Raw genomic sequence first — 72,089 nt, 5'->3', positions numbered from 1 at the left:
TACGCCTGATTTTCAGCTTCCCAATCTGGTCCATTAAGTACCTGCAATTACATAAGAGATTGTTAAGTATGAGTTCATTTATAATTTGTTAATACTATAAAGAGATAGAGAGAAGAAATAAGAAAGTAGAAGGGATCCAGAAGAAATAGGACAATAATGGTCATTACAAGATAGAGCAAATTGTTTGTCTAATATAGAAGTCGTGGCAAGGAGGTAGCTATGCATCGGCGATCATATAGCCTGGAAAGGCTCTGCCATCGGTCCATCGAAAGTATCATATTCTACTCCAACTATATTCAACGCCTTGCACCGTAAATCAGCTAAGCAAGCCATTTCATTTCTTTATTATTGCCGAGTTTCCCTCATTGACATTGTAAGATTCTTACACTATCAGATTAAAATAACTTAGGATATTTATATGTATACATTAATCTTAATTCGTAATGTAAATGATGCAGTAAAGAATATGCTATAATCAGTTAAAATATATCGAAAATATAAAATTCATTACAATATATACATAGCGTTTGTCACACCTCCTTTTCGCGCGCCCGGCCCCGAAGGGTTACACACACCATCCTTGTTGATATTCCATTTCTTTCTCTTTTTCTTTCATCGTTGTTTTTGTTTTTCCTTCTTATAAATTTGGGGTTATGAGTGCTTTCCCTTTTTATAATTAAAGCCGTCAAGTAAAGCCGTACTTAAACATTGTACACAAAATCGCAAGTAATTCTTTATTATTGCACATAAGATACGTTAGTTTTCATGCGCTTAACCGCATACTTTCTTGAAGGGAAAGTTGAAGCGAACATGCTCTATTGACCAAAACAACTGCAAAATAACTTGTAACATGGCTGCCGTACATATCATAGTATACCGTCGACGTGTGACATACACTTTTAAGTTGATTGGTGCATTAATTTCTCCAATCATTGCCCAATTACAGGCAATAAATTCAAGAAAGAGATCTGAAAACCCTATAAATATTATGGTTAGTTATCCGTTTTTCCCAATTCGACATATCAACTTTTGTTTGTATTGCCAAAAGAAAACCCAAGGAAGAAGCCCATTTTTTATCTAAATGGATAACCTGATAATATCTTGCATTACTGTCCTCTTATCTTCTATATTTCTATTCTTGCAATCAAATGCAACATCAACCTACAATGTGTTAAGCTTTGGTGCCAAACCAAATGGCCAAACTGATGCAACTCAGACATTTCTGAAGGCATGGAGCGCTGCATGCAGCTCAGTGCAACCAGCGACCATTTACGTTCCCCGAGGACGTTATCTACTAAAGGCAGCAACATTTAGAGGGCCATGTCAAAATAGAATAACTGTAAGGATTGATGGAACCCTTGTGGCTCCATTGGATTATTGGGCCATTGGCAACTCCGGCTACTGGCTTTTGTTCATTCAGGTCAATGGGATTTCGGTCATCGGTGGAAATCTTGATGCTAAAGGAGCAGCTTTTTGGGCTTGCCGGAAATCGGGCAATAATTGCCCAGTTGGAGCTAGGGTATGTTTTTTAATAAATCTATTTCATGCAATAAGAAATTCTTTCTGTCCCAATTTATGTAATAATATTTGGCTGGGCACAATATGTTTATGAAATTAAGAAAGGGTTAACCAAATATATATGAAAAGTATCAAAAAATGTGTAATTCTTTTCGAACAAAATAAAAAGGAAGTATGTCACACAAAATGAGACAGGTGAAGTAGTTATTTGATCAAAAATTGAAAAATGACCAAACTTTTCTTGAAGGTTTAGGTCTTAAACTATACCTAGTAGGTAACTTTTCTTCGTTAAGTATAATCATTCATTCTTGAGATCATTATTTCTTCTTCTAGTACTTGGAGATGTAGGGCGTGTGCCGTGGTGATGGTAGAAGAAGAAAGATTTAACCTTCATGTTGTAATTTAATTTCAACAGCAAAAATACTAATGTTTTTCATTTAAAAAATTTCTCTACTTCAACTTTTATTAACGTTCCTAACCTTTTATTTGACATCATGTGAAATGAACTTAAAAATACCCACACACATTCTCTCCTCCTAGACATTATAACACATGTTTATATTCTTTCCATTTCATTCTACATGTATCCTTATACATAAAAATATCCTTATACATAATAAATATCTCAGTCCATTTTAGTACATCGAAAGTACCATGTCGTAACTATTCATGAAGAAAACAAAAATAATATAAACGTAAAATATTTCAATTATCTTAATTTCTTTATGTGAAAAGTGCAGTCGATAACCTTCAATTGGGCTAATGATGTTGTGATAAGTGGCTTACTATCAATCAACAGCCAGCTAACACATATTGTGATCAATAGCTGCAACAACGTGATGGTTCGAAAGGTAAGAACAATAGCCCCCGATCAGAGCCCAAACACCGATGGCATTCATGTTCAATCATCAACTGGGGTTACTATCATAGATAGTAGATTCAAAACTGGAGATGACTGTATATCTATTGGACCTGGCACTAGAAATCTTTGGATGGAGAACATTCTATGCGGACCTGGACATGGTGTTAGGTAAGCACTCCATGTTACTACCATGACCGTATAGCGACAATCCTATTTAAAAGCTTAAACTATTGAAAAAATTATGCTTTATTTATTTAATTATGTTTATAACAAACCTATCACTTTCAAGCCTAATTCTTTTTTATGAGTCAAGCATGTAGATATTCTTTTTTATTTTATTTTTTATTTTATAAAGAACAGCGAGGATACTCGAACCAATGATTTTTACCTACTTTGATACCATATTGAAGTGGGCGGTCATCCCATTTAAAAGTTTAAACTATTAGAGACCCACACTTTTATTTACTCATATATATATGTGTGTGTGTTTTCCGATCTCCTTAGGTACGTACAACGAGTATGATTTTTTTCATTTTTTGTATAGCCCTGTATTTGTGAAGGAGAAGAAGGGATTGGGCAATTCGAGGAACTTGTGCGACATGTTAAAACGAGAATAACACAACACTTTTTAGAAACAATAAGATCAAATAATCTTTGATTTTAATTGTACATTGGATATTGATTCTATAATTAATACAAAATTATGTTCTTATTAACTACATAGAAAATACTAAATCACAATCTTTCATAATCACAATATTTTTTAGAAGTGGGAGAAAATGTTGTTAATTATAAGAAGTCTGACTACTAAGCTTCACTTGCTCAAACTCAAATGAGGGACTAGGGATCAATGATCAATTTCTAGGTTTCATTTTACTCGGCTACATGAATTGGTGGTCTGTTCTTGAAGCTAAGAGACTTTTTCCAATAAAGAGGAAAATATTATTTGAGAAGTGGTTGATGTCAATATCTCGATATATATTTCAAGTACCATATATTTGGGAAACATATAAGTGGAAACTAATGACTTCTAGTTAATTAATCGAAGCGATGTTGACCTTTATCATGTGAGTCATAGTTCATTTTTGCGGTTTCACACAGAAATCTTTAGACTTATGGTCATTACGTTCAAATATATATACACTCCTACAAGTTGCAATTTGACCATCAATGTCGTTTTATTTGACATTTAGTTTAGGGTTTATTTTGTGTGTATTTATTTCTTATTTTATGTTGAAGATCTACTTTTATTCTTTCTCTTGCAGCATTGGAAGTCTAGCAAGGAATTATGAAGAAGATGGCGTGCAGAATGTGACATTGGTTTACTCGATATTCACAGGATCTGATAATGGGTTAAGAATAAAATCTTGGGCAAGATCCAGCACTGGTTTCGTCACCAACATTAATTACCGCAACATAGTCATGAAGTACGTTGACAATCCAATCATCATTGATCAGAATTACTGCCCCAACAAACAAGATTGTCCAGGCGAGGTAAATATTCTTAGAATGAATAGAAAAAGATGGGAAGTTGTGGGGGAGGGGGGGGGGGGGGTTGTCTTAAACAAAATGTTTGAACTTTTCAGCTCTTTAATTAAAATTTATCAAGAAATAGAAAATACCAAGAATATAAGGGAGTTAAACCGACTGTATTTACATTTGAACATATTATATTTGCAAAATATACATGTGAGATTCTCGGATTCAGAAAAATTGCCGGCTTCCTAGTAGTAGAACTATCGATGATCAAAGTATGATTTTTCATTTGCTTTCCTCTCGAGATGAGTTTTAAGCGATATTAGTGTATATTTTGATATATCAATATTGAGCTGATTAAGTACTCTTTTAGCCTGTTGTTCAATTTGTTTATTGTTTTCCTCTGTAGAAAAATTGTCTGCTAACAGCTACAGAGGTAACGATGAATCTAAGTTGTTATGTTATGATTTAGTTTTTGGTTAATTGCAGACTTCTGGTGTAAAGATTAGTCAAGTAACGTATGAAAATATACAAGGGACGTCAACAACTCCAGTAGCTATGAAATTTGACTGCAGTCCCAGCAATCCATGCAAAGGAATCCAGATAAAAGACATAAAGCTCACTCATATGAACAAAAAGGCACAATCTTTTTGCAAAAATGTTCAGGGAAGTAAAAAAGGATTAATTTTCCCTGACAGTTGTATATGAATACAGTTCTACTTTTGATGTGTGTACGTTAGGGGAGGAAGGTACCCCAATTAAGTTGGTATATTATGTTTCATGGAGATTCTTTATAGTCAGCTCCTCAATTTAACAAGCAAGTGTTACCAATAGAAAGAAGGCTTAGTTGGTCTACTCCAATTAAGTAGTACATACCTTACAACAGCAATAATATGTTTTACTTTGAAAATTATGTAAAAAATGTATTTTCAATATCCTCTGACGCAAATTGAAAATACAAAGTATACTAAATTTTATTTGTTTACCTTATCAATTTTTCATAGAAGTGGGTGTAGTTTATTGTGATGGTAATGAGGTGTGATTCATAAATGGGTAAATGGGTTTGAAATTAATAATAGGTGTGAAAATAGGACAATAACATAAAGGGAAATCATGGAAGATAAATGTGAAAATAAAGGGAGATCATGGAAGATAAATGCGAAAATAAAACAACTAAACCGTTCATATCATAATACAATGGACAAAAATGAAACTTAAGATAGCATAATCATTTATTGGGAGTTTATTAGTTACCGACATAACCATCGTGATGCCCCATACTTCAACCGTAATGAATGAGCATCTCATCTCATCACAATGTTGTGCAGATGTTGACAAGTTTTGCTAGCATGATAATTATCCTAATCAAGGGAACCCATTTTAAGGGTGACTATCTAATCGTCCAAGCTAATGATATGCCCAAAATCCTATACCGGTGCGTGTAGCTTTGGGTATACGACACTTTTGGCCTTTACATTGGTTACATAACAAGTCTTCCAAAATACTCTTTATGTTTGTCACCTTTGGCCTAAATCATTAACTTTAATATTTGGCTCATTAGCCACATAGCATTTCCTTTTCATTTCATGAACCTTCATATTTAATATTTGAAAGTTGTTTATCCGTAAAACGGTACAGTTGAATTTATATGTGGTTTCTAGACAAGTGAATTAATTTGATTCTGAAATAATAGATGAACTAGATAAAAATGTAGTACTTAGCCTTGAGATGGAGACGGAATAGCAAAAATAATAATTTCGGGAGCAAGGCTTCCGGGCACAACAACAATGATATCAAAAAACAAGAAGATAAAATTATATTAAGCTTTGAATAGAGTGTAGCGTATATTTGCCAGAAAGTTCGTGTCCTTTACAATGATAATAGAGCTCACTATTTATATCTCCTCCTAGGGAGCAAGGTCCTATGATCAAGCCCCTCTTTAATGTCAATTATGAGGGCTACTGAAGAATGTGTAACGGCGGGCAGTGAATGCCATATTTCTTGTTACGTGCAGTATACTTAATGCTGCAGAATATTCTTCATTAAATGCTACCTGGTGTAAGGCATTTATTTCATCTTTATGAGTATTATTCTATTCGGTAATAGACGGGATCGTTGCCATCGGTTTCAACTATATTCTACCTTCAGCTCCACGTGTCATTTTCTTAAGCGATCATTTAATATAACATATTTTACCCTATACAGATAGTCCCCCTGCTTTTCGGTGGCATACCTTTGTGTCACCGGAAAGTTGGTAGAAATATCCTTTTTGGCAGGAAATTACTGACCCATCTGAGAAGTTTCTGATGGTTGATTAGACGCACGTCTCTTTGCATTTAATGCCCCGAACACGCGTAATCTAATGATTTAGCATAACATTTTTCGGTTATCGAGGCAATTATGGCCATGCGTTTTGCCGACTATACCTTTACTTATACACATCAACCTCCTTCATTTACACTTCATAATACTCTAAATTTTCTATGACTTTCTTTACTACACTCATACTTCGACTTTAACCTTTCTTTAGCTTCCTTCTTTGAGAGAAAAACTCTCCCTCTAATAAAAAATGGCCTCCTCTTCAAGAAACCTTAGTTCTTCAAAGAACAAAAGCAAAACTGATGATGTCGCTCCCCCCTACGGTGAGTACTATCATACCAAAAAATCTTATTACCACCAAAGATTTTGAAGAGAAATACCCTTCTGCTCACCCTCGTACGTGGGCTATTAGCATATACCCTTCTTCTATTCGTCCTTCCAGTATCCCTGTTGTGAAGGACGACTGCCACTGTCAAGATTTGGACATTATCGCTCCTGACCTAGCCGAGCGGATAACTTTACCTAAGAAGTCTTTTACATACTTTTACATGTATCCCTTCATTTTGGGAGGGTTTTCTTTGAGCAGAGATCTTGACTCCGTCATTGTGGAGTTCTTCCTCCGCTATCAGGTGTGCTTGGCACATGTAAGCCCTTCTGTGTAGAGTACAATCTCTTGCCTTCGATGCCTGTTCCAGGACGCTGGAGAAGACCTATCCCTAGCTCGAGTGATGAACCTCTAATCCCCAAAACCTTCCGCGGGGCAATGATAAATTTCAGAAAGCGTGACCACCATGCACTGCTATCCAGCATGGATGATGACAACGATCGTGGGTGGATATAATGGTTCATTTCAGTCGCCACCAGTGACATTATCCCGGCCACCACTCCGGATTTCCCGGAATTATGGAACCGTACACGTAAGTCTTATCGTTTGTTTCTTCTTCTATTAAAGATCATTCCTCATTATTACTGACTCTTCTTCCTTTATTTGTTTCAACGACTCGGTGGGTTCCACCTAGGGTTGAGGGCTTGGAACAATGGGTATAGAAAAGTTTGGACATTACTATGTCGAAAACCCGCACGTGGAAAGAACTGTCCCAGAAATATGGGTGGAAGGCAAAATATTATGGTAAGTTGAACTCATCTTGTTTTTACCTTTTCATATAAGGAAGTTGCTTGACTCTTCTTTCCTTTTGAATTCAGGTCTACCATAGGGCTCAGTTGTCGTCCTCGAGAAGGATGTTTTGGCTAATACTGCTGATGCGGCGAGTGCTTCTTCCGATAGTCCCCAACCGGAGAACAAGCAACAAAAAAGAAGACGTTTCTTCGTGGCTGGGGGAAAGAATAAGAGGGAAAAGAATGCCTCTCTTGAGTCATCTCCGGAAAATATGGTGACGAGCTCCCTGCCCAGGCTAGCCATAGATACCGTGATGATTGACGATGATGGGAAAGCCAGCGAGGAGGGGGCTTCTCTACACAGAAGATGACGACCTTCCTCGGCTCAATAAACTGCTCAATCTATTGAGTTAGTTACACCAACTGAGGATGATGCCTCAGCAATTTGGGGGAGTTTTAGATGATGGAAAATGCCAACTCCCATTTCCAGATCCCAATCGCTGCACCCGGTACTGTGAGGCTGAGTACTGGGTCCCTGCCTTCTTCGGTTGATGAGCAACCAACACCCAGCACTGCACTTTCCATAGCCACTTCTCATCCTTTAACGCCATTAGCTTCATCTCCTTCTTCACCGACTCTTCCACCAGCAACTGCTACATCATCTCCACCGGCCACATCTATCCGAGAAGAGGATGTTCCTCTCCCCCAATCCCCAGATCCTGGGAACTTGGGGTAAAATTATGCCGCCCCCTCAGAAGATCCGCAAAGGAGGAGGAGCATTACTCTCTCTGTCTCTACCGGGTGCAATTTGTTGTCCCGGCCGGTGGAACTTGCTAACTATCTAAAGCCTTTGGCTTCAAAAAAAGATTGGGAAAAGATACAAGCTCTCTCTCTCGAGTGCTTGTTGAACAATGCTATGCACAATGCCGCAGCAGTATACTCTTCATTTCCTTTGTTATCTCTTTTATCTTTGATTTAGTAGTATTTTAAGTTTGCTTTTTGTCACGCGCCGAATGCAGGGAGCGTGGCCGGTGCTCAACCGAGTGAACCCTGTCAAGCAAGCATGTTAGATACTTTATACCCAAACTCACTTTTGAATAAAGAGAATACATATTTTGGTTAATTAGACAATAAGTAGATCATGTATACAACACCAATTCATTACCATAAGTTACTTCATTTTAAAGTCTATGGAGCATAACTTGTTTGACTTCCCCAACACTAATATACAACCCACACTATGTCTACAGAGCCTCTAATAGATACAAAAGAGTACTATGATAGTGCCGACAATAAGGCCCTGGCTATACCTCAAACACAATACACAAAGAATAAAAGATACATCATCCCGAAATAAAGTGGGGCTCACCAAGTCAGCTGGGAAGAGGGTCTACCGCTATCACTGATCAATTTCTCCTAATGTGGAACTACCTGCATCCACTGAAGATGCAACGCCTCCGGAAAAAGGAACGTTAGTACATATAGAATAGTAATAGTATGAATGAAAAAATACCCTCTCAATAGAACGATTAATAATACAAGCAAGAACAATCATAATATCAGTGGAAGCCTAAAAAAATATAAAACCTCAAGTTAGGGCCAAGACAGTGTTCAAATAAATTTCCATATCTTAAATTGGGAGATCTTTAGTACCAATATGCCACCGTTCACAATACCATTGGGCTTTTAGTACGGAGTCTGATCACAACCCAATTGGCTAGGCCATCTCATCCGAGACATCAACCACAATCACAATTTTAATTACAATTTTCAGCACAATCACCACTATGTGTGTGACATGGCGTCTGATCACGACCCGTTCGGCTAGGCCGTCTCACCACAATGATGTGTGGATCTACATCATCCTTTTCTACTAATCATCTTGTTTAGTATATCAAGAATATCGGCCATAGCAATGTATTAATGATTATGCCTATTGATGACCGAATTAAACACACCAATGTATTCTCAAAATTTCATCAAATTTTACCAAGTTATAATAAGCTAAGTCTTAGTTCTAACATTTAACACTATGTTCTTAGTATCTAGGAGTCAAGTAAGGCATAAGGAAAGAAGGTCGCGTGATTCCACAAGACACAGTTAATAACATAATTTACCCCGAGCATGGTTAACTCTGGCACATACATATATGCTCGTCACCTCATATATGTATCACCCCCGCATGTAGCAATCAATGTCAAATAGTAGGAATAATTCCCTCAACAAAGTTACGCAAGATACTTATCTCAATTCGGCTGACTCAATACTCAATTTAGCTTTTTCCTTTACAATTTCACCTCTGCTCGGCTCAATCTAGCCAAAGACGACTTAAATACATCACACAAATGGAAGGGAAAATAATTTCAATTAATAAAGCTGTGATTTTTATTCAATTTCTTAAAAGTCAACAAAAGTCAAACCTTGGGACCCCCGGTCAAAACCCGGGTTCAAGGGTACGTCTTGACTACCCATAGCCTCACGAGTCAAAATACGTGTTTTGTTTTCAAATCCGAGTCCTATTCGACTCTCAAATCCCAAATTTACATTTTTCAAAGTATTGACAAAATCTCCAAATTTTTCCCTAGATTTCTCTTGAATTTGATGTTAAATCTTATATAAATCATGAAATGTAGTTGAGAATTGATTAGAGGTACTTACCCAATTATTTGGTATGAAAACCTCTTCATAAAATCGCCTGCCATCGAATCTAGGGTTCAAAATATAACAAAATGAAGCCAAATTATGGAATTCTCAGCATTTAGCAGGTTACAGATGTTGCATTTGCGATAGGGGGTTCGCAAATGCGGACAAAACATCGCAAATGCGACCCCTGACAGACCAGGCCTTCATCGCAAATGCGATACAGAGTTTGCAAATGTGAAACTCTTCAGGCTTCGCAAAAGCGACAACTTCATCGTAATTGCAATCCAGTCCCCAGCAGCCCAGGTTCGCAAATGCGTGAAACTTCAACTTCTATTACCGATGCCGAAACCCATTAAATAATGCCCAATGGACCTCAAATTTTGCACACAAGTCACATTTGCCATTACGGACCTACTCCAACTTCCGGAATCGTAATCTTGCCCCAATATCAAAAAGTCCACTCCCGGTCAAACTTTTCAAAAGTCCGACCTTCGCCAATCCAAGACTAATTCAACTACGGACCTCCAAATTAAAATCCTGACGCACTCCTAAATCCGAAATCGCCCAATAGAGCTAAAAGAAATAACAAAACTTCATTCTGAGGCCTCAAACTACCGAGTGGAGTGTAGACGCTCAAAACGACCAGTCGGGTCGTTACACATGAAGTTACTCGAGGCCTCAAATCATGCATAACAACATCAAAACCATTAATCGCACCTCAAATCGAACTTAATGAACTTTGAATCTTGCAACTTCCAAAACTCGTGACGAACCTTGTCAAATAAACTCGGAATGAACTCAAATTTTGCACACAAGTCCCAAATGACATAGTAAAGCTATTCCAATTTTCAAAACCACAATCCGAATCCGATATCATCAAATTCAACTCCCGGTCAAACCTATGAACATTCCAAACCTTCAAATTTCCAACTTTCGCCAAATAGTGCCGAAACATTCTAGAAATATCCAAATAAAAATTCGGGCATACGCCCAAGTCCAATATCACTACCCGGACCTAACAGAACTATGAAAAATCCGATCCGAGGTCAAATACTAAAAATTCAAACTTGGTCAACTCTTTCAACTTAAAGCTTTAATCATGAAATTCATCAGAAATACCTGAAAACCAAAACCGACGATACACAAAAGTCATAATACATCATGCGGAGCTGCCTACACCCTCAAACCACCGAGAAAAGTGTAAATGCTTAAAATGATAGTCGGGTCGTTACATTCTCCCCCACTTAAACATATGTTCATCCTCGAACGTGCCTAGAATCGTTCCAAAGCCATCAAAACGTCGTGTAACCTTACCATGCATATAACCGGGGGTAATACCATGTCACCCAATGAAGGAAACATGCAGAAACTCATAATCACTCACTAGATCCACAAGTCATGGAGCTCTCTCTCTCACCCGACAAGAATTAAAGCCAAATCCTAAGTTGACTTCTGATATTATTCTTCCAAACATACCGCAATCAGATCCGATAGTATCCATTCTAGGTCCAATGACCTTATCTCGTAAAACACAACTACTCTATTGACATGCCACACCAATACAACCTAAAGCTACAAACCGTGGAATTCGTTCACCAATAAGCAACAATTCAAAATGTACTCAATCATTGAAAATGACTCAAATAAGGGAACCGTCCCGCAAGCGCAACAAGTACCACCACAACGCAATGCTATGAACCCATCACACATAGTAGGACCAAGACACACGAATCTAACACAAAGGATCATATCCCAACATAGCCCCGCTGCAATGGGTGACCCATCCAGACACCGGTCCATATTAAATACCTCAAGCCACAATGCTTAAAATTTAAAACTACATGCAATTCGACATCAAGTACACGAAACGCATGACCATAACCATAGGGAAGATAATAACACAATATACCACAGTCTGAAAAGACCATAACAAGGGCGCGATCGACCATTAGACACCCAATAACCATCTCGCTCAAATTCCGCTCTAAGGCCGAAATAGAACCGCACCATGTGTGCATATAACCAATGAATCACCACCCCTCGTAGTATAGAAGAGTAACACATAGAACATATCAGAACACGAACAAGCTCAACTCTAACTGAATGACTCACCCCTCAACACTAACAATTATGAGTCAACAAATTCGACCTGGTTTAGAATGCACATCCACATTGGGCCTACCAATGGGCCCCCAAACCAACTCTGGTCATTCCCAAATGGATAAATGTCCCTCCAAAAGTCCACAATGACCTAACCATAGCACATACTACAATCTAGTAAACTTTGGCCACATCTGCACAGTCCGCAACCCCAAAACAATCTGCTTCTGAGAACTACCAGTCTCCAAATCCATAGAACACATGAATCAGCATAGCCGATCCTAACTCCACCACTTGAATGACTAAAAAATCTCTCATACATAATCATCCCCACGAGAAATACTTCTATAATTCCTCCATTCCACTGAACATTAGCAGTCGATCAACCAGGGGAGTACAACAATACCAATGAAGCATTCGTAAGTCAGAAAACAGTGTGCCTTCTGAAATGTGCACCTTTCTTAGGTGATACCAAGTAGTAATAACATTCATCTAGTCATCTGAAATCCTCCATGTTGTCTTAGAATTCATGAACTTCCCTTAAATACTGAACCGCGACATTGCACATGCAAATCTCAATCCCACACAACACACCACATCTATCATGCCATCATATAAAAAGCACGAGAATCTCTAAGTCACCAGCAGAATATATACTCGATTAGTCTGAAACCTTCCATTTGATCTCATCTAGGAGAAAATCACAATACGCAATATACTCCTCATGCCGGTAGGAAATATCCATCTCAAACCGTGGTAGAATCATCGAGGACTCTTCGAAACTCATTTGCACATAACCAAGCCATCAGAACTAAATCTCTCTAACTCCACCATGACACGCAGGTCGCCAAACCCAAGAGTATTGCCATAAAACACTTGTAGACACTCACCACATCATAAGTACCCAAAGAACCGATCATATCCATTACCATGCTAATCTAACCTACTACCAAACTATACTATTTCTCCGAGTTCCTTCTGAATTACCCACAAGTTGGCAGTTCTCCTTGGTAGAACACCAGATCCTTACCCAAAACTCACCACCAAAGATCCTAGCATAAAACCACACCTCCCTAAGGACCATAAGCCACTGTATTACCTCATAAGCACCCTAAAAGTACAAAAACTGAGACACCCACTCAGAAGAGACCTTCTGTGAATCTAAAGCCGTTTCCTTTACCTTCCTGATACTGAAATGTAGAATCCATAATGATATAGAAATACCGCAAGTACCGACACCATCATATGAAAATCTCAGATATTAGCCATATACAAGTCCGAAAAATTCTCAACTACGACATATAAATCTTGAATCCATTAGAACCTTCTCGAGAGTCATCCACTCTAGTCTGAAAGAAATACAACTGTCTGAATGAAAGAAACAATAGAATATAAAGATAGACGGGGACTTCATGGTCTGTGAACGCCGACAGATCTACCTTGAGTCGCCAGATAGCGGTCCAATAGCAAAATCTCGATCAACCTGAGCCGGTACCAAAATCTGCACAAAAGGTGCAGAGTGCAGTATCAGTACAACCGACCCCATGTACTGGTAAGTGTAGATCCTAACCTCGATGAAGTAGTGAAGAGGCTAAGGCAAGGCACCTACAAATCAACCTGTACAATTTAACAATGTATATACATATAACAGTAATGAAGAACGAGACAGGAGATATCAGGAGGGGAAAACATGCTGGGTAAGTATCAGATAAAGAACTACATCAGAATGATAACTGGAACAACCAACATATTATGAATAAACAGGAACACGAATACAGTAAAGGAAAAATACATGGCATCACCCTTCGTGCTTTTACTCTTGATCTCACCATAAAATCAATAGAAACATGGCACGACATCACCCTTCGTGCATTAACTCTCATAATATGGCACGACATCACCCTTCGTGAATTAACAATCACAATATGGCATGACATCATCCTTCGTGCATTAACACTCACAGTATGGCACGACATCACGCTTGGTGCATTAACACTCAGAATATGACACGACATCACCCTTCGTGCATTAACACTCACAATATGGCACGACATCACCCTTCGTGCATTAACACTCACAATATAGCACGACATCATCCTTCATGCATTAACACTCACAATATGGCACGACATCACCCTTCGTGCATTAACACTCATAGTATGGCACGACATCACCCTTCGTGCATTAACACTCATAATATGGCATAGTGTCACCCTTCGTGCATTAACACTCACAATATGGCACGGCATCATCCTTCATGCATTAACACTCACAATATGGCACGACATCACCCTTCATGGATTAACACTCACAATATGGCACGACATCACCCTTCGTATATTAACACTCACAATATGGCACGGCATCACCCTTCGTGCATTAGCACTCTCCCTTACCATAATTAAATACATAAATAAAAACAGGGAGATAGAATAACAAGTACAAGCCTTACTTCAACACTGTGAGCTAAGTCCAGCACTCGAGGCAGTTACCATCTTTACTGAGTTGCCATTCGCTGGACGAAAGCCCATACTCCAGATCATCATGCTAGGTCATAAGTTTCTTTATGCATTGGGTTTGGAGAGCAATAGAAACCTGAGAAACGTCGAAGACGGTTGGATAAGCCTAGACCAGTTGTTTGATAGATTTGGGCATCTAGAAAGCATTGATCTGCAACATGAAGAATTTCAGTGTGACCGAAAAATGTGGGAGAACCTTCGCCCCTTGACCTTCTCTTTGGAATTTTTGGGACATTTGATTTTTCCACGGCGAAAGGGGTGGATCAGCATCAATATGTTGTTCTGGTCTTAGCCACATTCTGGGGGAATTTGTGGGTAACTCTTGTCTCGGTGTTGTTGGTAGATATTTTTAGGGCACTATCAGCATGTTTGAGGGGATATGACTTCATTAAGGGTTGCAACTTGTTGTTGCAAATATGGGCTACAGAGCACTTTCAAAGAGAGCCGTCGATCGATTACTTCGTCGGCACTAACAATACGATCTGCAGTCATGAAGAGAAAATGAGACACTAGGGAACACACTGGGGAACAACCCATGGTCAAGAAGAATGGCGGGAATTTTTAACTCACCTAACTGAATATTTCATCAACTGGAAGCTTTCTTGGCTAAGAGGCAGAGCAATTGTGAGGGGACCAGAGAAATATTTCATTGAGCTGATGGGTTTATAAATAATTCAGCCGTATGCACTGCTGAGAGTCCTAAGACTGTTTGGTTTGGTCTAAGACGTACCCCTGTGGTCTCGAATGACTTTGTATGAGGTTGACTACCATGGACAGATCCCAATTTTGAGAGTAAGACGACTATAAGACAAGTGGAGTGATTTGATCACGATGGGTATGGGATAAAATGCATGGTGTACACCGGAGTACTTTGTGAGGATTTTTGAAGAAGATCAGCTAGCCAGGCCTAGTCGGTAAGGATTAGCCGGGTTGGAAGATTCAAGAGCAGCTTTGCAAGTATACCACGTAATCCTGGCTCATTACCTTGTCACCTCTACTATGCACCAATAGGTGGTCCTAGGATTGGTTGACCATATGCTACAACTGCCTAATGATGAAAATCAGATAGTAGACTACGTGTAGATTGAGTCTGAGGAGGAGCCGGAAGAGGATCCGGAAGAGGAGCTGGAGTATCATCATAAGGACGTTGAGGAAAAATTCAAGGAAGGTCTCGAAGAAGACCTAGAGGAGGAGAGTTTGTAACCATCAAATTTTCTATCAATGAAAATCGAATTCGCTCCGGATCCGAATGTGTCAAATAATAGATATTTGTGAATACTTCCGACGTAGGCATACCTTCGGCAAAAGGGGGGGGGTCCCCAATACTTTAGGAATGCGTTTGTTCAATATGTCAATTAATTGTCGTGTGATTATATCTGTGCACTCCTTAAGCTAACTTCTACTTTCGTACTTGCTTTATTCTTTTATTTATTTATCTACCCAAAAAGGGGTTGGTTTGTGTTGATATTTAAAGTGGTCGAGCCATCGTATAACCTGAGGCCCAAAGGAAAGATGACCACTTCAGATAACCCAGCCGAAAATGCTTTGGCAGTAACTGACGCCCCAGGGGGTTCAAGAGGAAGGGATAAGACTCGAAACGATGAATATGTCGCCCGGATGGAGCAAGAAATGGAATCGTTAAGAGAGGAGGTACGATAAATCAGGGAACTGGCACATCTGGCTGTAACGATGCTTCCACAACCACCCTGTTTTTCATAACTAGATCAATCCCTGACCACTTTCCTTCATCAACCCGGCAATCTGCCAATACCCCAATTACCACCAATCGTACTACAATCCCCGCCATAACTAAGGTCATACCACCAGTTACCCCTACAAATCCACCAAACCCTCCCATACACATGCCTTATATTCCCAACTATGATCAAGCCTCGAAAAATCCCCCAACCACATTTAATTTGGTCCAAACTCCCCCTCGTGACAATGTCACCTTTGCAAATACCAATGCACAGTATATACTCGTAGTACACACTACCACCCACGAGCAGTATATTCCACCCGTATATACAGCAGCAAAACCAACTTTCACCGTACCCCTCACGGTCAGAATGCCTTACAATATCGATTAGTATGCCGAAATGGAAAAGGAAGCAAGGTAAAAAGAAGTGTCGCTATCTGAACAACTATGGGTCCTGAGAAAAAAATGAAGAACCTGCAAGATGCTATATTATGAAGATTTTTGTATACATCCAGACATCGATATTCTAGTAGGGTACAATACCCCAAAATTTGACATTTTTGACGGGATGGGCAATCCCCACGCCCACTTGAGGGCTGATTGTGATAAGCTAGTAGGAGTGAGAAGGAATGAGAATTTAAGGAGGAATCTCTTCATAAGAAGGTTGTTTGGGGAAGCACTCACCTGGTATACTAGACAAGACCCCAGGAATTGAAGAGAACGGCAAAACATGGCTGAAGATTTTATGAATTGTTTCAAGTTCAATCCTGAGATTACACCAGACTGATTTGCTTTGGTAAACATACAAAAGAATCCCTATGAGTCAGTTCAAGAGTATGCTCGTCATTGGAGATCAAAAGCAACTAGGGCACAACCCCCGCTAGATGACAACGAACTAACAATGTGCTTCATTCGCACCCAGGATGGAACGTACTTTAAGAAAATAATGGGGATGATGGGCCCGAAGTTCTCTAAGCTGCTCAAAATGCTAGATTTCTTGGAGGAAGGCAACAAGTCCAGGAATATACAGTCTATGGTTGTGCTGCAACCTGCTAGCAAAGTTATAAAGCCCGATTCCATCGGCAGCACAAAGAAGAAGAAGGAAGAAGTGACGATAATTGTCCCTCACTATCAACCAAGTTCTCCTCGTCGAGCCAACCAATATCCCACAAATACTCATACTTCAAAAGAACCCACTTATACCCCAGTCTATAATGCACATCCACATTACAATACCCAACCATATTACAACCAATCCCGATCCAATATATATCCAAAACCACCACGACCATATATCCTTGTTCAAACCACCATCCACCAAAATAGACCTGCCTATGCTCCCAAACTATGTCCCGATCTCGAAGAATGAATCCCCAAAAAAATCACCCTAATTGCCGAGCCTCTAGCCCAATTATTTAAGATATTGAGAAGAGCCGGCTATTCCTGGTTGAAGGAAGAATCCTGGACCAACTCACTAAGTATTTTGATGCAAGCAATCACTGTGCCTATCATTTAGATGTCCCAGTACATGACACTGAAGACTGCTATGGTCTGAGGTACGAGATTGAAATGCTGATTACGAGTGGAGCCATCCAATGTACCCCAGCCCACCAAAAATAAACTATAACACACTACCAAACCATAGAAATCATGGGTCGAACATGATCATCTAGGAGGAGGAATATGATTTGAAAGAGACCATTATTACCAGTGGGAATACTGAGCAACAAGAACAACTCCTTGGGCAGCCCCGTTAATCACCTTGCAATTGAAGCCGCCCTTGATGGTTCAGACATATCAGCCACGGCCGGTCACAGCCGTCAAAGGGGATTGGAATCATGAGTACAAGGCAATTCCATGGGCCTATCAGTCAAAGGGAAATGGAAAATGATAGAAATTTTGGCTAATCATGGGATGACGAGATCCGGAAGATGTTACGCTCCTGATGAACTGAATCAGGGAAATCAAACAGAGAGCATAATCAAAGAAGGAATATAGCTGATGTAGACGCGGTATAGTTCTGGAGGAAGATGCCCGTTAAGGAGTACTCTATCAAAGAACAATTGGGAAAGTCCCCTGCCTACATATAAATCATAGATCTGTTGGTGAGTTCTGACAGTTATAGGGACGCTTTGTTAAAAGTATTGAATGGAGTAAGTGTGTCGAGAAACACCACTAGCGAGGCACTGGCAGCAGATATCGTGAAAATGATGGAGGCAAATAAGATCTCTTTTCGGAAGGATGACCTTCCAGAGGAGGGAGTGGATCACAATAGAGCTCTACATATCACTGTCAAGTGTGGAGACAAGGTCATATCTCAGGTACTGATCGACGAGGGATCTGGAGTGAATATTTATCTATTCTTCACTCTACTAGAACTAGGTATTCATATAAGGAAGGTGAAAGAAATCCATGTGAAGGTAAGGGTTTTTGACGAATCACAGAAAGACGTCATTGGGAAAATTTATCTATCTTTGCAAGTGGGACCCATTGAGTTCCCGGTATTATTTCAAGTGATGGGTAACTCGTCTTTTTACAACTTGTTACTTGGGAGGCCATGGATACACATGGAAGGGGCATTTCCTTCTACTCTCCATCAATGTATGAAGTTCGAACGGGATTGTCAAAAAATAGAGATATATGGGGAACGGAGTCATACAACGTATTTAGAGCGCGCGGTTCCTTTTATAGAAGGGCTGGATGGGGTCGCCTTTTATGCATTGAGATCATGCAAGCAATAGAAATGGAGAAAGATGAATGGAACCACAACACGATGTTGCCATATAGTTTAGGGTTGGTGATCTGAAAAATGATAAAATACGGGTACAAAACAGGATCCGGGTTGGGGGCCAGATCAGATAGGATAACCGAGCCAATCCAACTAAAGTAGCAAAAGGGTACTACTGGCTTAGGATACCAGTCTGCAATTGGAGGAGGCCATAACAGTGACCCCGTGAAGTATTATTTTGTGCCATAGCATGTTCCGAGTCTGAGTCCGAGCTCAATGCAAGAGGAAGAAATCATCGACGGGATCAGAAGGTTGTTCATGAAAATAATATAAGGGTGCTGCAGCGAAGCTGACATCAAGACACCGACCATAAGTGATGCCAAACCAGGAGAGACTTTACGAAACTGGACTGCCAACCTATTTCTAGTTCGCCGGGAGTCGTGGTAGTGTAGAATTGTAGTAATTTTTTAAATTGCATGATTAATTGACGATTGAATCATGCCGATGCATTTTTGATAAACCGCCTCTTTGAACGCTAAGACGTTCCTTTCAATGAAATTCTTTTTTATTCTTCCTAAAGTATTACACAAACTTGTCTTTTTCATTTATTCTCGCCTTTTCTTTTTAGTGATCAAACTAATAAAAATAGCATTCTACGATTGTGATATGCAACTAAACCCTTGAAAAAAACGAGCCGGATTACGAGGAATATGATAAAAGTATGATGCTCGAGAATGTACCGCAGGAGATTGAAAAGTTAGAAAGCTAGAAGAAGACCAACCTGGAGGAGACAGAAGTGATCAACCTGGGAAATAAAGAAGATGTAAAAGAGACCCGAATCAGCATCCACTTGGATGTAGAATAGAAGAAAGAATTGATAATGCAACTCCAACAATACATTGACATATTCGCTTGGTCATATGATGACATGCTTGGGTTGAGTGTGTACATTGTTTCACATCGACCGCCTACTGATCCTGCCAAACCACCAGTCAAGCAGAAACTCAGAAAATTCAAGCCTGATTTGAGTATGAGAATAAAAGAAAAAGTCACCAAGCAAATAAAGGCGAATATGGTAAGGGTCACGAACTACCCCACTTGGTTGGCCAACATAGTACGGGTTCCTAAGAAGTCCAGGAAGATTAGGATATATGTGGATTATTTAGATCTCAACAAAGCAAGTCCCAAGGATGACTTTCCTCTGACCAATATCCACATCCTCATTGACAATTATGCGAAGTACGATCTACAATCATTCATGGATTGTTTTGCCGGTTATCATCAGATCTTGATGCAAGAAGAAGATGCAGAAAAGACAACATTCACCACACCATGGGGAATTTACTATTATAGGGTCATGTCATTAGGCCTCATGAATGCCGGTGCCACTTATATGAGGGCAATGACGACTATTTTCTATGACATAATCCACAAGGAGATTGAAGTTTACATGGATAACATCAACATCAAGTCACGAAAGAGTGGAATCATTTAAGTGACCTGAGGAAATTCTTCGAACGATTGCGAAGGTACAATTTGAAGCTGAACCCTGCAAAATGTGCATTCGGAGTTCGCACAGAAAAATTTTTGGGTTTCATCGTTGGCACGAAAGGGATAGAGTTAGATCTCTCGAAGATCAAGGCTATTACCATGTGAGTTGTATATATTAGTAGTAATTTGTGCTCTTATGTAGCTTCTAGCATAATAGAATGGATTTGAAGCCATGTGTAGATATATAAAAAAAGTAGGGGTTATATTAAACAACGTGTGAATTATTTGCAAACCCAAAGCTATGTTGAAACTAGAAAATAATTCAGTTTATAAAGTTATGTGTGTCATGTTATAATGAAGTTGAGACTAATGTTTGTATTCAAATAGTTTGAACATGAGAAATTAAGTTTTGATATGTTGGGGCATATTGCTTTTGCTTCCAATTATATTGGGATAATTATTTAATGGAAAGCATCTTCTCTTGCAGAGTCGTACATGCTGCATAATAGAAGGTAGCAACAGTCACGAGATTGGAAGGATTTCGACCACAAGTCGTGGTGTAAGAAAGAGTTCTAAAGGGGGATGCCCTGGCCTTTGGAATTATTCACAGAACAACTGATACATATTATGTGAACTAATTATAAATTGATGATGAGTAGACTTTAATTTCATACTCACCTTTTCGTGTTTTTTTTTTTTGTAAATCCATTAGGCAGTGTGCCTAGGGCTAGTTTTTATATTTATAACTAAAAATAAAGACAAATGTCAGGAGATCTTACAAGATGAAAGCAATAGAATTTGTCAAGAACATAGCTCCTATTATCAAAGTTGAGCAATGTGCTCAACAATGATAGTACATAATGTCTTATAAAAAAAGAAACTAAGCCATGATGTATTAACTAGCCATGATATAATACCACCCTTGCTGCCCAGATTTAAGGATGTCTCGTTGCCTTTTTCTCCAGCTTCTTGTTGTATAGCTGAAATTGAATGCAAATATGAGACCATTCTTTTCATATTTAAAACATCAGTTGCAATTATGAGTCTCATATGATCATCACCAATGTGTGTGGTATCCACAAAAATCCTCACCCTTGCCTTATCGTATCCTTGGAGTGCCACTGCTCGTCCTTGCATAATGTTACATTTTATCGACCAAACACACCCATCTACTTCTACTTCTTGATGTCTAGAATCCAGAAAAGTAATTGCATTGTAAAAAAATATGATATAGCTACACGCAGTCCTTCCTGTTTCTACTTTCTAGCACTTGTGTATATAGGTGATCATGCACTGTTTGTAGAGGTAATAATGTGATTTCCATCAGTAATCAGTTGTAACCATTGGTTGGCACCATTTCTGGGATGTAGTATTACTGAAATGCATTGAGATTTTGGTCCACAATGCATCCATTATTCCCATAGTTTAATGCCAAAGGCCCAGGTCATACATGACTATCTCGACCAACAATCTGGGCAGTATTCTCGTGCATTTCCAGTATTTGCTGTCCCTTCTTAGTAACTAAGTTTAAAGGGTTATAATACTAGGGTGTGTGATGTTAATACCCAACCTTGGATGACTGAAGGTCCATAAATCTATTTCACACCCCAGTATTCTGAGATCTTCCATGCTTCCATGCTTGTGCCTACTGTTAGTACTCCTGCAAGGGACCGAGCATCAAATGCTAATACTACCCTTTGAATTTGTAGCACATAGTAAGACATGGATACAGTAACATTTCTTGCAAAAAAGAACCCAAGGTTAGTAGTATAAAAGATCACAAAATTCTACTCCTCAAAATGGATTTGAATATGATGATCTGATGAATTCACCAGCGCTCTAATACACCTTTCCTCCTTACTCCTTGTTATTTGGCAACTTTTACCCTTAGATAAGGATATTGCAATTTTTCTTCATTCACTATTCTTCTGCCTTGGGGATCTAGATGCCAAAATTCATGACACTCAATCGTACCAACATCAAGAGCGTAGTTTGCAAGGTGGTTAGCCAGTTTGTTTCCCTCTATGTAAATGTGTGACACCTTGATATTGCACCCTTCCATCAGTTTCATAACCTCCTCAACATACTCTACAATACACTAAGGTGGCTTTCAAGATCCCTCAATTATATTCTTCAGTAACATCGAATCAGTTTGGAGCCATATATGTGTATAATTGTGTGCTCTACATAGCCTTAAAGCCTCAACAATTTCTACTACCTCTGCTTCTGTATTTGAACCCTCAGTTATCTCCCTTCCAATTGCATATTTCACCTCTTCAGCTTCATCCCTGACACAAAATTCAATTGCCCTTTTTCCAGGATTCCCTCTAGATTCTCCATCAGTATTGATTTTAATCCACCCCTCCATTGGCAATTCCCAGATAACTTTCTCAACCTTTAGTCTTGTAGTGTAATTCTCCAACATGGCTAACAGATCATGCCATTTGTGAGGCACTTGTATGCCTGGCTTTCTAACTTGAACTAGAGCTTGTAGTGTTATAGACACCTGATAGATCACTCTACTAATAGACACTGCCTCACCATACTTGAAGTTGTTCCTTCTTTTCCACAGTTCCCACACAATACAAGAAGGTAAAGCTTGTATAACTGGTTTAATTCTAGGAAGTACCTGGGCAGTCCAACATTTGGTAATTGCCTGATGCATTGACAGCCCCTCCATTGATATTCCTACCCTCGGTAGGAAATATTTCCAAACTCTGGTAGCAGCAGTTGATGAGAAGAACAAATGCACTAGTGTTTCCTCCTTAGGTTCAGAACAGCACCAGCACCTCGATGGCATGAAATATCCCAGCATTCGCATGAAATCATCCAAAGGCAGTTTAGCTTTCCATACCTTCCACATGAAGAATGATATTCTAAATGGTAACTCTTTCACCCATATCATCTTGTAAACTATCCTAGGATCATCTCTCCTTCGTAAGTATTCCCATGCAAATTTTACACTAAAATGGCCACGAGTTTCATGCATCCAGTAGAGAGTGTCAAGGACATTATCCATAACTGTAGGTCTTATTTTCTCCATAATATGCAGTGCAAATTCCTCAGGGAGAATATCCAATGATCTGTCAACATTCCAAGCACCATCGTCCACCACTTCATATACATTATGAGTGGATTCATCAACCCCAAATTCTGGAGAGACAAGGAAATACAAGGCTCCTAAACCCATCTAGTTGTCAAACCAAAAAAGTGAAGATCCCATTTTTCGATGCCAAGTAATTTGATGCTCAATTATGTCCCTACATTCGAATATTTTCTTCTACAAATTTGATCCTTTTCTCCATGGGACTATAACTGCATTGAGCTTTTTGCAGTACTTCTGACTCATAAATGAGCTCTAAAGGCTTGGCTTTGTTCGAAAATTCCACCACTATTTGCAGAATAGTGCTTTAGACACATCATGCAATGATCTAAAACCTATTCCACCTTCCTCACATGGCATACATAAGGTATTCCATGATGCCCAATGTCTACTGTTACCTCCCACAGAACTACTCCAAACGAATTGAGCAAATATCTTATGAAGCTTGTTAATAACATAAATAGGAGGATTCACAGCAGAAAGTAGATGAATTGGCATACTCTGAAGTGCATGAGATACCAAGACTGACCTACCTCCTATAGAGAGTAATTTACCTTTCCATGACTGCAACTTATCGAGCACCTTAGTGACGAGGCCTTGATAATAATCCATCGTTCTCCTTGAATAAAATATGGGACATCCAAGGTATGTGAATGGGAATTCCTGCCTGGCTATACTAGTGATCCTCTCCACTTTTATAACCACATCCAAGCTAGTCAAATGGTGCATATAGATAGCAGATTTACCTTTGTTCATCAACTGTCACGATGCAGTCTCATATGCATATAAGACTTCTATCACCAACTGTAAAGATGTAGAATATGATAGTTTTGTATGCATAGGCTAAATCATTATTTTTTGGACACCATTTAGGCAAACCAAAGGCACAAAAATATGGGTTCAAGTGTAGAGCATTCAGACCTCTTGAGAGTGCCTCAACAGCTATGATAAACAGTGTGGGTGAGAGTGAATCTCCTTGCTTGACGCCCTTTGAAGATTTGAAAAATATATGTGATTGTCCATTAACGAGCACTGAATACCAATTGTTTCCTACAATATCAAAGACCAAACCAATGAATCTTTCACAAAATTCCATTTTCCTTAGCACCTTAGTCAGAAATAACCATGATAGCCTATCGTAAGCTTTTGTCATATCATGCTTAATCACCACATTAGGTCCAGCCCTTGTCCTTAATCTAATATCAGTGATGATTTCTTGAGTTAAGATTACATTTTCAACAATAATGCTCCCTTTCACAAAACCTGCTTGTTCTTCTAAAATTAGATTAGAAATCATCCCCCCAATCTCTCATGAATCACCCTAGAACAGATTTTGTTGATGAAGTTACTAAGGCTTCTAGGCCTCATATCCGAAAATGTAGTTACCTCCTTCTTTGGTAAGAGCACTAGATTTGTGTGTGTCACACATTTTAGTAGTTGTTTTCCACTGAAGAATGCCAAAACCATTGCATAATGTCCTCTCCAATGATATCCCAGCATGAATGATAAAAGGCACCTGTGAATCCATCTGGACCTCCTGCACTCTCCCCATTTAAGCCAAAAACTGCCTGTTTAACCTCTTCTCTTGTAGGTTGACTGATTAGTTTTGCATTCTGCTCCATGTCTACTAAAATAGGTATGTGATCAATGATGCCAAAAGTATTAGGAGCCACAGTGTCATATAATTGGTCCTTAATAAAATTGACAGCTTCTTCTGCAATTTGATCTTCCTCCACAATCCAGTTGCCAAGTCTGCTTTGTATCCTCTTGAGATGCAATCCTTTTCTTAGACCATTAACTTGAGCATGAAAGAACTTTATCTTCCTATCAGCATCCTTAAACCATGTCATACCTGACTTTTGTCTCCAGAATTCCTCTTCCAGTGCAAGGTATCTAATCAGTTCAGCTTGAACTTTTTGTAGCCTTTCCCTATTCAGCTGTGTAGGATTTGCTTCGAACTGCCTTTCATGCACCATAACAACTTCCTCCAAGCTCACAATCTTTTGAAATATATCTCCATAAGTTTCTTTACTCCATGTAGACAATGCCTTCTTCAACTTCTTTAATTTGAAATTTAAGAGTATAAAAGGATTAGCACTGAAATCAGCATGCCAATTCTCCCTAATGACATCCTTAAAAGTATCATGTTTCACCCAGAAATTAAGAAACCTAAAAGATTTCTTAACTGGAGGAGCTTCAAAATCACACTTCAATAGCATAGGACTATGATCAGATCCAATCTTGGATAGATGTGTGACTTCCAATATTGGGAAGGTTTGCTGGAATTCCATATTAGCTAAACAACGATCGAGCCTTTTGAAAATGAAGTCCTCATCTGCCCTTCCATTCCACCAAGTGAAAATACTCCCCTTGAAGCCAAGATCTGATAGGTTGCAAGTGTTGATGCAGTACCTAAAATCATCTACCTCGTTTAGAAAAATGAAAGTCCTCAAATATTTTCTTCCTCATCCCAAATTATATTAAAATCACCACCCACAAGCCATGGGACAGCCATATCTCTAGCCATTACATACAAGGAATCCCAGAGTTCTATCCTCTCAATAGCATCACATTTGGCATACACCAATGTGAGAATGAGTTCAACATGAGTTTCAATGTCAGTTGTTGCACCATATCATACAGAATAGTAACCTCATACATTTCATCGATGAAAGCCCAGATCTTATTTGAAAAATTTACCACAGCCTGCGCAAAATCAATCTTCCTTCTATATCTCTCCAATTTTCTTTTCCTGCTGCATTGGTTCCATTATTCCAATGAATTCAAAGTAGTGATGTTTATGCATTGTGATAAGCCTCTCAAAAGCTTTTTTAGTATTCACTGATCTTATATTCAAAATAATTACATCTATTACAAATTATTGGATTTAGTTAAAGTTCTTCTCATTTGTACTCCAAATGTTGGGGCAGTGAAGTTGTCTTTACCTTGCTTCTTTCTTCCTTTGACAACTGATTTGGCCTTTTCAATATGCCCTGTAGAAATATCACCATGCTTAACAATATTTAGAAAATTCTAGGCAGTCGACTCCTCATCAAGATCCCTAAATGCTTGTTCTGTGCGATATGCTACTTCTTTAGCTCCTAATGAAGTCACAATATTGGAATTCTTATGTTTAAAGATCACATCCTGCTCCACAGTAGTCTTCTTGTTCTGCAACTGTGTAAGTTCCAATGGAATAGTGATTCCAGTTTCAACCATCAATTGATTTTTGGACATCTGGTTGTTTCCAACCCCTGCACTTTTTTTTAGTTTGGTATTATCATCAACATCAGTTGCAGCATCCCTTTCATTTCCTCCTGGATCAATTAAATTTATATCAACACCTTTAGTAATCATTGTTTCTGCCTTAGATTTTTCTGTAGTAATCTGCTTCTCCTTGATAATTTTCTGCTCTTTGGGTTCAGCATCTTCATTGTTTACATTCTCATCTTCAGTGATCTTGGTAGAAATATCATCACCATTTACACTTTGTTCCTCCTCTTCTATTACCTCAGCACCTGCTTCCTCCTCACTTTGCATTTAAATCTTGTTTTTCACCTTCCTCGGTGTCCTCTTCTATTTGATTTGCCCATAGTCTTCCTCCACTCCATTGTACCCTATCATTGTCCTTAAACATCTCACTCCCTATATCAGAAGCTTGCACCTTTACTGATTTCTTAGCCAACTCCCCTTCCCTACGAGTATCTTGTGATGGAATTTCTTGGCAAGAGGTGTTAGTAGCAGCAGCATTGGCCGTAAATGTTCTTTGCACCCATTGAGCTGTGGATTCCTTATTTGTATGTTCTTCAGTTCTTCTCCCATTAGGCCTTGTATTTACCCTATCTTTCTCTGCATCTATCCCAGCTGGACTAAGACTAGTATTTAGGGCTACTTAAAATAGGCTTTTCCCACGTCCAGTTGGATTAGCATTGTTCACTTGCCTCTACTTTTCAATCCCAGGTGATTTAGTAGTAACACCAATTTTTTGAACAGACCTTTCCTCCACCATTACCAACTGATTGTTCTCATTAATATCACTTTGTTCCACATCTAGTACAACAAATTTATTCATTGTTTGAACCTGTTGAGCAACCTTATCAACTGGAACAATTTTCTTCCTAGTTTTAACATGTTCTTTTGTTTGTTTATCCTTACCTTGCACACGATTATCTCTTACTTCCTTCCATTGTGCACCTACATTTTCAACAACCTTTCCACTTATAAGAATCATCGACGGGACAGTTTCCTTACTTTTTTCCACTGCCTTATCATCAACAGACTATTTCTCAGCATCTCTATTCTCCTTCAACTTTAGATGCAGCCTCCAACACTTGATCATATCATGGCCTTGCAACTTGCACTGCTTGCAATACTTTGGAATGAAGTCATATTGAATTTTAACCCATTCAGTTCTTACCTATCCTATAGCCTCATTCTCTATATCCATGCGAACCTTCTTTGGCAATTCTGCTAATAGATTAACAAACACCTTAACTCGAGCACAACTATGCCTTATTTTATTTATAGTTGCCATGTCAAGATGCAGTGGTTTTCCAACAGCTGAGGCTAGAGAAAACAAGCCTCCTTAACAAAATATGTAGGCAGCAAGTGTGGGAATAAAATCCAAGCCATATCAATTGGTGTTTCTTCTCCGTCTTTGAATTTCGCATCATAAATAAGCTGCATCATCATATATTCGTACCCATACTTTCCCTTAATATAATAAGTGCTTTTGGACATAATCTTAATGAAATCCTCCTATAATGTTAATCTAATAAACGCATGCTTATCTCTTAGGAATCCAATGTTGCAATCTCCTTTAATACCACATTGTACTGGAATGATTCGACGTAACTCTTGGAGGTCTTGCCATCCATATGAGAACTTACCTAACACAACATATTGTAGACCTTCTATTATATTCATGCGATCGACTTCTGATTCTATAAACTTGACGAAGGGTTGTCCATGAAAGAAGGTTGCTCGTTTGAATGAGATTGGTTCAACAGTAGCCTTCGAAATAGAACTCGCGTGCATGGGATTATTCAATGCGACTGGTTTTAATATATGGCTATAATCTAAGGGCTGGACATTGGTGTTTGGTATAGTAGATGTTGGGGCGAGGGTGGGAGGAGGCTGGCCAGCCAGAAAAGATGGCTGGCCGCCGGCCGAAAAGGCCATGGCAGCGGTCAAACGAGACGCTTGGGTCAAACTAGCCGACCACACGTGCTCTCTGTCCTCGGGCAAAAAGGAGAGGGCTTTTTCCTATTTATGCCATAAAATATTTTCACTTTTCGTGCTTAGTTTAAAGTTTTCACTATTTCTTTTTATTATTTTCTGTATCTTATGTGTGACTGAGGATGTAAGTGTATCTGTTAACTTGGAGTTTGAAATTTTTATATATAAAAGATATCGAACTTTAATAGATACTTATTGATTATTGAAATTTAAAAATTATGAAGAATACCAAAAGCAAATGCTTAATGACCCAAATCATGATCTGTCATCTTCTTTTCTTTTCCTTGCTCTTTTCTAATGAAAAACCTGCAAATCTAATCTCAAGCTCTGTCTCTGTCACGACCCCAAATTCTCTCCTTTGGATGTTGTGATAACACCTAGTCTCTATGACTAGGTAAGCCTAATATATTCTGAGATATTAACAGATTTAAATCAATCAACTATTAAACATGATCAAGAAATTATTATACATAGCCAACAACCATTAATAGATGTACAATATCCCAAAATCGATAGTATAAGTCATAAGCTCTACTAAGTTCACTAGAAAATCTCTAAGTACAAATTGCTCCGGAATAGAAATAAACAGCAGTAAAAAAGACAACAGAAGGTGACTCTGAGTCTTGCGAACGAGATGGCAGGTATACCTTGAAGTCTCCACAGCAGTTCACAATTAGCTAACTAAATATCGGCACGCTCCAAGGTACCTAGATCTGCACAAAAATATGCAGCAAGCGTAGCATGAGTACACCACAGTGGTACCCAGTAAGTACCAAACCTAACCTCGGTAGAATTATGACGAGATCATGTCAAGATACCTACTAGACATAGAAATCTGTGCAGGATATTGATATAATCTAACAATGAAAAAATAAAGGCAGTTAAAAGACAATGAATCGTTTTACCAATACAAGGCTAACGTCGGTAACAAGGCAACAAATGACAGTAAGAGCGTACATGTGGTAAATACAACAGGTAACCAAGTAGAATCAAGATACGAATGGAAGGAAATAAGGAAACGAGAATAACAACCGTTCGACTCATCAAGCTCTTCAGCATAAAATGTACAAAAAGAATCATACCGAAATATCACCATTTCACAAATTCCAACTCACGAATCATAATCACACAGCATCTCATGCTCGCTTTATAAATCATAACTGCACGGACAATCTACGTGCTGTACGCACAACTCACGTGCTATTAACAGTAATCTTATACCCCTCAAGGACAACTCACGTGCCAACAATAATAATATCTTATATCTACACGGACAACACGTGCCAACAGTAACAAATCTAATATCCATACAGAAAACTCACGCGCCAACAGTAACAATATCTCATATCCGCACGGACAACTCACGTACCAATAGTCCAGTTCCCATATAAAAGGCATAGATACAAGAATATACGTACATGATCAATGGACATCAAGAATTATACTCCTGGATAGATTATGGTGTATGTTTGTGCAAGTGTACTATCACAACTCGAGTCAACAAGTAAGATCAAAGACACCGAATAGCACATTGAAAACAATGCAAGAAAACCCGCAATATGCATGACTCCCACAAAATAGTCACACCACTACACAAAATCATCAATGACAATTCCCCCATACCAACACAAATCATCCCCGTATAGCCCACATTTTATCGTCGCATGTGCAACAGTAAAGTAAATGCCTGCCTTGTCTCGCAACACGTGCATCAATAATTATTTTACTTTGTCTCGCCAGACGCACATCAATAATTATCCTGCCTTGTCTTGCCACATGCGCAAACTCAATATATATAGCCCGCCTTGTCACGTCGCATGTGCAAATATCAATAATAACAATAGCACGGACAACTCACGTGCAAACACCCCGACAATCCTCTCAACAATTTCACATGTGCAAAAACATAAAAATACAATATAACAACTCGCACGATATGTGGCCATATGCCACAACACTTCTATATCAATAATCCCAATACCACAACCACACATAGCCCGTGGCTCAACAACACTGAGTACAACAACAACAACAACAATAACACAAGAGTACGACAAGTAAATCAACACAATGAAACGGGAGAATATGCTCAACAATGAAAGACATGACAAGTAATAATGAATTCAAATTAGAAAAACTTAATAATGAGTTAGATAACATGTAGCAATGACTTCAAATAATAATAGATCATCTATGAAAGCGATAACGTGACCAAGAAAGAGGCAATAATTTCAATTAAAGTATATAACAGTAAATTTGGCAATAAAAGATATAACACGAACTAACAACTTCAATTAGAGCATGTGAGAGTAAATTCAACAATGAAAGATATAACATGTTATCACAAATTCAATTAAATGCATGGAAGAAGTCTAGAAGTCATACCGGTAAAAATACTACATATAACCCGTGTACACATTCGTCACCTAATGTACACGTCTTTCACGTAATACAAATAACATAATTAAACCAGTCCCTACGAGGTAGTTATCACACACAAAGATTGGCAAGATACATACTTCAACTAGGCTAATTCAACACTCAAAAATAGCTTTTCCTTTACAATTCACCTCAGCTCAGCTCAAATCTAGCAAAAATCGATTTGATAATATCAAATAATGCAAGAGAAACAATTTCCAATAAGTACAGCTATGATCTTTATAAAAAGACAACAAAACTCAACCCGGGCCCGCCCAGTCAAGACCCGGGTCCAAGGGTAGGTCTTGACTATCCATAACCCCACGAGTCTATATATTTATTTTATATCAAAATCCGAGTCCAATTCGACTTTGAAATCCCAAATTTTATTTTTTCAAAACTTAGACAATTTCCAAAAATTCCTTTTTGATTCTCATAGATTTGATGTTAAATCTAATATATAATCATGAAATATAGTTGAAAATTATTTTAAAATACTTACCCAATGATTGTAGATGAAAATCTCCTCTCCAAATCACCTACTTCCTAGTATAGGGTACCAAAATATGAAAAATGAGACCAAAATCCCGTCTTTCAGCTTTTATGTTTAGTCAAAGGTGTCATAAATGCGACCTGGGTTTTGCAAATGCGATGAATGATCGCAAAAGCGACATCCATCATTGTCCTGCTAACGTCGCAAAAGCGAACATTTTATAGCAAATGCGAACTTTGAAAACCTCGCAAAAGCGACATAATGATCGCAAATATGAGCCAGCCTAGCCCAGACCCCAATCGCAAAAGCGAACAACTTGTTCGCAAATGCGAACAAAGTCTCGCATTTGTGAGACTTGAAGCACCTGTTCAAAAATCAGCAAAACTAACACACTTCCAAACACTCTGAAACGTGTCCAAAATTCACCCGAGTCCTCGGGGCTCTGAACCAAACATCCACACAAGTCTAAAAATATCACACGAACTCGCTCGCATGATCAAATCATCAAAATAACATCCGAAACCACGAATCGGATATCAAAACACGTGAAATTTATATTGAAACTCAAGAACTTCTAAAAACACAACCACACGTCTGATTCCTATCAAATCAACTTGGAATGACTCTAAACATTGCAGACAAGTTCCAAAGAGAAAAACAGACCTATTCCAAGTCCAAAAATTAAAATCCGAACCCGATAGCCATAAACTCAAACCATAGTGAAACCTAAGGAATTTTTAAACCTTCACATTGCCCATTTTCGTCAAAACAGGCCAAATCAACCTAGGAACCTCCGAATTCAATTTTGGGCATACGCCAAAGTCCAAAATATACGAATCTATCGAACCATCAAAATACCATTCTGGAATCATTTTCACAAAAGTCAAATCTCGATAAATTTTTCCAACTTAAACTCCTAAAATGAGAATCACTTATCCACATCAATCCCAAAACATCCACTGCTAAAAATCTGCTAAAAACCGACCAACTATTTCCGACCAACGTTGGTCGGTCAAAAAATGCGACCAAAACCCGTCAGGTTGGACGCAAACTGGGAAAAAAAATATTTATATTTTTTTTAAACAAAATACCGACCAACGTAGGTTGGTAAATTGGTCAATAGCTGGTCAGACAAGAAAATTTTGGATTACCGACCAACGTTGGTCGGTAATCTAGATCCAATTTTTTAAATTTTAATAATTATTTTATTATTTAAAATATTTTATAATATTTAAGAATTTATATTTAAAATTACCGACCAACGTTGATCGGTTAATATAGGGGAAATTTTTTTAAAAAAAACCGACCAAAGTTGGTCGGTTTTTGATCAAACGGTCAGCACTGAATGTACCGACCAAAATTACCGACCAACTTTGGTCGGTAATTCTAAAATCAGAGAAGTAAAAAATGGGGGAAACCCCCATTTCTATGAAATTTTTCCCTCTTCTTCCTTCCCTTCTCTCCTTCTCCCAGCCCCTCCCCCTCACCGTCCAGGCCTCCCCCTCGCCGTCCAGCCGTCACCGTCACCGTCACCGTCGCCGCGCCGTCACCGTCGCCGCTGCCGCTGCCACTGCCGCCCCTCGATCTCCTTCTCCATCTCCTAAAAATTCTAGGTTTGAATTACAACCCATTTATTTATTATTTCCAGGTTTTGTTAATTAGTTATGAATTAGTTTCAATTGATTATTGTTTCAATTATTTGAACATTGCATTTTATTGAGGATTAGGGTTTAGGTCTTGTTTTAATTAGTTTTGTTAATTAGTTTTATTAACTAATTAGTTTTGTTAATTAGTCAATTATTTATGAATTAGTTTAGTTTAGGGTATGGGTTGAATTTCTTTAGTTTAGTTAGTTTATGTTTAAACTCGTAGGATATGAATTGAAATTTTAGTTTTTAGGATTTGTTCTTGTGAATTGAACTTTTAGGATATAAATTGAACTTTTAAGATATGAATTGGACCTTTTGGATATGAATTGAACTTTTAGGATATAAATTGGTATAATTAGAAAAAAATAATTATCTTGAATTATCTAAAAAAGATATAATTAATTTATAATTGTAGAATAAATTAATTTATTCTTGTGAATCGAACTTTTAGGGTATGGGTTGAATTTTTTTAGTTTAGTTAGTTTATGTTTAAACTCGTAGGATATGAATTGAAATTTTAGTTTTTAGGATTTGTTCTTGTGAATTGAACTTTTAGGATATGATTTGAACTTTTAAGATATGAATTGGACCTTTTGGATATGAATTGAACTTTTAGGATATAAATTGGTGTAATTAGGAAAAAATAATTATCTTGAATTAACTAAAAAAGATATAATTAATTTATAATTGTAGAATAAATTAATTTGTTCTTGTGAATCAAACTTTTAGGGTATGGGTTGAATTTCTTTAGTTTAGTTAGTTTATGTTTAAACTCGTAGGATATGAATTGAAATTTTAGGATATGAATTGAACTTTTAAGATATGAATTGGACCTTTTGGATATGAATTGAACTTTTAGGATATAAATTGGTGTAATTAGGAAAAAATAATTATCTTGAATTAACTAAAAAGATATAATTAATTTATAATTGTAGAATAAATTAATTTGTTGTTGTGAATCGAACTTTTAGGGTATGGGTTGAATTTCTTTAGTTTAGTTAGTTTATGTTTAAACTCGTAGGATATGAATTGAAATTTTAATTTTTAGGATTTGTTCTTGTGAATTGAACTTTTAGGATATGAATTGAACTTTTGAGATATGAATTGGACCTTTTGGATATGAATTAAACTTTTAGGATATAAATTGGTGTAATTAGGAAAAAATAATTATCTTGAATTAACTAAAAAAGATATAATTAATTTATAATTGTAGAATAAATTAATTTGTTCTTGTTTTATTTGTATAGATGGAACATCGTACTTGGATGTACAATAGAAATTATCCTAATCGGCGGGGATTGTGGGAGGATTTTGTAGAAGGGGTTGATGACTTTATTAGACATGCAATGTCACTTTCACCATACCAAAGTGAAGGAGTAATTAGGTACCCTTGTGTCAGGTGCGATTGTATGAAGTTTAAAAAATCGGAGGAAGTTAAGCTTCATCTTTATAGGAAGGGGTTTATAGAGAATTACTTTATGTGGAATAATCATGGAGAGATCGATGGTAGCCGTGGGATATTTCATAACATGGTTGTTGGTGAAAGTAATAGGTCGGTGGAGAATACAAATCTTGATTCTATAATTCAGGATATGGTTGCGGATGCTTTTGGGGGTGAGCCCAATGAAAATGTTGAACAAACTCCTAATGATGATGCAAAACGTTTTTATGAATAGTTAGAGGAAGCTAGTCGTCCACTACGTGAAGGAAGTCCGCACTCTGAGCTGTCTGTTGCAGTTAGATTACTAAGTATCAAATCTAATTGGAATATTTCTCAAGCAGCCATGGACTATTTCATTGACCTTATGAGTGAACTAGTTGACCCTAATATCAACTTACCTGGTGATTTCTATAAGGCGAAGAGATTGGTTTCTAAGTTAGGACTTTCATCAATGAAAATTGATTGTTGTGAAGATGGTTGCATGTTATATTATAAAGATGATGCAACTTTAGACAGTTGTAAATTTTGCGAAAAGCCTCTTTTCAAGAGGCTTTCCAGCGGGAATATGGTCGTTGTCAAGGCAATGCATTATTTACCTCTTATACCTAGGTTAAAGAGGTTATATGCGTCGATGAGTTCTGCTCTTCATATGAGATGGCATTTTAAAAATAGAAGACCACCTGGTGTTATGTGTCATCCTTCAGATGGAGAAGCTTGGAAGCACTTTGATAGGACATATCCATATTTTGCTAGTGAAGCAAGGAACATTCGGTTAGGTCTGTGTGCCGATGGCTTCACGCCTTTTTTTATATCTGCGACACCATATTCATGTTGGCCTGTCTTTCTTACACCTTATAATCTACCACCTGAGTTGTGTATGGCTAGTCCATATATATATTCTTAAATTGTATTATCCCCGGTCCACGTAATTCGAAAAGTTTGATTGATGTATATTTGCAACCTTTGATTGATGAGCTAAAACAATTGTGGTATGATGGTGTTGAAATATATGACATATCAACCAAGCAGAATTTTAATATGCGTGCTAATTTTATGTGGACTATTAATGATTTTCCTGCGTATGGAATGTTGTCTGGGTGGATGATTGCTGGGAAGCTAGCTTGTCCTTACTGCATGGAAAATAGTAAAGCGTTCACTTTGAAACATGACCGAAAGCAATCATGGGTTGATTGTCACCGTCAATTCTTGCCTGATGATCATGAGTTTAGAAGGATGAAAAATGCATTCAAAAAGAATAAAGTGGAATATGATTCTCCACCTCCGATACTTTCAGGTGAGGAAATTTGGGAGAGGGTCCAGAACTTTAGTAAAGTTACTGAGGCTCCACCTTATAGATTCCCCGGATATGGTGTTAATCATAATTGGACGAAACAGAGTATATTTTGGGAGTTGCCTTATTGGAAGGATAATCTTCTCCGACACAATCTTGATGTCATGCATATTGAGAAGAATTATTTTGATAATTTGTTCAATACAGTGATGGATGTTAAAGGTAAGACAAAAGATAACCCGAAGGCTAGAATGGACTTACAAGAATATTGCAGGCGGCCTGAATTATACTTGCAGACAGCAAACAATGGTAAGGTGTTCAAGCCCAAATCAAGTTACACATTCACTTTGGAGGAAAGACGACAAATTTGTGATTGGGTTACGAAATTAAAGATGCCTGAGGGTTATGCGTCGAATCTTGGGAAAAAAGTAGATATGGAGGTAGGGAAGTTGAGCCATTTGAAAAGTCATGACTGACATGTTTTCATGGAGACCTTAGTGCCTATTGCATTTTGTGGTTTGCCTGAAAGAATCTGGAAACCCATCACAGAGATTAGTTTGTTTTTTAAAGACTTGTGTTCTACCACATTAAGGGAAGAAAACCTACTTCGGATGGACCAGAACATCCCTATAATTTCTAGTAAGATGGAAAAAATATTCCCATGTGGTTTCTTTGATGTGATGGAACACCTTCCAATACACCTTGTACACGAGGCACGACTTGGAGGGCATGTTCAATGCAGATGGATGTATCCCTTTGAGAGGTAATATTATAAGTTTGATGTAATATTCTATTTTATTTGAATGTTATTGGCTAACATGAGATTATATAGGACAATTGGCAAATGCAAATAATTTGTTAAGCAGAGGAATAAGATTGAAGGATCTATATGCGAAGCCTATCTTGCAAAGGAAACTGCACATTTTTGTTCTTATTATTTTGAGAGTAACGTGCCATGTTCTAGGAATAGGCCCAATAGGCACACGGTCGAATGTGTGAATGATCCATTATATCCACCAATGTCCATATTCAATCAACCAGGCCGATGTTCTAAGGATGTTAGAAAGAGAAGTTTGAGTGATATGGAGTACAAGTCAGCTACACTTCATGTGTTGCTAAATTGTCCCGAAGTTGTACCATTTCTCAAGTAAGTATTGATTTATTAGTTATCAAAATGTAAAATTTACTGTGACTATATATTGATGCAACTACTAAAAATATTTGATATGTCACAGTCACTTCGTGGGTCAATTTGGCTATGATGCTGTATATACGAGATTTGATACGTGGTTCAAACAGTTTGTAAGTGTATATATATATATATATATATATATATACATATGTAGTGAATGTATAAAAATTGATTCATAAGTTGTGCTAACTTATGACTTTTTTTAACTCTATGTAGGTAAATAATCCAAATAATGGTGTAAATCAATTTTTGAAAGATATATCTTGGGGACCTGTGCTTCAGGTCACAACAATGTCTAAGTACGTAGTGAATGGTTATAAGTTTCATACAGAGGATTTCTCTAAAAATAAAAATAGCAACAACAGCGGGGTGTGGGTTCAAGGTGGTGATGGCAACCAAGTTGGAGATATTGATTATTATGGTGTGGTCAAAGAAATATTACAACTAGAATATACAGGTTGGCCATATAAGAAATTGATACTCTTTAGATGCAAGTGGTTTGACCCAAATCCAACAAGAGGTACAAGAGTACACAACCAATACAACATAATTGAGGTTAATCATACGAGGAAGTATGATCGCTATGATCCTTTCATAATTGCACATAATATTAGGCAAGTGTATTATGCTCCTTATCCATTGCGGCGGAATAAGTCCAATTGGTGGGTTGTAATAAAAACTAAGCCTGTAGGTAGGGTGGAAGTCGAGAATGTGTTAGATGTTGCATATCAAAACGATATCTCCAATATTCACTAAATAGTGGACGATCAGTTAGAAAAAGATTTGGAACATCCCGAACGCATATTGGAAGAAGTTGATATAAATGAAGTAACAATTATAGAAAATGAGGACGAAGAATCAATTGATGAAGCTCAAACAAGTGAGGACGAAGAATTCTCGGACGAGGAACAATACGTCGATGAGGATTAAAAAGTTGGTTTTTTAAAGCACTCTCGTTTTATAGCTAGTTTCTTATATGTTTCAATCTAAATGTGTATTATATTATTCAGATTGTAGGCAAGGGTCAAGGTAACAATGACCCTACTAGTTCTCGGGGTCGAGAAAAGGGTAGGAAGGGAAAGAGGAGGGTAGAAAATAATACTCCCTCTTGTCCACCCTTTTCAGAGATGCCTATGTCTTATCCTCCACCACACGGCTATACTGAGCTGCCACAGCATCACGAGCCATACACCTTCATTCAGACACCCAGTCTTCCATCACAAGGCCACAGGACTATACGTCCGACATATAGTACAGCTGCCTCAAAGCCATCTGCATCACATCCACATGGATCACATCCCTACATATCACAGCCACATGGATCGCATCCACCCATGTCACAGCCACTCGGGTCACAGCCACTCGGGTCACAGCCACTCGGGTCACAACCATCGGTATCACATCCACTTGGGTCACATCCAGCTATGTCGCAGTCACAGGGATCACAACCATCTTCATCATCGACTCCATCTATTGTAGGCTTTCGCCTGGGAGGCATTAGCTCTGACCCGCCTACACCGTCTTCACATGCCTCTGATACACATGCTTCGGATGGTGATGACGAGGTAGTGCATTATGATCGATATGGCAGGATCATCATAGTCCCTGAGGGTGATGGGTAAGTGTTATTCATTATTTTTGCGTCTATTGATTTGTAACATTTTTACTAAGATATTAATGTGTTTTTATTGTTAAATTGCAGGTTCAGGCCGGGTAATAAGACTATGAGGATAATCACCAAAGCCATCAGAAAGCTTTATGATGGCCCTTATGCGACTTGGACTGATTGCCCATTCTCACCGAAGGAGCAAATTTTCAATCAATTTAAGGTATAAATGTTCTTTTAAATAGTTTAATAATTTATATTTATGATGTTTCCATCTAATATTTAACTTTTGAAATACAGAGCAAGTGTGTATGGGAAGACCGCTATAGCGCGGAAGTGGCTACAAATTTTCATCATAAAGCTCGCAAGAGATTGGCGGATGCTTTCTCGGATGCTAGAAAGAAGAACAAGAGGCCTGGCTGGTTACTTGAGAATTTGTGGAATGATTTGCAAAGGCAATGGCTTACCGCAGAGTTCTTAGAGAGGAGCAAAAAAGGAAATACAGCTCGCGCATCTGAGAAGGGAGGATCCTTGCACAATGGAGGTGCGATCAGCCTAGGGACAATAAAAAGAAGATTGGTACTTAATTGCTTAAATTATTTTACTTTTCTAAGTATATCTATTCTGTTTATTAACTAAATTAATTTATTTTCAGGAAAAGATGTATGGGCGTCCAATGAGTCATGATGAACTATTCAAGGAGACACATGTTGTGAAGAAGAAGAAAGAGGGGGATCAAGATAGGTGGGTCGAGGACCGGGCCTCGACTGTATATGTAAGCTTTCAATTTTATTTAAGTATTATAATTTACTTTTATAAACAACTTGAAATACTGATTTAATTTAAAATAATATAGGGTCGCTACCAAAGTAACGTGGAGGAATTCATCCGTAGTCATCCAGCTGGTGAATCGGGTGAGCCAACCCAACCTTCGGACGAGGATGCTGAAAGAATATGGTTGGAGTCTGTTGGCGGTCCAAAATGGGGGAAGGTATACGGGCTTCCTACTAAAAACTTCCATCGCTATAAGTGTGGAATGCGAGGAATAGGGACTTCCTCGCAAGGCGAGCAACTTAATAGGGAGAGCCTCTCCGCTATGCGGGAGACAGTGACAAAGCTCGCATCAGAGCTAGAAGCGGCCAAGGAAAGAGAAAGGCTTAGAGATGCTCAATTCCTTGGCATGCAAGCTCAGATCAGAACTCTCCTCTCTAGTGGAGTTTTTCCGTTGCCCCGATCTCATGAGTCATCTCCAGAGGGTCGACCTCCACGTGATCGTTCCTCCCGCCCTGCTCGTGATTGTTCCTCCCGTCCTCCCCGTGATCGTGCTTCCCGTCCTCCACAAGACCGTTCTCTATATCGTCTTGTAGATGAAAGTTCATCAGACGGTGATGATGATGTTGTACAAAACACCCCTTGACTTTTATATACTTTGAACTAGACAAATAGAACCAGTTTTGAACTAGTTGTAATTAGTTTTAACTTGGTTTTGGATTTTTATGTTCAATTGAACTTTAATTTGTTAGTTTTAAAGTATTTATTGAATGTTTTGGTTGTTGTTGTTGTGGTGTTGTTGTTGTTGTTGTGTTGTTGTTGTTGTGTTGTTGTTGTTGTTGTTGTTGTTGTTGTTATTGTTATGTTGTTGTATTGGTATGCTGGCAGGTGGTTTAGCTGCCAAAACAGGCATTTTATGTCAAAATTAATCCCAGAAAAACCGACCAACGTTGATCGATTTTTAATTAAAAAAAATAAATTATTCCAAAATACCGACCAAAGTTGGTCGGTTAATGAACATTGAATTCCCAGAATTCAACACTACCGTCCAACTTTGGTCGGTATTTTGCTTGCATTGTTGAGATTACCGACCATAGTTGGTCGGTAATGTTTAATTTTAATTAGTTTTAAAAAATATATATTTTCAATTACCGACCAAAGTTGGTCGGTTTTTTTTTAATTTTAATAATTAATAAAAAAAATATAATTTAGTTAAACCGACCAACTTTGGTCGGTAAAATTAAATTAATAAAATATATTTCCGACCAAAGTTGGTCGGTAAGTAATTAAACTTGTCAGATGGTCGTTTTAATATACCGACCAAAGTTGGTCGGTAATTTCCGACCAACTTTGGTCGGTAAGCCATTCCGACTATCAAAACACCGTCCACACTATAATGATCGCGTTTTGGTCGGTAATTTGCCATAACCGACCAACGTTGGTCGGTATTTTTGGTCGGGTTTTAGCGAATTTCTAGTAGTGATCCTAAAATCAAATCGACCATACACGCAAGTCATAATAGACAATATGAAGTCACTCAAGACCTCAAACCACTGCACGAAATGCTAAATCTCAAAACGATCGGTCGGGTCTTTACAGTCTCTCACTTGGGAAGTGCAAGAATTGCAAGATTAGCAAATTTTACGTGACATTGAAATAGGAGGTCTTGGTTAACATATTTATATAGCAAGGAAACGGGTAGTAACTTGGTTGGGTGCTTTGTCGCGACTAAAATGTCAGATTTGAATCTTGACAAACTTGGTATTACAACATAATAAGATGCAAGAAGCAAACCTTGATATAGATAAAGTGCAAACCAACTTATCAAATGGTTACCGTGCATATCATAACATGTAGATGACGTGGGCCATGACGTTTAGATTACACTTTGCATCTTTCCTTAAATCATTGAGGAATTACATAATAGGCAAAGTATTATTTAGAGTCAAGTTTCCAAAGTCAAACTAGATTTGGGATCAAAACAATATTCCCATCCTTTAACTTAAAGCTTCTAAACCATCTATGTATTCATTCATAACTTTATATATTCTTGTTATTAACAGATCTAGCTAGCTAGCTAACAGTGGCTATAGAATTAAATCTGTAAAGCTGGTAACTCACGTGTTGATGTTGTACTCAACTGCTGCATTTCTTGCGTTCTTCATGGATCTTATAAATTGTTATTAAACATGTACTTCCCAAGAATTCATTCATCGTACAAGTCCGTATTACGTGACGTTTGTTTAGCATTTAAGTCACTTTGAAAATCTGCAATCGAATTACGCAAAAACTAAATTATCTATTGTCATGTGGACAAATAAATTGTCATAGGAACACCATTAATTACTATAAATAGACACATGCAGAATCTTTATTATCATCATAACGACCTATCATTTAAACAAAACCACTCAACATGGCCAACTTCAAAACCATGAAATGTACTAATGTTTCTTGGTTAACTTTCTTTTGTTTATTAATACCTTCTTGTTTATCCTATAATGTAGTTAAATTTGTGGCTAGGGGAGATGGCAGGACAGACTCAACCAGAGCGTTTCTTCGCGCTTGGTCTGCTGCCTGCAAGTCTGCTAGTCCCGCGAACGTTGACATTCAACGAGGAACATATTTGGTGAGGACGTGGAGTTTCAATGGTCATTGTCGGAGAAGAATTAAGTTTCGAATTGATGGTACTCTCAGTGCTCCGGCCAATTATAACGCAATTTGGAATTCTGAGTTCTGGATTATGTTTTATAAGGTAAGTGGGCTTTCAGTGTATGGATCAGGAGCTATTAACGCCAACGGACATGGTTATTGGTCTTGTCGAAAGAGTGGAGGTTCTTGCCCTCAAGGAGCTAGGGTACGTATGTAAACCATGCTTAATTACATAATATATTGCTCTTTCTGTTCCAACTTACATATGCTACTTCTTATTTATGTTTATATATTTGAACATTCTTCATTACATCTTCCATGAAGTACTAAGAATGTGATGGCTCACTTTTATTTCTTTAAACGTCAAAAAGTAAGTTTTATCTTGAATTGATTTTGTATTCTCTTTTATAACATCACAATAAGTATTCAACTTTTAGGAATACATATCAGATCCGCGTAACTCTTCTATCTGGATTGTGCTGTGCGAAGCCACTCTTGAATCAACTTTACCTTGTCCTAGGCATCCTTCACTAAATCAGTGCCATATAACTTAGCCTCTCCGGGCTCAAACCATTCGTGGGCGAATGACATCGCTGACCATATAAAGCCTGAAATGGAGCCAACTAGATGCTAGACTGATAATTGTTGTTGTAAGTAAACTCGGCCAAGGGCAAGAATCTGTCCCATTGGCCTCCGAAGTCCATAACACATGCTCTAAGCACATTCTCTAGAATTTGAACTGTCCGCTCTGACTGCCCATCGGTCTGCATAGGAAAGGCTGTGCTGAGCTCTACTCGGGAACACAACTCGCTCTGTAGTGCTCTCCAGAAATGAAATTTAACTGAGGGCCTCTATATGATATGATTAAAACAGCCACGCAATACAACCGGACGATCTCTTGAATGTAAATCTGGGCCAACCTCTCTGATCAGTAAGTAGTCACAACCGGAATAAAATGTGCCGACTTGGTCAGCCTATCGACAATGATCCAAACGGCATCAAAATTCCTCAAATGTCCGCCGCAACCCAATAAGGAAGTCCATAGTGATGCGCTCCCACTTCCACTAAGGTATAACCATCTGCTGGAGTAGTTGTCTCTGGTGCTCATACTTAACCTGCTAGCAATTTAGACACCTCACTACATATTCAACTATGTCCTTCTTTATCCCTTGCAACTAGTAATGCTTCCTCAGGTCGCGATACATCTTTATAGCACCTTGATGAATGGAATACCGAGGTGAACCTGGAGTCGTAGGAAGACGTAGGAACACGTAGGCGACCCTGGAGTCGCAGAACACCATCCTCACCGATGGTAACCTCCTTGGCACCACCCTGTAGTACTGTCTCTCTAAGAACCATCAAGTGTGGATCATCGTACTGACGAGCCTTGATCCGCTCAAGTAATGAAGACTGAGCCATAACACATGCAAGAACTCGACTGGGCTCTATAATATCCAATCTCACAAGTCTGTTAGCTAAGGACTGGATGTCCAAAGCCAATGGCCTCTCCCCTGCTGAAATGGATGTCAAACTACCCATACTCTCGGCCTTTCTGCTCAAGGCATATGCAATCACATCGCCTCGCCCAGGTGGTAAAGGATGGTAATATCATAGTCCTTCAGTAACTAAAGCCACATACGCTGCCTCAAATTAAGGTCCCTCTACTTGAACTATCGCGGTGATCGGTGTAAACCTCACAGGACACTCCATAGAGATAGTGCCTCCACATTTTGAGAGCATGAACTTTCGCGGCCAACTCCAAATCATGTACAGGGTAATTCATCTCATGGGGCTTCAACTGACGTGAAGCATATGCGATAACACGCCCCTCCTGCATCAATACACAACCCAAGCCAATGCACGAAGCATTGTAATATACGGTACACGTCCCTGAACCGGAGGGCAACACTAACACCCGTGTTGTAGTCAAAGCGGTCTTGAGCTTCTGAAAGCTCTCCTTGCAATCATTGGACAATCTGAACGGAGCACCCTTCTAGGTCAATCTAGTGAAGGGTGTTGCAATAGATGAGAAGCCTTCCACGAACTGACAATAATAACCTACTAACCCCTAGAAACTCCTGATCTCGGTCACTGTGGTAGGACGAGGCCAATTCTGGACTGCCTCGATCTTCCTGGGATCAATCTTAATACCTTCACCTTATACAACATGCCCAGGAAAGCCACGGAATCCAACCAGAACTCGCACTTGGAGAACACAGCATAAAGCTTCTGTTCCCGCAAGGTCTAAAGCACAAACCTTAAATGCTGCTCGTGCTCCCCCAAACTACACGAGTAGATCAATATGTCATCAATGAAGATAATGAAAAACAAGTCAAGATACGTCTTGAACACTCGGATCATCAAATAAATAAACGCCGTCGGGGGGGTTGGTCAAGCTGAGAGACATCACTAAAAACTCATAGTGGCCCTATCTAGTCTGAAAAGTCATCTTCGGAATATCCGAAGCACGAATTTTCAGCTGATGATACCCATATCTCTAGTCGATCTTAGAGAACACCCTAGCACCCTGCAACTGGTAAAACAAATTATCAATGCGCGGCAATGTGTACTTATTCTTGATGGTGACTTTGTTCAACTAGCAGTAATCAATGCACATCTGCACACTCCAATCCTTCTTCTTCACAAACAACATCAGTGCACCCCAAGGCAACACAATAGGTCTAATGAACCCATTCTCAAGCAACTCCCGAAGCTGCTCCTTTAACTCTTTCAGCTCTGTGGAAGCCATACAATAAGGCGAAGTAGAAATAGGCTGGGTGCCTGGCATCAAATCAATACTAAAATCAATATCCAAATCCGGTGGCATGCCTGGTAGATCAGCAGGAATCACATCAGAAAACTCTCGTACAACCGGCACTGAATCTTATGCGGGAGTCTCTGCGGTAGCATCCCGAACAATGGCCAAATAGGCCAAACAACCCTTCTCAGCCATATGTCAAGCCTTCAAGAAAGAAATGACCCGACTGGAAGTACCAATAGATGAACCCTTCAATCTAATATGGGCAACTCATGCATCGCCAAGGTAACAGTCTAGGCATAGCAATCAAGAATAGCATGGTACGGTGAAACCTAGTCCATGCCCATGATAACCTTGAAATCAACCATATCGAGCAATAGAAAATCTACTCTTGTCTCATAATCACAAAAACTCACCACACAGGATTGGTAGACTCGATCCACAACAATAGATTCACTCGCTAGCGTGGACACATAAACAGGAACACTCAAGGACTCGCAAGACATATCCAGATATGGAGCAAATAGAGAAGAAATATATGAGTAAATAGACCCTAGATCAAATAATACTGAGGCATCCCTACGACAGACAGAAATAGTACCTGTGATCGCCGCATTGGAGGCAACTGCCTCTAGCCTGGTGGGGAAAGCATGGAATCTAGCCGGAGCGCCACTTGACCGGCCTCCACCTCTAGGGGGAGCCCTACCCCCTGCCCTCCATTTCTGGCTAGCCTGGCGGGCGGTGTGGTAGGTGGTGCGGTATTCATGGGCCGATGGTCCTGCTGCTTGGCCTTGCCCTGAAGTCTGGTATAAAACTTTTCACGTGGCCAAGGTCCCCGCACTCTAAACAACCCCTCGGAGCAGTAAACTGGTGACTTGAGGTCTGACCCCGATGACCTGAATACCCACTAGAGGCACCCTGAATAGCTGGCGGACGGTAAGTACTCTCAGGAATGGCACTGAAGTAGGATCATACTAGAGCACTCCGAGCAGGCGGTGGTTCTGACTGCATGGCACTGCTAGGCTGTCCCCTCATGAACTGACCTCTGCCCTCAGGTGGGGGCCACTGAATCCTCCAAACTGCTGGGGCCGCTTTTCCTTCTGCGCAAATACTTTGTTGCGGTTGTGAATACGATTGATGCTCCGAGCTATATCCACATCCTGATGAAAGTGAGTCCCCATCTTTACCTTACGGGCCATAGAAACCTGAATCATAGGGTGCAGACCTGTAATGAATCTCCGTACCCTCTATGCGTCTGTAGGGAGTATAATAGGTACTTGGCGAGAGACGTCAGTGAATCTCGCCTCATAGTCGATTACAGATATATGACCCTGACGGAGTCGCTCAAACTTACCCTGAAGCTCCTCCATCTTAAAAGGTGGTATGTACTTCTCCAAGAACAGATGCGTAAACTAATCCCAAGTCAAGGGAGGTGAACCTGCCAGCCTGCTAAAGAGGTAAGCCTGTCACCATCTGCGGGCCTTGCCCTCGAGCTAAAAGGTGGTGAAGTCCACCCCGCTGGACTCCAATATCCCCATGTTCTGTAGCCTATCCTTGCCCCAGTCAATAAAAACATGGGAGTCCTCTGACCGCTCACCCCAAAAGTTAGGGGGTGAAATCTAGTCCATCTATCCAGCCGCTTTTGCTTATCAACGGTCGTGACTGGTACATGCTCTGGCACAGTTACTACGACTAACCGGTCCCGCCCACAGGTGGTGCACCTGGTGTGTGATAAACGGCAGGGATGTGCCATGGAGCCTGAGCGGTAAGGGTCTGTACTCCCCCTCCTGCCCGAGATGTAGCTGGGTTCGCTGGAAGTAAACTAGCATGCACCCTAGAGTCCATGAACCGCAACGTATAACCCATGACCTCTTGGAATCCCGGTGCAGACATGAAATATGTTGGCACTGGCTCAGCTATAGGCGCCTTATCCTTCTCCTCAATAACAAGATCCTCCACTAGATCCACTGGTGGTACAACGGGAGCACCTCTAGGATGCCCTCCTCATCCTCTATCATGAGCTGGAGCCCTCCCTCGGCCTATAGCAACAAGGGGAGCAGCTCCTCCACGGTCGGGTACATCTGTCGGGCGCATTCTCACTATCTATGAGAGAATAAGAGAAAGATACTTAGCACAACATCAACTGCACGATAGGAGATGAAGAAAGAGAAGTTTCCAAACACCCTATAGCCTCTCGAAGATAAGTACGGACGTCTCCGCACCGATCCGGAAGACTGTACTAGGCCTGCTCATGACTCGTGAGACCTATGTGAACCTAAAGCTCTTATACCAAGTTATCACAACCCAAAACCCATAATAGGTCTCGATGGCACCTAACGCCGCCGTTAGGACAGCCCACAAGTGAAACTACGATTTAATAATCCCCTTTTAACATTTAAAACAAATGTTTTCCCTTTAAAAGAACAAAATAAGTGAGACCTCATGCAACCGCACATACCCTTTTCTCAGCTAAGTACCAGTGTGATAAATACATCCACTGTAATGATAGTAATGATAAGTACAACACTACATAACTGCTAAAAAGTCCCCAAAACCTGGTGCCACAAGTGCATGAGCAATCTAGAGAATATACAAAACTAATACAACTACTGTCTGAAAGGTGATAGACATAAATAACAAACAAGGTAGAGGGAGACTCCGGTGTTGCGGATTGTAGCAAGTCAAGAAGCTCACCACTAAGTCTCCGTAGATGATCGGCTACGCGCCCGCATGACCACTGGTAGTACCTGTCTCAGTACATGCACATTCAGTGCACAAGTGTTGCATGAGTATGGAAAATAACACGTATTCAGTAAGTATCTAGTCTAACCTCGAAGAAGTAGTGACGAGGGGTCGACTTGACACTTGCTAAAGGTCAAATAGTAATAGAAATACATAAAGTAGACATGGTGAGTGTACAACAAGTAGCAAATGAATGTAATACAGTAATTCTACACATGGGTCTACCTCAAATCACTAAACATGTCATAACCGTCCTTGAAGGCGCTAACTCAACTGTTAGCAAACCAAATCAAATATCAATAATTAACCACGAAGCTGCCGAGGCGAGCTACCCGATCCCATAGGAAAAGTGGTTCGCAGTACTATCGAGGTGAACAGCCCCATCCTATAAGAGTAATTTATTTAACTGCCGAGGCAAACGATCTGATCCCATAAGAGTAGAGGAATTTAGCTAGCTCACGGAAGCATATGCGAAACGAGAAGACACATATCTATAGTTTACTAAATATTTCCAAATTCATCCAAAGTAAGAGGCTAAGTTGGAATCCTTATTAAAATCCTCCATTTTAGTCATAATCAAGAAAATTAATACACAGGATAGGCATAAATAGCACAATTAAAGGCATGTCGTGAATCTATGTCTAACCGGACATATCATGAATATAGTTACGTATGGACTCTCATCACAGCGTGCGTACGTAGCTCTCCATAACAAATAGCACACAATAATTCATACGTCTAAAGGGGATAAGTGCCCTTTTACAAGGTTAGGCAAGAGACATACCTTGATTCCATGTCCTCAATCCGGCTCTTCAACCTTACTAGAACTCCTCAAACGACGTCGAGGTCTCCGAAACAAACCAAAATTTATATAAACTAATAAATATATGCTCATAAGTTCATAATTTAGCTATTAGAGTAATTACCCAACCCCATTTGGATGATTTTAGAAATTCACCTCCGGGCCCACGTGACCGGTTCCAGAAATATTTGAATACAAATGTTACTCATGACCTCACGAACTCAAATATATAATTTATTTCTAATTAAATAATAAATTTTGTGGTAAAATCTTATTTTTACCAAACCCTAGGTTCCACAAAAATCCCATCATTATTCCCTTAATTTCATGTTAAATCTACTCATAATCTATGTATTTAACTCAAGAATTGATAGGGATCACTGATCTCTTGATGTTGATGAAAATGCCCCACAAAATGCTCTCAAAATCGCCCAAGACCAAGTGAAAAATGAGGGAAAAAAGGCTAAGTACCGTCTTAAAACTCAAGTTTGCCCAGTTGACCCATCTTCGTAATCGCAAAAGAAGCCTTGCGATCGCTAAGGAATAACAAGCCCGGCCCATGAAAATCTTCTTCGCAAACGCGAGGGCGGACTCACAAATGTGAAGGCTTGCCCAGCCTGAGATTTGTGAACTCGTTAGCCCTTCGCGAAAGCGAAGAGCATAGGGGACTACCCAACCTATGCCCTTTATTCCATGCGAACGTGGGCCCTTAGACGTGAACGCAAAGGCTACTAGTCCTAGACCTTCACGAACGCGGCCTCATGAACACGAACGCAAAGGGAAAAATGCCCAGCCCCCCAATTCCTTTTATGCGAATGCGACTCCACTTCAACGTTTGCGAAGAAGGAAACCAGAACCAGTAACATCAGATTTTCAGACTTAGCTCCGGGTGGTTCGAAATTCACCCTAGTCACCCAGGACCCCGACCAATCGCACCAACAAGTCCATAAATATAATATGGACCTACTCAAACCCTCGAACCGCGTAAAACAACATCGAAAACAAGAACCATACCCCAAAACCAATTTGAATCAACTTATGAACTTCAAACTTTTCAATTAGCTCTGAACGTGTCGAATCATACTTAGACTACTCGGAATGACACCGAATTTTGTGTTCAAGTCATAAATCACCATATGGAACTATTCATAGTCTTGGAATTCCAAATTTACATCGATAACACCAAAGTCTACTCCAAACCAATTTTAAAGAACTAGAAACCTTAAACGAACCGAGTTTCCACATTAAGCACCGAAATGCTCCCAGATCACCCGAAACCCGATCCGAACACACACCCTAGTCCAAAATCATCATGCGAACCTATTGGAACCATCAAATTCCGATTTTGGGGTTGTTTACTTAAAATATTGACTCAAGTCAAACTTTGCCATCCTAGGCCACTATTAAGAAACTAAATGTTCCGATTTGAACCCGAACCCTTCCAAACCCGAAACAACCATCCCTGTAACTCATAAAGTAGTAAAAGAATATACAGGAAGTCTTAATTAAGGGAACGAGAATCAAAAAAGTAAAATGATTGGTCGGGTCGTTACAGATATTACTCGTCCACAATCGAGTGGAGAGAAGCAGTCATGGGCAAATGAAATAGAGCATATGGAAGCTCAACATGTACTGGAAAGTGAAATTGCATCTAGTAAGGAACCTGAATCTAAGGCATCAGTTTGGGAAAATTTTGGTATTACAAAATTTTTTAATGTTGGATTTACACTCGACTATGTATTTCCTGTTATATAAAGGGACCAATAAATAGTCAAAATTGCGGATGATGAAATTTGTTCTACGATACAATACAGGAAAAATGCTATTGTGTGCTATGTACTTGGAGCACATTCACCTTTATCGATACTTATCGGGTTTATTATGAGACAATGGGGAAAATTGGGAATCAATAAAATAGCCATGATGTAGAATGTGATAATGTGGCTCAGGTTTGACACAACTAAAGGCAAGAATGGGGTAATTCCTAGTGGTATCTACCAGTTTGATAACAAACCTATGATAGTCAAGGTTTGGAACCCTGACATGGAATTTTCCAAAGATGAGTTCTTTTATGTTCCTATCTGGATTAAGTTGTTTGATCTTGATTTTAAATATTGGAGTGTTAGAAGCAACAACAACAATATACCTAGTGTAATCTTACAAAAGGGGTATAGGGAGGGTAATATATACGCAGACCTTACCCCTACCTTCAAGAAGGCAGAGAAGCTATTTCCGAAAGACTCATGGCTTAGGAAATATAAAAGGAAGGGTAGCAGCAATCACACCAATTATAAAACTGAAGCAAAAATATAAATATACAAAGCTAAAACTGAGTATTGTAATTAGAAGGCCAAAACAAAAGCAACGACAAGTAATCACATAAATCAAGGAATATGAAAATACACAAATAACACTAACTCATGTACTAGATCTACTGTAACAGACAAGGACAATGCTAGGCGGTCTATTCTCAACCTCCACACCTTCCTATCCCTGGCCATGTCCTCTCCCTAATACTTTTTCGGCCTACCTCTACCTCTCATTAGGCCCTCAAGGGCCAACCTCTCACACCCTCTCACTGGTGCATCTACGTCTCTCCTTTTTCACTTGTCCGAACCATCTAAGTCTAATGTCCTGCATCATGTACTCCACAGCGGCCATGCTCATCTTATCCTGAATAACTTCATTTCTAATTCTATCTAGCCCGGTATGCCCGCACATCCATCTCAACATCCTCATTTTAGCCACCTTCATCTTTTGGACATGGGAGTTCTTGACCGGTCAATACTCAGCCTCATATAACATAGTCGGTCTGACCACTGCTCTATAAAACTTACCTTTAGTGGTGTATGTTATTTTTCGATGACATTGTTCTGATTGATGAGAGCGACGCAGTGTTAATGGGAGGTTAGAGATTTGGAGGCAGACCCTAGAGTCTAAAGGTTTCAAATTGAGCAGGACCAAGACAGAATACTTGGAGTGCAAGTTCAGTGGGACGACTCAGGGTGTGGATGGAGAAGTGAGGCTTGATGCTCAAGTCATCCCTTGGAGAGATAGTTTTAAATACTTTGGGCCAGTTATAAAGGGGAATGGAGAGATCGACGAGAATACCTTGGGCCAGTAATATTCTCGTCGATCTCTCCATTCCCCTTTATAACTGGCCCAAGGTATTTAAAACTCTCTCTCCTAGGGATGACTTGAGCATCGAGCCTCACTTCTCCATCCACACCCTGAGTCGTCCCACTGAACTTGCACTCCAAGTACTCTGTCTTGGTCCTGCTCAATTTGAAACCTTTAGACTCCAGGGTCTGCCTCCAAATCTCTAACCTCCTATTAACACTGAGTCACATCTCATCAATCAGAACAATATCATCGGCAAATAACATGCACCAGGACACCTCTCCTTTTATATGGCGCGTCAGCGCGTCGAGGGCTCAACAAAATTGTGAGTCTAGCGGGTAAACTACTAATGGCGGACAAGAACAATGAGATGAATGTTGGTCTTAACTTTGCCAAATTGCTTATTAAAGTTAGGATTTGCAACCAACTAACTTAGGTGATCAACCTTAGGAATGGAAGTACTCATATGAAATAACAAAAAGTGACATATGACTGGAGGCCATCAGTGTGTCCAATGTGTCACAAATATGGGCATACAACTGAAGTGTGCAGAAAGAACAAGGACAATGAAAAGGAGGTGATGCCACAACAGGTAGAGAAATCACCACATGATAATGGGAAAGAAGTAGAGATGCAAGTAACTAACGTGTCACCTAGGGGGAAGAATGCTCATGTCCAAAATGTTTAGAATGGGAATGGTTACGTACAATATAAAAAAGGTAGACGGAACAAGTCACATAATGATACAGGATGGGTCCAACCCAAAATGGTGACCCCACTACTACTACTAGTGGAATTGTTGTTGTTCATGTTACTAAAACTTTCCAAGCACTTGGTAAAGACACAACAATAACAAGTGTTCCAGCCTTTAGAGCTGGCCAAAAAGGGGGACTAGTTTACACCCTCTGGCCATGGTTATGTTAATGAGTTGGAATATATGAGACCCCAATGGCCTAAAAAAGCAGAAGGAGGTAAGCTCCTCTAAAATAAACAAGAAGTAGCGTTGATTAGTTTCTTGGATATAAGGGTGAAAATCAATAAAATGAATCAGGTTGCTGATAGTATGTTTAATGGATGGAACAACCATAGAAACAATTCTTCTCATTAGAATGGAAGAATTTGAGTAATATGGAGGCCAAACTGGTTTAATATTGTGATTAAACAAGAGACTGCTCAAGTTGTTTCTTGCAAGGTGACATTTATTCCTATGAAGCTGGAGTTTGTAGCTATCTTTGTATATGCGTTTAATCTTAAATAAGATCAAAATGAATTCTGGGACCATCTTCATCAAATAAGTCAGGTATGTTAATGTCCTTGGATTATCTTGAGAGAATTCAATGTTGTTTTGCCCATGGAAGATAAAATGGAAGGTAACCCTATGACTCTAACTGAGGTTATTGACTTTCAAAACTGTTTGGAAGAAGGTAACCCCAATACCGGGTGTAAGTTTTTTTTGAATGTTAAGCAGGAGTCTAATAAAGTATTTTCTAAAATTGACTGGTCTTTGATAATGGAGATTAGTTGGATCACATGCCCTCTATCAGAGCACATGTGCTCCCATAGGGCATCCGTGATCATTGCCATATTGTAATACAGTAGATGCAAGCAACCATATGAAAAACTAGAGCGATTAAATATTGTAATATATGGATTACCTACCCTGCGTTTGACTAAATAGTTGAAGCTAGTTGGAACAATCTAGTAGAAGGATGCTATATATTCTAAGTAGTAAATAAGCTCAAGAAATCAAAGAAAAAGATGAAGATGCTCTGCTAACAGAACATCAGTAATCTAGTTGTTAAGGCAAATGTGGATATGGAGGAGATACGAAGAGTCCAGTATCTATTACAACTATCATTAGTGAATAATGATTTGCAAAAGGAGGAGATGAAGCTATATGTTATGTTTAGGAAGTCGTCATATTTTGATGAATTACTCTTGTTGCAAAGAAACAAAACAACTTGGCTAAGACAAGGGATGATAATATAAAGTACTTCTCTTATGTGACAAAGAAAAGGAAGTTGATGCAGTCTATCACTCAAATAAAATATGAGCATGATTTGTGGCAGCATGATCCTGAGCAAGTAACTGGAGTATTTGTTAGGTATTACCAGCAACTTTTGGGTGACTCTAGAGAGGCAAGGAAATAGACCTATGAAAGTTTCTTCTCCCAAGGTCCCTTGATCTCAGTAGAGCAACATTGTGACTTATTCAAACATTTTACTAGGAAAGATAGTAAGGAAGCAACATTCACCATTAACATCAATAAGATTCTAGGTCTAGATGTTTATGGAGGGGCGCATCATTAGAGCCCCTTGGAAGATCATTGAAGATGGCATATGTACTGTTGTCCTTGAAATTTTTAGAACGGGAAAATTGTAGAAGAAATTGAATGCCACTATATAACGATCTAACTGGTCGTTTTGAGATCTAGCATCATGTTTCGGTTTTGAGGTCTTCAATAGTTTTATATGATGGATTATCACTTGCGTGTATGGTTAGTTTTGATTTTTGCGAGGTTCGGCAAATTGACTTTGGGATTGATGTGATGCCGGGCATGCAGTCTATATCTATTACACCCTACAGAATGACACCGACAGAATTGAAGGAGCTAAAGGAACAATTGAAGGATTTGTTAGAGAAAGGTTTCATTCAGTCGAGTGTGTCGCCTTGGGGAGTACCGGTTCTATTTGTAAGAAAGAAGAATGGGTCACTATGATTGAGTATTTAGTACCGGCAACTCAACAAGGTTACAATAAAAAATAAGTACCCACTACCAAGGATAGATGCCTTGTTTGATCAATTGCAAGGTGCTAAGTACTTCTCCAAGATTGATTTTAAGATCTGGGTATCACCAATTGAACATGAGGGAGCAGGATATTTCAAAAACAGCTTTCAGGACCCGATATGGGAATTTTGAATTCTTGGTAATGTCTTTTGGGCTAACAAATGCCCCCGCAACTTTCATGTATCTTATGAATCGAATCTTCAAGCCTTTTCTTGACTCATTCGTGATAGTGTTTATTGATGATATCGTTGTATATTCGTGAAGTCGAGAGGACCATGCCGATCACCTGAGGGCAGTTCTACAGACTCCATATCAGCACAAGTTGTAAGCAAAATATTTGAAATGTGAATTTTGGCTAGAATTTGTCATGTTCGTGGGTCATGTCGTCTCCAGACAAGGAATTAAGGTTGATCCTCAGAGGATTGCAGTTGTGAAGAATTGGCCTAGACCTACAACTCCAATAAAGATTCGCAGTTTCTTAGGCTTAGTGGGGTATTATAGGAAATTTGTGTAGGGGTTCTCTACTATTGTCTCTCCGTTGACTAAATTGACGTAGAAGGCGATTGAGTTCCAATGGTCACATACTTGTGAAAGAATCTTCCAAGGGTTGAAATCAAGATTAACTACGGCATTAGTGTTGACCCTACCAGAGGGTACGGATGGATTTGTTGTATATTATGATGTTTCGAGAATTGGGCTTAGGTGTGTGTTAATGCAACATGCCAAGGTGATAGTTTATGCTTCTAGGAAACTCAAGAATCATGAAAAGAACTATCCAACACATGACTTCGAGCTTGCGACGGTGGTGTTTGCATTGAAGATTTGGTGTCATTATCTGTATGGGGTCCATGTGGATATATTCACGGACCATAAGAGCCTTCAATATATTTTCAAACAGAAGGAATTGAATTTGAGGCAGAGAAGATGGCTTGAGTTACTCAAGGATTACGACATCGATATTCTTTATCATCCGGGAAAGGCTAACATTGTGGTCGATGCTCTTAGCCTGAAATCTATGGGTAGTTTGTCTTACTTGGAGGCATATCAAAGGCCGTTGGCCAAGGAGGTTCATCCGTTGGCTAGTTTAGGAGTTCATTTTGCGGATTCTAGTGAAGGAGGGGCGATTGTGCAAATTACGGCCAAATAATCAATTGTGGTGGAGGTCAAGGAGAAGCAATACAACATTCCATTGTTAGTACAATTGAAGGAGGGGATTCACAAACATAAAACCTTGGCATTTTCTCTTGGGATTGATGATGGTATACTAAGGTACCAAGGGCGACTATGTGTTCCAAATATAGATGGCCTCGGATAAAGAATCATGACTGAGGCTCACACTTCTAGGTATTCCATGCACCCGGGGTATACAAAGATGTACAATGATCTTAGGGAAGTATATTGGTGGAATGATATGAAGAGGAGTGTAGCGGACTTTGTGGCAAGATGTCCAAATTGTTAGCAAGTGAAGGCGGAGCACCAAAGGCTGGCTCGGTGGGTTGGCACAGAACATAGAAATTCCAATGTGGAAGTGGGATATGATAAATATGGACTTTGTGGTGCGACTACCTCGTACGCCTCGTAAGTATGACTCGATTTGGGAGATTGTGGATCAACTCACAAAATCATCTCACTTCTTACCTGTTAAGGCTACCAACACGGCGGAACACTATGCTCGGTTGTATATAAAGGAAATAGTCAGGTTGCATGGCACCCCAGTTTCTATTAACTCGGATCGAGGGGCACAGTTCATGGCTAATATTTGGAAGAAATGTCAGCAAGGTTTGGGTACTCAAGTGAATCTTAGTACAGCCTTTCACCTGTAGACTGACAGACATGTTGAGCGAACTATTCAGACGCTTGAGAATACGTTGCGCTCTTGTGTTCTTGACTTCAGGGGTAGCTAGGATGATCATTTGCCGCTCATAGAATTTGCCAACAACAACAATTATCATGCTATCATTCAGATGGCACCGTTTTAGGCTTTATATGGTAGGAGATGTAGATCTCATATTGGATGGTTCTAGATTAGGGAAGCAAAGTTGATAGGGCCAAACCTCGTGCATCATGATGTGGAGAAGGTTAAGATAATTATGGAATGGTTAAAAACTGCTCAAAGTCATCAAAAGTCCTATTCAGATGTGCGGCATAGGGATTTGGAGTTTAAAAAGGATGACTGGGTATTCTTGAAGGTTTCCCCCATAAAGAGTATAATGTGGTTTGGTAAGAAAGGGAAGTTGAGCCCTAGGTATGTCAGATAGTACAGAATCATTCAGAGGATTGGTCGGGAGGCTTACAAGCCTGAACTACCTCCAGAGATGTCTTTAGTGCAACCGGTGTTCCACGTATCCATGTTGAAGAAATTGGTTGGAGATCTGTCGCTTATTGTTCCAGTTGAGGCTATTAAGGTTAATGAGGAATTGACTTATGAAGAGATTCAAGTAGCCATTCTTGATAGGAAAGTCCGTAAGCTGAGAAAAAAAAGAAATTGCCTCCATGAAAGTGCTATGGCGAAACAAACAGGTTGAAGAGGCCACTTGGGAGGCCGAGGAAGAGATGAAGAAGAAGTACCCTCATTTTTTTGAATAGCTATGTAATCGATTCAATGAAATTGTTCCCTTTGAATTATGTATCATTTGTACAGTTGATGTTAAGGGTATTCCTTTTTGGTGATATACTGCGCGTGAGGCCACGATTGGCGTTGTTTTTATTTTATGTTGCGTCATTGGTTCATGTATATGTTGTTAGGGTTGGTTTCTAGGATTCTCTGATAGATGGATAGGCCCAGTTATAGGGGAAACTCTGGCGAAAATATTGGAAATTTAGGGAGTTAGTCAAAAGTTTGGAACTGTTGGTGTGTGTTATAGCAGTTGAGTCACATTGATTTCTGGTGGCAGATTTTGACCCTCATTCGAGGACGAATGATCTTATGCGGGGGAGGATGTAAGGCCCCGTAAAACTTTCACCTAAAACCCTAAGTTTGTCTGTGCCGCAATTGCCAACCCAGTGTCGCAATTATGACATCTGCAACTGACAAAATATTAGAAAGTGTGGATTTGATATCATATTCTCTTATTTTAGAACCCTAGGCTCGGTAGGAGGCAGTTTGGAGAGGAGATTTTCGTCTACAAACTTTGCGTAAGTGATTCAAATCTATTTCCAACTATATTCTATCAACATATCTTAGATTTTAACATAAAAAACATGTGAATCAAAGTGAAAATTTGTGAAACCTTATCATTTTTAAAAAAAAATGAGAATTAAAATGTTGTGTTGGCCTAGTTGAGGTAAGTATCTTGCCTAACTTTGTGTGGGAGAATTATCCCTTAGGATTTAGGACTGGTTGTGTCATTTGTGTTATGTGAAAGTCGTGTACGCAAGGAGACCAGTGGGTACACGGGTTATATGTGGTATTTGCCTGGTTTAGGCTACTTAGACTCTTTCCATGCTTTAATTGAATTGTCATATCGCGTCCTAAATTCTCATAGTCAATCTACTCTTACTTGTGTTAGTCTATCCTTACATGCCTTAAATGACTTTGTTAACACTCGTTATACATCTTACTTGATATTTTGCTCTTATGCTTTAGTTGAACTTGTTACCTTTTTCATTGTTACGTGTTATCTCTTCCATTGTTGATTACCATTATTTGAAGTCATCGCTACATGTTATCTCCTCCATTGTTGATTTATCATTATTTGAGGTCATTATTACATGTTATCTCTTTTATTGTTGATTATCCTTATATGAAGTCATCAATATATGTTATCTCTTCTATTGTGAGTTATTCCTATTTAGTATCATGGTTACCCATTATCTTTCTCATTGTTGAGTTATTGGTGTTGAAGTTGTGAAAGTCGTTATCATGTTGAGGTGAAGTGTTAATTATTGAGATACCTTTCTTGTTGAGAAATTTACATTCTTTGTTATTGTTGACATTCTTGTACACATCGTGGTTGAGCCATGGGCTAGTATTGTGGAAACATTGATATTGATGATTATTGGCAAGTTGTGACATATGAGCACTTGTGGTGCTAGTTGTTACTGTGACGTGATATTGATGCGCATACGGCTGTATAAGGATAGGGGTTAATGTGCATGCAGCAGCATAAGGTGGGACTTATGTGCGTGTTGTTTGTTAGGGAATTACGTGAAGCCACGCGGCGGCATGAGGTGGGCTAAAGTGCGTGTAGCTATTTCGGGAAAAATGTTTTCAAAACTATCTAAATGTAAGGCTCACGCGGCATTATAAGGAAATATTGTGATTGAAATTGATAAATGTGAATACGAGGTGGTACCTCGATTGTGATTCTTGTTGTGTACAAGCGGTACCTCATCCGTGATTCTTGTTGTTTATCTCATGTTGTAAAGAGCTATTGGTGGAATACTTCTTGTTGCTTTTATTCTTGATTGTCTTATCAGTTTTGATCCGTATTTGACTTTGGTGGTTCCCTTTAATTTCTTCCTTTATGGTATCCTTATGCTTATAATTTCTTTATTAGTTTATGTTATAAATTTGTTCCGCATAAGTTATTTCTCCGCCTTCCATAATTTATGGTTATTATGTTTTCATATTGTTTATTGTGTCTTAGTTGGTGTCTTGACCTGGCCTCGTCACTACTCTAATGAGCTTAGACTTGATACTTATAGGGTACCGTCGTGGTGTACTCATACTACGCTTCTGCACATCTTTTTGTGCAGATCCGGGTAAGTCTACCCGTGCCGGAAGCTAGAGGTTGAATGAGTAGCTGCTTTTGGAGACTTCAAGGTGTACCTGCTCAACGTCCGTATACCTCGGAGACCTCTTCTGTTTTAGACATTCTACTATTTACTTCTTGTTTCGAATGGCATTGTATATCGAGACTATTAGTATTTTCTTGTAGAGCTTATGACTCCGTTCTAGCACGTTTTTGGAAAGTAATGGTATTGCACTGGTGAGTTTATTATTATAGTGTGAAGGTTTTATTTGATGTTTTAGTAGTATTTTCGCTATTTCTCTATGCATGTTAGGCTTACCTAGTCGTAGAGACTAAGTGCCATCACGACATTCTACAAAGGGAAATTGGAGTCGTGATAACCTCTAACCTGAGCTGGCTGAGCGGATGGTGTAACAACTGGTGAGGGAGTCATACTCTAGCGTCCCTTCTACACTAGACCTCTGCAAAAATTGGGGAAATACTTCCTCACATGTCCCAACTCCCCACACTTGTAGCAGCCTTGAACTGGGAATGATTGTGGGGCCTGAGTCGGACTTCATGAACTCGAATAGCCACTGGAAGAGCCCTGTACTGACGAACCCTAACTGGTGGAGTGCAATAACAGCTCTGAGTTGGTAGTGCACTAAACGAAGACTGTACTGAAGCTCCTCGGCTGAGTGGTGGTGAATTATAAATTGTTTTGCTAGCCTAGCCCCTCACAACCCGACCTCAGCCTCTAGCCAAGACATCACTGAATTCTCCAAAATATGAGGCCTCATATAAGAGGTCGTCTCCCTAATCTGATCTTTGATGCTCTTGATCCTCCTGGCGATCTCAGCAACCCAAGTAAAAGAAATATCATCCTCGGTCTCCCCAGCCATTTGTAGCCTGATACCATATGTAAGGCAATCTATAAACCTCCGCACCCTCTCCCTCTCAGTAGGGATCATAATAGTTGTATGGCGGGATAAGTCCAAAAATCTGGTCTCATAATGAGTAACGGTCATGCTACCCTACTGAACACGGTCAAACTGACAGTGAAATTCCTCTCTCTGAATGAAGGGAATGAACTTCTCTAAAAACAATTGTGAGAACTGAGCCCAGGTGAAGAGGAGGTGAATTTGCTGGCCTGCCTTGAGCATACACCTGCCACAACCATGCATCTGAAACACCGTGAAATCAACATTGTTGGACTACACTTTACCCATGTTGTGCAATATCTCATGGAAACGGTCTAAGAAATCCTGGGGGGCCTTAAAAGGTGTACCACAAAAGCGAGGGGAAACAACTTGGTGAATTTGTCCAACCTCTTCAGCCCCTCAACTGATAGCGTGGGTCTCTCTCCGGACTGTGTAGCAAGTCTAGGCGGAACTTCCCCAACTAGTAGAACTATTGGGGTCTGATACCCATGAGTCATCTGCTCTAAAGTGTGAGTAGCGGGAGACTTGGCTCCTGCCCCGGCATTAGAAATGGCTGGTGCCATATGAAATACACCAGCCTAGGCCACACTCTCAATAAGACAAACATGGCAGACTAGGGCATCCTGCAACACTGGGATAGCGATGAATCCCTCATACAACTCTAACAACTCTAATGTCTCAACTTTACCAACTCATCGATATCTGCAAAATAACAACTCATACAAGTGAAACTACATTATTGAAGGCAACCAATTTTACAAAACTATAAGGCAAGTAGGACATATGACAATTTAAACATGCAAGTAAAGCAAGTGGAGACAAAAATAAGCATGGAATCACGGAAGGGATGGACAATTTAATACAAAGATAACTAAATGACAAGTAACAATTATGGCATGGAAGTCAAATAAGTATGTTAGCAATTAAGGAATGAAACAAGATATATTATGAAGTAACAAAAAAAAAACATGAAAGCAAGTAACATAACGGCGCATACACACTCGTCACCTCGCATATACGTCATTTCCCACGTAATTCACATAACATGTGGATCAAGGGTTCCCGATTCCCTCAAATCAAGGTTAGATCTAACACTCACCTCACTCTACAACTCAAGCAATTAATCAACCACGACCTTGCCTTTTGAATAATCCTTTAAACCAACCAAATCTATAAACTTAATGACCGAATGATTCAAAATAAGCTTTAGAAACTAAATACAAATGAAAGAGGTTCAATTAAGATCATTTTTGAAAAAAGTCAACCCCGGGCCCGCTTGGTCATAATTGAGAGTCGGACCAAAACCCGATTGCCCATTCACCTCCGAGCCCAATTATGTGATGTGTTTTGAAATCCGACCCTAATTTGAGGTCTAAATCTCAATTATACAAAAATCCCCAATTCTACCCAAATCCCTAATTTCTACCATGAAAATCCTAAATTTGATGTTAAAAATGTTAATTGAAAAGAAAAGGATTAAAGTCACTTAGCAATGGATTTGGGAAGAATGGTCTCTTAGATAATCGCCTCTAGAGTATTTAGGGTTGAGACACGGTGAGAAATGAGCTAAGTCCCATTTTCCCCTCTTTTACCCTACTGCAGATGTCGCAATTGCTATTTTGTTCGCAATTGCGAACATCGTAAATGCGAGACAAGGGTCACAAATGCGAACCATGTCAAAGAAGAGCAGAAGTCGCAAGCAATTGCAAAGACACCACCATCGCAAATGCAGTCAAGAACTTCGCAAATGCGGAGTAGATACCATTGGTCATAGATCGCATATGCGACCACTTTCTTCGGAAAAGCTAAAGTCCATAGTTCCCTAATGAGAACATAATCTAGCAAATGCGAGATTCACCTAGCCCAGCCCATTCTCGCAAATGCGAGAAATACTTTGCAAAAATGAGGCTTGCAATTGCGAGATCTGTAACAGAGCACCAAAATTGGTATTACACCAAAAACCTTTCCTTGGCAAAACTCATCTGAAACATGTCCGAAACTCACTTGAGCCCCTATGGCTCCAAACCAAAAATGCACAAAAGTGTAATAACAACATACGAACGTGCTCGTGCAATCAAATTACCAAACTAACATCTGAATCTATGAATCAATCCTCAAAACGAATGAACTTTAAAAGTGAAACTCAAGAACACTAAAATCACATTTAGGTGTCCGAATAATGTGAAATAAATTGCGAATTGAACCAAATTTAGCAAACAAGTTTCAAATAGGGATACAGACCTGTTGAAATTTCAACATCAAAATCCGAATCCGTTAGCTAAGAAGTCATCTTACGGTCAAACCTAGTAAGTTTCTTCTTTCAAAAATGCTAGTTTTCGGCAAAATCAGTCAAAACAAGTTAGGGACTTCCGAATTAAATTCCGGGCATACGCCCAAGTCCCAAATCATGATACGGACCCATGAGAATTGTCAAAATATTGATATGGGTCCATTTACATAAAAAGTTAACTAGAATAAGACGTGGACAGAGCACGCAAATCGAGAAATGCTAAACGAAGCTAATTGTGGTCTCGGAATACAGAAATATAAGCTAAATCTCAAAATGACCTATTTGGTCATCACATTCTCCACCTCTAAAACAAACGTTCGTCCTCGAATAGACATATAAACAAATTACCCGGACTGGTGAAAACCTATGGGTATTTACTCCGCATTTCGAACTCGGACTCCCACTTGGTTGCTTCGCTCGACTGACCTTTCCATTGCACTCGAACTGAAGGGCAACTCTTAGACCTCAACTTCCGGACCTGCCGGGCTAGATTGGCCACCGGCTCCTTCTCATAAGTCAAATCCCTTTCGAATTGGACTGAGTTGAAATCTAACACATGAGATGGATCATTGTGATACTTCCGGAGCATGGACACGTGAAACACCAGATGGATTACTGATAAATCCTGTGGCAATGCAAGCTTGCAAGCCACCTCACCCACTCTCTCAAGAATCTTAAAGGTCTGATATACCTAGGGCTCACCTTGCCCTTCATTCCTATCCTCATCACACCCTTCATGAGTGAAACCCAGAGCAAAACCCTCTCTCCAACCATGAATGCAACATCATGATTTCTACAATCTGCATAACATTTGTGCCTAGACCGAGGTGTGCGAAGTCGATCCTGAATCATATTTACCTTTTCCAAAGCATCCTGAACCAAATCAGTACCCAACAACGGAGCCTCTCCCGGCTCAAACCAACCAACCGGGGAACGTCACCGCCTCCCATATAGTGCCTCATAGGGAGCCATCTGAATGCTCAATCGGTAGTTGTTGTTGTAGGCAAAGTAAGCAAGCAGCAAGAACTGATCCCATGAACCCCCAAAATCCATAACACATGCATGAAGCATATCTAACAATATTTGAATAGTGTGCTCGGATTTCCCGACCGTTTGGGGGTAAAATAATGTACTCAACCCAACCCGTGTGCCTAACTCACGTTGTACGGCCCTCCAGAAGTTTGATGTGAACTATGTACCCCGATCAGAAATGATGGAAACCGGCACACCATGAAAATGAACGATCTAGCGGATATAGATCTCAGCCAATCGCTCTTAAGAATAGGTAATTGCTACTGGAATGAAATGCACCGACTTGGTTGTTCTATCCACAATCACTCATACAACGTCAAATTTCTTCTGTCTGTGGGAGCCCAACAATAAAATCCATGGTAATACGCTCCCAAACACCGAGCTACATGCGCAACTATATCTTTCTTCATTCTTCTCCACCAATAATGCTACCTCAAATCCTGATACATCATGGCGGCACCTAGATGATGGAATACCACAAACTGTGGGCCTCCTCAGGAATCAACTCACGAATCCCATCCACATTGGACACACAAATCCGATATTGCATCCGCAAAACCCATCATCTCTAATGGTAACCTTCTTGGCATCACCATGCCGCACTGTGTCCTTAAGGAAAAGCAAATGGGGGTCATCATACTAATGCTATCTGATGCGCTCATACAAAGAAGACTGAGAAACCGTGCAAGCAAGAACCCGTCTAGGCTCCGATACATCAAACCTCATGAAATGGTTGGCCAAGGCCTGAACATCTGATGCTAGCAGTCTCTTACCAACTGGAATGTATGCAAGGCTATCCATACTCATAGCCTTTCTACTCAAGGCATTGGCCACTACATTGGCCTTCCCGGGGTGATATAAAATGGTGATATCCAAGTCTTTTAACAGCTCCAACCACCTCTGCTGCCTCAAATTGAGATCCTTTTGCTTGAACAAATACTGTAGACTCCGATGATCCATGAATAGCTCACATGACACGCTGTAGATGTAATGCCTCCAAATCTTCAATGCATGGACGATCCCACCAACTCTAAGTCATGAATAGGGTAATTCTTTTCGCGAACCTTCAACTGCCGCGATGCACATGCAATCACCCTGCCATCCTGCATCAATACTGCACCGAGCCTAATATGTGATGCATCACAATACACTATTTAAGATCCCAAACTCGTGGGCAACACCAATACTGGAGCTGTAGTCAACGCAGCCTTGAGCTTCTAAAAGATCGACTTACACTCATCCGACCACAAACCAGCGATAATAACCCACCAAACCCAGGAAGCTCTGAATCTCTGTAGCTAAAGTAGGCCTAGGCTAGTTTTAAACTGCCTCAATCTTCTTAGGATCCACTTTAATGCCCTCTGTAGATACAACATGTCCTAAAAAGGCGACCGAGTCCAACCAAAACTCACACATTCAAAACTTAGCATATAACTGACTATCTCTTAATGTCTGAAGTACCAACCGAAGATGCTGCTCATGCTCCTCTAGACTGCAAGATTAGATCAAGATATCATCAGTGAATACGATCATAAAAGAAGCCAAGCAGGGATTAAATACCCGATTCATCAAATCCATAAATGATGCTGGGGCATTTTTCAAGCCAAATGACATCACTAGGAACCCATAATGCTCGTACTGAGTCTGAAAAGATGTCCTAGGGACATCCGATGCCTTAATCTTCAACTGATGGTAGCCAGAACGCAAATAAATCTTCAAAAACACTTTTGCACCTTGAAGCTGATCAAATAAGTCATCAATCTTTGGCAAGGGACACTTGTTCTTGATGGTGACCTTGTTTAATTATCGATAATCTATACACATCCGGATCGAACCATCCTTCTTCTTGACAAACAATAATGACAAACCCCAGGGTGAGACACTAGGCCTAATGAATCCTCTATCAAACAAATCCTGCAACTTCTCCTTCAGTTCCTTCAACTCAGCTGGCGCCATACGGTATGGTGGAATAGAAATGGGCTGAATTCCGGGAGCCAAGTCAATACAAAAATCAATATCCCTACCGGGTGGCATCCCTGACAGATATGCAGGAAACACCTCTAGAAACTTATGCTTAATAGGTATGAACATAGTCCTTATATGCCAGACATCCCTTCTCGACCATATGCCGAGCCTTCACATAAAAAATAACCTTGCTAGTTGCTGGGCCAGTAGTCCCCATCCACTCTAATCGGGGCAACCCCCGGCATGGCTAAGGTCACCGTGTTGGTGTGACAGTCCAATATAGCATGATAAGGTGACATCCAATCCATGCCCAAAATAACATAAAAATCCACCATATCGAGAAGTAGGAGATCTACACTAGTCTCAAGGCTCCTGATAGAAACCACACACGAGCGATAAACACGATCTACAATAATAGAATTTCCCACGGGCGTGGACACATATACATGAGCACTCAAAGAATCACGAGGCACAATTAGATATGATGCAAAATAGGATGACATGTAGGAATAAGTACATCCCGTAACAAATAGAACTGAAGAATCTCTATGGCAAACCAGAACAATACCTGTGATGACGGCGTCAGATGCCTCTTCCTCAGGTCTAGCTGGGAATGTATAAAAATTGGGCTGGGCCCTACCACTCTGTCCTCTACCCCCCGGGTGACCCCTAGCTGGTTGGCCTCTACCTCTAATGTCCTGACCTCCACCTCTAATGATCTGACCCTGCCTCGAGCTGGCTATGCAGGCTGTGGAGCAACCAGTGCTGGATGATTACACGAGAACCCTGCTGAGGTATGTTGCTTGTCAATCTTGGTCAATACCTCCTGATGTGACCTATGCCCCCACACTCAAAGCACTTTCTCGACTGCTGAGGCCCAGATTGCCGTTGAAGTAACTCTGAAGCGGTGGTGCACTGATACGAGCTAAAGGTGTACTAAATGCTAGCTGCTTAAGGCGAGACCCATAAAGAACAATGATCGACCGAATCAATGTGGGCTACCTGAAGAGCTGACTGAATCGGCTTCGGAGGATGGCCTCCACCAAAAGAACCTTTGCCTCTAGATGAGGAATCACTGAACCCTCCGAAATGACGGGGTCTCATCATAGATGTCGACCCTCTAACCTAACCACGAACCATCTCGATTTATATAACAATCTCTATGGCCCTTTAGAAAGAAATATCATCCCCCACCTTCTTGTCCATCTGAAGCCAGATGCCGAAGGTAAGACCATCAATAAACCTCCTCACCATCTTTCTATTTGTAGGAACCAACATAGCTGCATGACGGGCCAGGTCCACAAATCTGGTCTCGTACTTGGTGACGGTCATGTCACCCTACTGAAGGCGTAAACTGCCTATGGTACTCCTCTCTCAGAGTGAAAGGAATAAACTTCTCCAGAAATAGCTTTGAAAATTGATGCCAGGTAAGTAAAGGTGAACCGACTAGTCTGCTCTGCTCAAAATCGTCCCACCACTTTTTGGCAGAGCCGGTCATTTGGAACACTACAAAGTTGACCCCATTGGTCTCAACAATACCCATGTTGCGCAACATCTCATGGCAACGGTCCAAGTAATCCTATGGGTCCTCAGAGGGTGTACCGCTATAATTAACAGGAAAGAGCTTGATGAATTTGTCCAACATTATCAATCCCTCATAAGACATCGCGGCCCTCTCCCCGGGATATGTACCATCTATAGGTTGAACTACCCCAACTGTTGGAGCCGCCAGAGTCTGGTATAGGGATCTATCTACTTCGGAGTCTATGTGGCAGGAGTATGTGCTCCTTCCCCAGCCTGAGCGATGGTTGGTGCCATAGGAAATGCTCCAGTCTCAGCCACACTCTCCATGAGATCAACTAAGCGAACTAGAGCATTCTGAAGTACGGGAGTGGCTATGAATCCCTCTAGGATCTAGGCGGGTCCGACTGGTGTGGTCTGAATTGGAGCCTTGTCCTCATGGTCAGGATGAGGTTCCACCATGAGTGTTGCTACTGCTCGTTCTCTAGGCTGAGCTTTGCCTTTGCCTCGGCCCCCGCCTCGTCCCCGACCCCTACCCCTGGTAGTGGATGCAACAGGGGGCTCTGGCTCCTGTCTGGGTGTAGATGCTGTACGAGTTCTCACCATCTGGAGATAATAAGAGTAGAATGGTTCAAACTTCAATAATGGAAACAAATCGCACGATACAGAAAGAAGAAGTGAAATTTTCCTAAATCCTAACAGCCTCTAAAAGATAATTATAGATGTCTCCGTACCGATCCTTACCAAGCTTGCTCGTGACTCGTGAGACCTAGGCAATCTACCGCTTTGATACCAACTTGTCAGGACCCGAAATTCCTACCCTCTGGACTGTGATGGCGCCTAACATTTCACTTGTTATGCAAGCCAACGTTAGCTATATCTATAACCATTTTTAACAATTCCAAATTAAATGACAACAATAAAAGTGAATTGTCTGAAGTAAGGTGATAAACTAATAAATGACGAAATCCAAATATAATCCTAGAACTGGTGTCACGATTATACGAGCATCTAGAGTATTACAAATAATTGTCTGAATAAAATAACATAACTGTCTGAATCAAAATAAAGACCTAAGATGATATAGAAGGGGACTTCAGGGCTTCGGACGTCGTGCAGTTATACCTCAAGTCTCCACTGATAACTAAATCCGAGTAAATCTCACTCAGCGCTGCTGGGACCAACTCCGGTATCGGCACAAGAAGTGTAGAGTGTATATGAGTACAACTAACTCGATGTACTCTATAAGTGCCGAGCATAATCTCGACAAAGTACTGACGAGGCTAAGGCGGGTCACTTATAATAACAGAAAAGACAGGAATGGAAATAAAGCAGTTAATTCATATTAATGAATTCAAAATCTACCTACCAGAGAGCCTAGAATAACAAGGCATATAAACTCATCTCAAATACTGAGGCGAATCCAACGGTATTAAATAAATACAACTTATACAATCTGTTATGGCGCGTATCCTGATCCCAGTATATCATCATATGTCAATATCATAATTCGTCCTTATTCCACCATTTCAATTCATTACCTTTTTAATTTCCATCACGGCGTGCAACCCGCTCCCCAAACAAATTCAATTAACAATAGCAATTTAACAACCAAAATTTACAAGAATATCTACATCAAGAGAGTAAATGTATGAGGCAATGAAAATCAAATAACAATCAAAGAACCTCTAACCACTCGAATGTCTCAACTTTACCAACACATTGATATCTACCAATTAACAACTCATACAATTGAAACTACGTTATTGAAGGCAACCAATTTTACAAAACTATAAGGCAAGTAATACATATGACAATTTAAATATGCAAGTAAAGCAAGTGGAGACAAATAACAAATATGAATGGAATCATGGAACGAATGGAAAATTTAATACAAAGATAATTAAATGACAAGTAACAATTATGGCATGGAAGTCAAATAAGCATGTAGCAATTAGGGCATGAAACAAGATATATTATGAAGTAACAAAAAAAACATGAAAGAATGTAACCTAATGGCGTATATACACAACGCTGTTACAGTGAAGAGAGAGAAGCTCTGTCGACAAACTTAGCACAAATAGGCGATTCTCACTTTGAGAGCCGCCATGGCCGCTCCGGCCGGTGGCCAGCACTCATTACCAGCTGGTCAGCCTCCTCCATCCCTCGCCCCAACCTAAACTGCAACAAACACAACTGCCCAGCCTCTAGACTACTCGAAAATACTAAAACTTAGCACCATTAACGGTGCCATGCATGAATGTGCGTCAACTGTTGAGCCCATACCTATGAGATGAGTTTATTTCTTGAATGGACAACACTTAGTTAAGTTCACTGAGGCAGAAGTGGATCGAATGAATGTTATAGAAGGATTGCAATATGCTATGGTTGGAAAATTTGCGTATGGATGGCCAGAACTTCAAGAAATACGTAGAATCGTACCTGCTCAATGTGGGATTAAAGGAGAATGTCGTATTGGATTTCTTACAGATAGGCATGTTCTTATTCGATTGACTTTATGGCAAGACTTCATTGATTTTATGTCGAAAGGTGCCTATTATGTTAAGGATAAAGCTGGCTATGAATATCAATTACGACCTCTCATCTATGATGCTAAGTTCATGGCTGGGGAAGAGACTCCTATGGCTATGGCATGGATTTCTTTTCCAGGATTATTACCAACTTCTTTTGTTGAAGAGTGTTTATTCTCTCTTGCTTCAGCTGTTGGTAAACCCCTCCATCTTGATATGGCTACGATCAATAAGACACGACCAAGTTGTTCTTGAGTTAAGGTCCTTGTTGATCTACTGGCTGATCTTCCTAAGAAGGTTATAATGGATATAGAAAACAAGGAAACTGGAGAAACAAGGATTGAGTGGGTTACAATTAAATAGGACATGTTGCCTAAATACTGTAAACAATGTAGATTGCAAGGACATGAGAAGATTGAATGTTCGCATTTGCATCATGAATTGATGGCTAATGATAAAGGAAAACAGGCTACAAATGTTAATGTCACGCCCCAAGCTCGGGAAGCGCGACCGACGCTCAACCGAGAGAACCCGGCCGAGCAAGCCTGTTAGATTTTCTTCTACCCAAACTTATCCATGAATAAAAAGGAGATGTACTCCATCAATCAATCACTGAAAAGATTTTATTAACAACTTCCTTTTCATTCCCATTAGCAGCTTCATTCATAATTTCAAAAACATTACGAGTTTATAGAATTAATGAAAAAAATAATTTCCAAGTACCAACATTTCTAGTTCAATTCCCAACTTCAACCACAACCCACAACCTGTCTATGGAGCCTCTAAATACAATAGAAGAGTAATATGGAAATGCCAGCAATAAGGCCCCGGCTATACCTCAAAACACAGTACATGAGAAACAAATGATTCATGACCCCGAAATGAAGTGGGGCTCATCCAATCAGCTGAAAAAAGTGCACTGCTATCACTGACCAATGCCGCCTACTGTTGAACCACCTGCATCTATTAAACATGCAGCGCCCTCGGCAAAAGGGATGTTAGTACTGTCGAATAGCACTAGTATTCATAGCTAAAAGTCCTCTTTCAAAATAGAAAGCCCACATAAGAAAAGGAAACACATAGAAACAGCAAGTCAAAATCCACAATATCCAAATGTTCAGTTAAAACATAATAATTTTCAAAATACGAACTTCATACACAATTTTGGTTGGGAGATCATTAGCACTGATATACCACCATCTTTGTTAGCACGGAGTCTGATCACGCCCAATCGGCTAGGCCATCTCCCCACGAACAATGTGGTTTGACATGTGATGCAAAAGAAAGTTGTTACCAAGAGTAGTACCACCATATGCGCAATATGGCGTCTGATCTCCACCCGATCAGCTAGGCTGCCTTCCCACATATGCCGTGCGGGTTGACTTTTCCAATCCACAAAGGTTCCAGTTTCATCCCAATTAAGGGGAATAATATCACAATTTCTGAAAGGTTCCAATTTCATCCCAAATAAGGGGAATAATCACAATCCACCCCTACACCGGCACGTGTAGTTTCAGGTGTGGGCCTTATGACCCACCCTTCCTCGGTTTTGCTAATGATGCTCCCAAAAATATTTTTGATTTGATTTGCACAAAAAGGTAACATAAATACAGTTGTACTCACCTCAACATCTTTCATATTGTATAAATTCTCATTAGTATTTCCAGTCATTCATAACGACAATATTTCCTTGGCTCATTTGGCCATTCACAAGATTCTTTATTCCTGGCACGATGGCCGTATTTCATATTCCACACTTTCACCTCTTTCAATTTCAAAGATCACCATCAAGTATCAACATATAGGATATTTCAGAAATCATATACTTCAAATCCATTTGAAATGGAAACTTCAAACACAAATGGTTTCTTCCCAAAGAATGAGGCATACCATCCAACAATAGAAACACACATGAAAATCATAAACAATCAATACACCATTTATTCTTACAATGCTCTTCCCTAGCAATGACAATGTTCCAGTTTAACACATGAGTATATAGATTCGAATCACACTAGATATATTTATCAAGCAAAGCATTAGTTAAAGCAACCACTAATGGGCATGAATTGAGTACAAAAGCTTTTAGGTAATTCTATCTTCGAAGTAATTTTGAAACAATTGAGTCGAGGCTCATTTCATATTCTTTATCGCATCTTCTAAAAACATTTGCACTACTAGACACAATCATAACATAAAGTCTTGGCACGTTGGCCAAACTCTATATCCCCAATTAACTTATTTCACTTCCAACCATCTTTATAGATTATCAACAATGAGACATTTCCAAATCAAGACTTTAGGTACACATATGAGCAACTAAGAGTCTTAAGAATATTGAGATTTTCCCAAACAATTTGGCATACTATCTTTCATTGAAACACGATTCAAAGCCATAACCTTTTTAATACGCAACCCATACTTTGAAACTTACGGAAACCTTATGGAATTCAATTCCAAGAGAGAAAGTTTAGCCAAAATACCTCAATCGAGCTTTCTTAACTCTAGAATGATCCGGAATTCTTAGCAATCGAGATCTATTTTGAGACATAATAAAATTTAACAATAATTAGGAAGATATTCATGATCTCAGCTCTTTTG

At 39.6% G+C, this 72,089-nt stretch overlaps 4 protein-coding genes across 4 annotated transcripts; 2 read left to right on the top strand and 2 right to left on the bottom strand.

Annotated features, from left to right (window-relative positions):
* The first annotated feature begins 1,027 nt into the window (after window positions 1-1,027).
* On the top strand, window positions 1,028-4,794 carry LOC107760065 (polygalacturonase-like). The gene is made up of 4 exons (XM_016578090.2): window positions 1,028-1,519; window positions 2,259-2,548; window positions 3,646-3,874; window positions 4,346-4,794. Exons 1-4 carry the CDS (start codon window positions 1,082-1,084, stop codon window positions 4,562-4,564), a joined length of 1,176 nt encoding a protein of 391 aa, XP_016433576.1. The 5' UTR covers window positions 1,028-1,081; the 3' UTR covers window positions 4,565-4,794.
* Window positions 4,795-24,349: 19,555 nt separating this feature from the next.
* On the bottom strand, window positions 24,350-24,871 carry LOC142175229 (secreted RxLR effector protein 78-like). Its single transcript, XM_075241808.1, has one exon. It carries the CDS (start codon window positions 24,869-24,871, stop codon window positions 24,350-24,352), a length of 522 nt encoding a protein of 173 aa, XP_075097909.1.
* A 133-nt stretch (window positions 24,872-25,004) lies between these two features.
* On the bottom strand, window positions 25,005-25,865 carry LOC142175228 (uncharacterized). The gene has a single exon (XM_075241807.1). The coding sequence runs from the start codon at window positions 25,863-25,865 to the stop codon at window positions 25,005-25,007; it is 861 nt and encodes a 286-aa protein (XP_075097908.1).
* Window positions 25,866-41,406: 15,541 nt separating this feature from the next.
* LOC142175226 (polygalacturonase-like) lies at window positions 41,407-66,333 on the top strand. The gene is made up of 3 exons (XM_075241806.1): window positions 41,407-41,434; window positions 42,181-42,530; window positions 66,184-66,333. Exons 1-3 carry the CDS (start codon window positions 41,407-41,409, stop codon window positions 66,331-66,333), a joined length of 528 nt encoding a protein of 175 aa, XP_075097907.1.
* The last annotated feature ends 5,756 nt before the right edge of the window (window positions 66,334-72,089 follow it).

Source organism: Nicotiana tabacum, chromosome 21, assembly GCF_000715075.1.
Source record: "Nicotiana tabacum cultivar K326 chromosome 21, ASM71507v2, whole genome shotgun sequence".
In the NCBI taxonomy this organism is placed as follows: Eukaryota; Viridiplantae; Streptophyta; class Magnoliopsida; order Solanales; family Solanaceae; genus Nicotiana; species Nicotiana tabacum.
The sequence above is the reverse complement of the archived record's forward strand: the minus strand, read 5'-3'. Positions and strand labels throughout refer to the sequence as shown.

Bases quoted from the DNA above. Each gene is read 5' to 3' on its own strand.
- LOC142175228 (XM_075241807.1), bottom strand. From the start codon at position 25,865: ATGGAATTCCAGCAAACCTTCCCAATATTGGAAGTCACACATCTATCC.
- LOC142175226 (XM_075241806.1), top strand. From the start codon at position 41,407: ATGTCAGATTTGAATCTTGACAAACTTG. The intron at 41,435-42,180 runs GTATTACAACAT...CCTATAATGTAG, and splicing joins TTTGAATCTTGACAAACTTG to TTAAATTTGTGGCTAGGGGA. The intron at 42,531-66,183 runs GTACGTATGTAA...CTGGCTATGCAG, and splicing joins CTTGCCCTCAAGGAGCTAGG to GCTGTGGAGCAACCAGTGCT.
- LOC107760065 (XM_016578090.2), top strand. From the start codon at position 1,082: ATGGATAACCTGATAATATCTTGCATTACTGTCCTCTTATCTTCTATA. The intron at 1,520-2,258 runs GTATGTTTTTTA...TGAAAAGTGCAG, and splicing joins ATTGCCCAGTTGGAGCTAGG to TCGATAACCTTCAATTGGGC. The intron at 3,875-4,345 runs GTAAATATTCTT...GGTTAATTGCAG, and splicing joins AACAAGATTGTCCAGGCGAG to ACTTCTGGTGTAAAGATTAG.
- LOC142175229 (XM_075241808.1), bottom strand. From the start codon at position 24,871: ATGATTTCTAATCTAATTTTAGAAGAACAAGCAGGTTTTGTGAAAGGG.